This window comes from Lepidochelys kempii, chromosome 8 (genome assembly GCF_965140265.1).
Source record: "Lepidochelys kempii isolate rLepKem1 chromosome 8, rLepKem1.hap2, whole genome shotgun sequence".
In the NCBI taxonomy this organism is placed as follows: domain Eukaryota; kingdom Metazoa; phylum Chordata; order Testudines; family Cheloniidae; genus Lepidochelys; species Lepidochelys kempii.
The window spans coordinates 46,565,735-46,636,671 of record NC_133263.1 but is presented as its reverse complement, the minus strand read 5'-3'; the positions used below and the strand labels follow the sequence as shown (position 1 = coordinate 46,636,671).

Here is a 70,937-nt window from a genome sequence, read left to right as displayed (position 1 = left end):
AGGTAGTGCCAGGGGAACTTGGGAAAGATTTTGATTTATTTGGTACGTGATGTGTCCTCAGGATGGCATCAAGGAAGTGATAAAATAATGCAAAGCCAGGAGACTTTAGGTTGGTGGCTAGGTATGAGGGATGATGTGAAACAGAATTGGGACAATTGCTTAGCCTGTGTGCAAAATAATCCTACAAGTAATAAGAATAACACCCATTTTCAACCTCCATGAAATGCAGGACCATGGTCCACTGTGCAGATTGACTTTGTGGGACCATTACCTATAAGTAAAAAATAGAAATGCCAATCCGTTGGCGATAGTAGACCCACTCCTGAAATGGACAAAGGCTTTCCCAGTGTGAACTAACATGGGTTTAGCAATGGCTCATGTGTTGGCAGAGTAGGTATTCTCCTCTTGGGCCATACTAGCCGAATGGGGGAATCAGATCAAGGGAAAAATCTTACAAAACTATTTGCTGGCACTAGGAGTAAAACAAAAGTTCCACATTCCTTGCCAGCCTCTGTCCTCAGGGCACGTGGGAAGGATGGGCAGAACCATTTAATTGATCCTGAAAATATGTCTTTATGAATGGGAAAAACTGGGACATCTTCATTCCGTTAGGCCACATGCCAAACAGGGCTACTCCTGCTAGTGCAACAAACTCCACCCCTTTTGAAATAATGGCAGGTAGAGAAATGATTGCCAGGACAAATCATTACTAGGTCGAGAATATACCCATCTTATTTGAATCAGCAATGACATGCATAAAATAGAAGGTGCTTTAGAAGATTTAAACGTGACAGTGATTTTGAACACCCTATCGCCAATACCTGGATAAAGTTACTATTAAAGCCTTAATTGTTTTACAAATAGTGTTAGGTTTATTTGTATTAATTTGGTATTATTGCTTGTGCATTTTGGTAAAACAGTATAAATTCCACATGAATGTGTTAACTGTAGCCTCACATAAACACCTAACCAAGTAGTTTAGTACTGCCATGCATTTAATCAAGTCAACAAAGAGTGGTTGGGGGGAAACCAAATGGACCCGATTCCCATGATCCTCTGTGGATGAACCAAAGTTCCATAATGCTTTGCATCTATAATCCTTTGTACCCAGGGAATCTCAGTGTGTTGTCAAATAATAGACTGTGTGTTACCTCTTGTTCTCATCCTTTGACCTTTAGAAAGGGTGTCCAGGAAACCAAGAAAGGGGATACTTTTTACTGCAGATGTTTTCTATAATTGATGAGCTAATTACTTGTAGGCAGATGTTAGCTTATCAGTTATGTAAATGGGGATGTCATGAAAGGAACTCTACATGTTGGCAGACCATGAGAATGGAATTTTCTTTCTTTTTTTTCATAAATAAGCATGATATAGAAAGAAGTGAATTTCTGAAAGATAGTTGAAATTGAGCAGGACTGCTTCCCTAGATTGGTGATATATTTGCCTTTCTGTATCATGCTGATTACTCTTTAATAATAATGTTTGATTAATGAGTTGATTAAGCCTGGTTAACTGACCTCTTATTAACAATAGAATTAAATCTTTAACTAACAAAACCCAGCCCCTAAAACTGTAGCTGAAATTTTGAACCCCAAATTGTGTCATTATGATCTATATGTACCTTTATATGCAACCCCATGCTCTGGGTGTACCTAAGTCTCTGACTGCCAGATGCTGGGACTGGACAACAGGGGGTGGATCTCTCGATAATTGCCCTGTTCTCTTCATTCTTTCGGAAGCATCTGGCATTGGTCACTGTTTGAAGACAGGATACTGGGCTAGATGGACCATTGGTCTGACCCAGCATGGCCGTTCTTATGTTCTTTAGTCCTAGTAGCTTGGGGAACTCTCTGGCTCTGTGAGTTTTCAGGGATATTACTTCTTTCATTTGTAATTTTTTCTGTTACTGTCTGTCTTCTTTAAGGTTTCAGAGTAACAGCCGTGTTAGTCTGTATTCGCAAAAAGAAAAGGAGTACTTGTGGCACCTTAGAGACTAACCAATTTATTTGAGCATAAGCTTTCGTGAGCTACAGCTCACTTCATCAGATGCATACTGTGGAAACTGCAGAAGACATTATATACACAGATCTGTACAAGTTTTTTCATGCAGTTGATAGTCTCTAAGGTGCCACAAGTACTCCTTTTCTTTTTGCGAATACAGACTAACACGGCTGTTACTCTGAAACCTGTCATTATGCAAGGCACTGCATTTAGCCGTATGGAGTGGAAATCTATCAACTGCACGAAAAAAACTTGTACAGATCTGTGTATATAATGTCTTCTGCAGTTTCCACAGTATGCATCCGATGAAGTGAGCTGTAGCTCACGAAAGCTTATGCTCAAATAAATTGGTTAGTCTCTAAGGTGCCACAAGTACTCCTTTTCCTTTTCTTTTTGTCTTCTTTAAGCTATTTCATTTGCTTCTCAGAGGCAGAAAAGGAGTATACGGCTCCAGGGGCTGAATCTCCCAGTGAGAGAAGCCGGCGATGGGGTGAGTGTGTGTCTGGGGGAAAGAGGGGAGGAATGCAGGATATGAAGAACCTTGACCGTGGCTCATCTGTTGTTAAACAAAGGAACCAGCAGCTGTGGACAAAGAGATTCTAATGCAACAGCTTGCCTAGGGAGCAAACTGAGGTTTTGCCTGAGTTGTGGCCTGAATTGCTGTTTCCTGTGAAGGCCTCGGAGTGGAAGTGTAAGCTCCTCTATGGCAGCTGCATCATCCTGAGCGATGCTGGGCTTCAGCTTTTATTTTCACCTGTTTAGTTTGTTTGGCTTCAGTACCGCACGGATTCTCTTCACACTGGTTCTTTGGGTGTGTTCACACTGGGACTGTGTCCATTGGAGTACAAATCCATTGCTCCCACACTAGTGAAATCAGCGCAGTACCTGCTGGTCAGAGGATGACACCTGTCACCAGCCCTTTAAGACAGACCAGGGCCCGGGCGCCTGGGTCTTATCAGTACCTTCCAATGTGGCCAGTGAACTGGGTTTAAAAGAGGGCACCTGGGCCCTAGGGTGGGATGCCTGGGCCAGTCAGAGAGAAGAACTGCCAAAAATAGCATTTTGGGGGCCTGCAGGGAGGCTGAAGGCAGAAGAGTAGCAAGAGGGATTTGCTGGCTGGCGTCCCCAAGCTGGGGCCAAGGAGGGCTGTAGCTCAGGGAGCTGCGGAGGGAGTTGCCTGCTGGCTGGAAGTGGGAAAGCCAGAGGCAAGGGCTGGAGGGGGCTGCAGAGCAGTGGAGGGGCTTACCCACTGAGCTCTCCAGGACCAGAGAGCTGGACCCAGGGGATAGGGCCAGGGGAGAGAGGGATGCTCCCAGCAGCAAGGCTGTGGGGGTTCCTGCTGGGAAAAGCAGCATTGCACCCCACTCAGGGTGCCTGCCCAGGGACAGAAGAGGCCCTTTGTAATAAATGGGCATTCAAATTTACCCTAATTGTGAGCTCACTTGTGGGAAAGGGTATAAAGGGTTATGAAGTGTCCCAATAACCTATCCAAGCCAACGCTGTCAGGGAGCAGGGCCTGCAGCAGAGCCAACCTCATGGCAACCTCTAGGCAACCTCATGAGCACAGCCAGCCTGTAGGAAGCTGCCTGCTTGGTGGGAAGAGTCAGCGTACGGGCTCTTAACCCCAGCAGCAGCAGCAGCACTTCAGTGGCTGCTCAAAACATTCGCCCATGGCTGTGGTGTAGCTCCTCTGCCTGCTTGTCCCCAGCCTTGTTCTAGCCTTGGATCCAGCCCTGCTCCTACCTTGCTTCACTCTAGGTAATCTGGTCCTGACTCTGGGCTCTGACGTCAAACTTTGGCCCTGGCCTCCTCTTTCTGGCAAGCGACTCCAGCTCTAGCCACTGGGCCTGACTCCAGCTCTAACCGCTAGGTGTGTCCTGCTCACATGACAATAGAAAAATGTGCAAAAGGGAGGCAGACAAAAGGAATCAGTCCAACCTAAAAGGCCAACTGATATAACTCAAGGGTGGTGTTAAAATCATGCCTGATGAACAAGAACGGGACACTGATGGACTAAATTTGGCATATCAGAAGTTAGGCCTAATTGATGGACAATATAATGAAAGGATGGGCAATTCCACCCATCACTCCCTTTGGGGACCTTAAAGAAAGAGACTTTGGGAGAAAAATTGACCACGGGAGGGAGTTTCATCATCATGGCTGCCACCCTCACCATCTCCTGAGGGACCTCAGGTCTTCATCCTCATTCTGAGAAGTGTCCTGACCAGGCCAGGCCAGAGAGAGGGACTCAGATGACATCTCCACCCATACCAGCTTCAGCTAAATCCCTACCATCATTGGTATGTGAGACTTTGTCCCCACTCCTCACCCATGTGTCTTTTTCTTTCCCTATCTTATTTCGCCTCTTTCCTCTCTCTGTCTCTCTCTCTCCTTTTTCCTTCTCTCTAATAAGAGTCTGGCTTAGTCGGCCAAGACTATACATTTTGCAACACTGCTAGTGATCCTGTGACCAGAAAGAGGCAGCTAAAAGCAATACCCCAAAAAGCCCTAATGCAGTAACGTTGCAAGTGAGAGTCAACACCAGAGACAGAAGTTGCATTTTCTATCTTTGCTGTTCTTTCCTCTCCCCTTTGTGTGCATTTGGCTTCTAGGAAACAGGATTGGACTTTAATGACAACAGCTCCAGCCCATCACAACTAATTCCTTTTCTTTTCCTTAAAAAGGATGGTCATTATCTGTAATACTGTCCGAGAGACTGTTAAACAAGGGGGGTTTTCCTTCTATAAACTGTCTCCAGCTGAAGAGAAAGGATACCATGCCATCCCTGGACAGGGAACAAGGCAGGTTGTTAAAATGCAAGGCTTACTTAATACTCTACATTTCAAAAGCTTTAACAACTATTTTTCTGTCTTTTCTGTATCTGTAATACAAAGTTAAAGGATTTTTAATGGTGTCTTTGCCATGGTGCTAAGCAGGCTAAGGTCTCTGTATACCAAAACTTGGGCCTTATATAACACTGTTTAATGTTGGACAGTGAATTGATTACGCTAACAGCTTTGGTCCAGATATTCCAGCTAAATTAATACAATAGTCCTGACAGAGTCTGGGCATGGTTAAGGGGCTGGTCTGTGGGGCCTTTCGGGACAAGGTGTCTTGAGTTTTAATGAGTGCTTGCACTGGGGTGAGAAATGGACTGTATGTTTAGAACTTTTGTTATGGACTGTTTTGCACAAGTTTTTATAATAAGCCAGCCCCAAGGAGGCCATTGTATCCAGAGAGCCAGAAGCAAAGTTATTGAAGCCCCTGACAGAGGGAAACTTAGGCAGGTTCACTAGTTGTGCCCTGACCTGCTGAAGGAGGACGCTCTAAGTAGGGCTCGCCTTATGACACTGCTACATCTAGCCTGGGGGGAGATGGAGGGACACTCTTGGGAATCCATTCAGTAATATGCTCCCTGGGCATATTGCTGTGCCTGTTGAAGTGACCCCCCCTAGTGTTTTGACTGCCCTCTTGTGGTGGTTCTAGTTATAGTATTTCTTGGTGCAGGAAATTCCTTTTCGACTCTTCTAATCGGAAGCCTTTGATGTGTCTGAGTTGGGTAAACAGAAAAAATGCCTGAGGGGGTGTCAGTGGACCCCGCCAGTGAGTGCTTCAGGTCCCCCTCTGCGGCTGATCCACAGAGGATGAGTCTTACAGCCCTCGTGAGGGAGCTTTAGTGTCAGCTGTAGCAGTACATGCGTCTAGGTCTGTAGGTCCCTACTTCAGTCCCTGCTGCGTTGGTCAATATGGAGGCCACCATATTAGCACCAGATTTCAAGATTACTGCCACCAAAAAAACCCCCAAAGGACAAACCCTCCCCGTCTCTGTGTACAACATAGCACACTCGCACAAAGACCCATTTTCCACAGCTCTTGTATTAGCTCAATTAAAATTCGGGCCTGGATACCACCTTATCACAATGAAACCAGAGGCAGTTACAACTTGTGCAATTGGCATGCTGTAGCAATGCTTGCATAACACCGTATAGCACTGTTGCAACCGTTCTGTAACTCCGCTCCATGTCAGATATTAACATCATGAGCGCTACAGGCAGGCCTCGTGCTGGAGTTGAGGGGGCCGTGAACCTGTGTGTCAGTGTCCTCTTTGCTGACTAGCCAAGGTCACTGACCATACTGTCCTAGCTACAGAGTAGCATTGTGGAATGGAGTAGTAGAGAGGTCTTCCCATTGACCTGGGTTTCTGGCCCTGCGCCACCATGCTTTCTAGCTGGCCTCCTATTTTGTACGGCTGGTCAAAAACATGTTTGTTTTTTTTCTTTTCCTGTGTGGGAAAATTTTAAAAATGCTGAAATTTCTCCCCAGCTTTTTTGGTTTGGGGGATTTCAGTTCTTCCCTCCCATCTTCATCCTTGAAACATGAGCACGTAATTCTATTTCCCTGCCAGTGACATCTCCAGTGACTTCAGACTTGTTCTGGATCCGGCTGCTAACTGTCTATGGCACAAGGTTACAGACTGAATTCATCACGTAGCTTGACGTGAATGGGGTGGGGTTAGTACTTGTCTTGGCTGCACATCTGGATGGCTGTCCTTGCTTCAGATTTGAACCAAAGGGTTTTTTTATTCATTAACTGTAGGGATCTATGGACTCAAACTCTTTATGATGAACATGGAGAGAAGTCAGCCAGAATTGACCAGGGAAGTCCAGGCATGAAACCTACAGCCCATGGAAGGGCTGTTCTAGTACTTGTCAGTACTCTAGTACTGGCTAGTTCTGGTACTTGAAGGGAAGCTCGCAAGAGGAAACCATATGATCCACTATCTTCAGTAAGGAAAATGTGCACAGTTGTGGTGAATTAGGTAGAAGTTTGGGGATGGTTTAAAACAAGCATAAGGAAGTACTTCTTTACACAATACACAAACAACCCATGGAACTCTTTGCCAGAGGATTTTGTGAAGGCCAAGACTATAACAGGGTTCAAAAAAGAACTAGATACATTCATGGAGGCTAGGTCCATCAATGGCTATTAGCCAGGATGGGCAGAGATGGTGTCCCTAGCCTCTGCTTGCTGGAAGCTGGGAATGGGCGACAGGGGATGGATCCTTGATGATTACCTGGTCTGTACATTCCCTCTGGGGCACCTGGCATTGGCCACTGTCGGAAGACAGGATACTGGCTAGATGGAGCTTTGGTCTGACCCAGTATGGCTCTTCTTATGTTCTTATAATGAAGAGGGAGACAGACATAGGAATGAAGAGGGGATCTGTGGTCATGATCCGATGCCTGAGAATCCCATTCTGCAGCAAAACCAGGCAGTAGAAAAAGCCATCCAACAAATATCCCCCTAAGTGTGCCATGTGACCTTGGGCAAAACATTTCCCTTACCTGTGCTTCTGTTTCTCCTCCTGCCCTTTGTCTTTCTTATCTGCAGAGACTGGAAGCTCTTTGGGGAAGACGCTGTCTCTCACTGTGGGTTTGTACAGCATCTAACACAGTGGGGTCCCAATCTTGGCTGGGTCCTCTACTAATAGGGAAGTTAGTGAATAGATAGTCAAGAAACCCATGTTGTTCCAGATTAACAGTGAAGCTAGATCCAAAGGCCAGATGACAAGCAGTGATGCCCATATTTTTGGAGTTATCTTTCTGCCCACTTGGAATAATATTGAGCCCTTCCTAGTAGGGCAGAAGAAATTGGACAACCAACTCACGCTGAAAATCGTGACAAAACCAAACGTAGGAATCCCTGTAATCAACCGATTGCAAAGATCGCCTTTATTTGCTTCAACCTGAATAAGCTAATGAACTCAGTTAAAAGGATTAAAAACCTTTCAGTTTATTGTCAACATGCCAGTTAAACTAATTGAATTGTTTCATTAGTGTATGGAATTTAAAATGATCTATAAAATGGGGCCTAATCAGTGTGTTGTTCATTCTGACTGCCACATCCTTCTCTTGGGTATGATTTCCCACTGCAGCTCCTTAGTCCCCCTTTTCTGGTTGTGTTTGATTCTTCTTTCTTGTATGCGGTGTTTGACCCTGTCTTGTATGTGGGCCAGACCCTGGCACAGAATGTGGGGCTGGAAGGGCCAACCAGAAGTCAGCTAGTCCGTGTCCCACACGCATGGAAGCAGTTAGTGGTGACTCTTTTGCTCTACGCTGCCAGCTTGTGACCAGAATCCAAAAGCAATGGACGCATTTAGTTAGATGCACCACCCATCTTTCACAACCCAAGATCACACCCTTTTGGAAACTGCACCTTTATATTCCAAGGTGGAGATGAGTGAGGGTTATGTAGCAGCACTTCAAACTGTGGGGTTAAACAACATTCCCATCTCTGCCACTGCTTGGCTATTTGACCTGGGGCAAATCACTTTGCTTCTCTGTGACTCAGTTTCTCCCCACACCCTTTGTCCTATCTAAGACTGTAAGCTATTTGGGATATGGACTGCCTAACTGTGGCCATGTCTTCACTACGCACCACTGGCGGTGGTGTGTAAGGTATGTGTAGCTATGCACCACGGTGAAAAACAGGTTTCATCCATGCTATAGTATGTAGCTACAAGTGTCAATGAAAGGCTCTGGCAGAGGGAAGCAGCAGGGAAAGGCTCCATCCCTGCTGCCGGAGGCTTTTCCTGCTGGGGGCTATGCATGTATGTGCATTACACACCACTGAAAGAAGCACACAGTGTAGATGTACCCCCAGTATATGTACAGTGCCTAGCACAACTGAACCCCAAACTCTTCTGAGGCTCCAGGTGCTGCTGTAATACAAATATGTAATAGGCCATCTGGGCAACATGCATCCATGTGCTTTACTCTGCCCTCTTTTCCATAGCTGTCATGACTGGGACGTGGGCAGGCTGACCCAGTGGTCAGAGGTGAGTCACGAGCAAGAAGCCAGGCTGGGTTGGATGCCAGATCAATGTCAGGCAGTGGAGACAGGTAGCACAGTGGATGCAGCCCTGAGCAGGAGAAACCCAATTACACAGACAATTTCCTGGTCCTCTGCTTGGTTTCAATAGGAGCAGGGAACAAATCGGGACTCCTGGAGTTCCACCAATGAGAACCTCGGATTGGAGTCCTCTGTCAGGGTTGAGCTTCTCATTGTGGCAACTGTTACCAGGTCTCTAGGAGCCAATAAGTTCTGACCAGCTGTCTCAGAGCCCTGTGGACCAGGGTTTGGGACCAGTGGTCCCTGATGACACCTAACGATTTTTCTCCCCTCCATGGCACACTCTGTCCCACCAGCCGCACCCTGGTTCTCTGCTCTCTTTCTGGATGAGGTCCCATAGATCTTCCTGACTGGCCCCCATGAACGGTTGTCCTTTGTCTCTTCAGCTGTCATGCACTCCCATCCTTTCAAGCCTCAGCAGCCACTCTCTGCTCTAACCCTCTCCTTTGCAAATGTGATTATGTGAATAATTTCAAATAAATAGCCATATTGAAAAAATGGCAAACTAGTCCCAGACCACCCGTGAACAGTGAATGAGGCTGAATGTGCCAGTTACATCACGTGGCAAGTGCTCTATGTTCATATCCGTGTGAACAGATGAACGGCCAGTCCTGGCTTTTGAACAACCAACACAACTTCTTCTTGTCTGCTGCTACTAACCAGCTGCACACAACACGTTTCTGGCCGTGGATTATTCATGCATTGTGCAATCTCTGGGTAAAGGATCTACTGACCACAGATCTACTGGTGGTCTGCCGGGAGACGTATACCCCACGGATCTAGGGCTAGGCAATGACTAATGTTTAGGTCTAGCACTCGCCAGTGAGGGGACTCTGTGCCTAGCTCGTGGCTGGTCAGAAGGAAGTGCCTGCACACTCGGACCCAGAGGAAGGCATGTGGAAAATCTGGACAAGCCAGACACCCTGAAAAGTGTACAAATACGGTTTCACTACATACCTCAGCTTTCCTTAGCACAGACTGACAGGTGAATATACACCTGCTTCGCTGCTGGTGGGATCTGTGCTGTGTACAAACCAGAACTAGAATCATCACTGGTGTCCCAACAGTCCCTCTCTAGGGCTGAAATGAGGAGTAGCACACTCCTAACGACCGCTTTGCATTGACAGCATGGCAAGAACTAACCGAGGTATTGCGACTCCACCATTCTGGGAAGAACCGGCAGCTGGAGGGACAGTGGGGACCAGATAGACGGCATGTAAGAAGCCTTCTAAAAAATAGCCCTGGGGTGAATGGGTGGTTTAGGCTCCCCAGATGCTGAGCCCCATCCCGCTTCCTCTCAGAACATGACCAAATCACCCCACTTCCCTGTATTCCTAATGCTCCCTGGCTCTAGGCTCTCTCTCCCTGCTGTTACCGCAGCTCCAGGGATGTGATCTAACCCTATCTCCAGCTTGTTTGCAGGGTCTGTGGCTTCTAGGGACCCCTCTGTGTGGGCTGGAAAATGGAGTCAGAGCCAAGTGGGGCATGGAGGGATGGCATTTAGGGAATCACTGTCATGCTAGATCCGGATGGGAATCAGGGTTGGTCACCACTGCCCAATGACCCCAGGTGCTGTCTGGGAATAGTATCACTCCTAGACAACTTATTTCCAAAGCAGAGAGCTCAAATCTCCCAGCTCCTCCTCGGGATGCTAAGTTCCAAAAATCACCACTGATACTTATACAGACACATCCTTACACAGATCTGCCAGGGAGACCTGCCCCCTGTGAGATGGTGCATAAAAGTGGCTTGCTCTTTAAGGGAAACTCCTCCCACCTTTTAGTTGCTTTTCTCAAAATAATAGGTTCCAGGAAAGGCATTTGCTTCCCTCCACTGCCTGCCTGAAACCCACTCGCAGGCATCAGGGACTGGACTTGAGACGAGAAGGAGCAAAGGTAATGGGGAAAGCAGGACCACCTGGGGGAGGCTAAAAGAAGAGAAATGGCTAAAGTGATTGTGAAACTGAAATGCGGAGTGGACAGCTGACAACTGTGAGTTTAACATTCCTGCAGGTCTTGGAAAATCAATCAGCTCCATTTCGTTCCCTTATTGTAGCTGGATCTGTTTCACATCACTGAGTGTTAATAGGAATCAGAACAAGTTACCACTGTATTTATAGAGAGTGAGCGTGTGTGCGATATTTCTGTCCACAAAGGTGGCCTAGTCTTCTGTAATAAGGTTCTACGCCATTCTGCTGAAATGCTGTGGTTACTGCTCTCTGACAGCTCTATGCACTGAAGAGGTGTGCTTCTTTTCTGCCGCAGGAGACCATGGTACAGAGAGTGGCAATCATTGGAGCTGGCCTGAGCGGACTGGCCTCCATTAAGTGCTGTCTGGACGAGGGATTGGAGCCCACCTGTTTCGAGAGAAGCGATGACATCGGAGGGCTCTGGAAATTCGCAGTAAGTGGGAAGCTCATTGGCGGATGACAAAACATTCTGATTTCGGAATATGGCTGGTCTTGTCGCATCCCAGCTGTCACTCCATTCTGCATACGCCCTGTCTTGTATCTTACTTTCCCTGATGCCTATAGACTGGTTTGCTCTTCAGGAGAAGCACCTGTTAATTGTTTAGAACAGATCACTCACTTTTCAGCACCATGTCTTTCTATGGCACTTGCACAGGATGGTGAAATCTGTGCTAATGGTCACTTTACTAACCACAGTCACCCATGTAAACAGGCCACAGACTGATTTGGAGAAAAGCTGAGCACCCCCAACTTCAGTTTAAGTAAAGGGGAGCTGCGGGTGCTCTGAAAATCAGGCCGTTAAGTCCCTGTAAAAGTTCCTTTGTGTTAATCACAAGGTGCTGTGCAGCCATGTTGTCAAGGTTCCTCCCCCACTCTGAACTCTAGGGTACAGATGTGGGGACCTGCATGAAAAACCTCCTAAGCTTATCTTTACCAGCTTAGGTCAAAACTTCCCCAAGGTACAAAATATTACCCCCGTTATCCTTGGACTGGCCGCTACCACCACCAAACTAATACTGGTTACTGGGGAAGAGCTGTTTGGACGCGTCCTTCCCCCCAAAATACTTCCCAAAACCTTGCACCCCACTTCCTGGACAAGGTTTGGTAAAAAGCCTCACCAATTTGCCTAGGTGACTACAGACCCAGACCCTTGGATCTTAAGAACAATGAACAATCCTCCCAACACTTGCACTCCCCCTTTCCTGGGAAATGTTGGATAAAAAGCCTCACCAATTTGCATAGGTGACCACAGACCCAAACCCTTGGATCTGAGAACAATGAAAAAGCATTCAGTGTTTTACAAGAAGACTTTTAATAAAAAATAGAAGTAAATAGAAATAAAGAAATCCCCCCTGTAAAATCAGGATGGTAGATATCTTACAGGGTAATTAGATTCAAAAACATAGAGAACCCCTCTAGGCAAAACCTTAAGTTACAAAAAAGATACACAAAAAAGACAGAAATAGTTATTCTATTCAGCACAATTCTTTTCTCAGCCATTTAAAGAAATCATAATCTAACACATACCTAGCTAGATTACTTACTAAAAGTTCTAAGACTCCATTCCTGTTCTGTCCTTGGCAAGAGCCAGCATACAGACAGACACAGACCCTTTGTTTCTCTCCCTCCTCCCAGCTTTTGAAAGTATCTTGTCTCCTCATTGGTCATTTTGGTCAGGTGCCAGCGAGGTTACCTTTAGCTTCTTAACCCTTTACAGGTGAGAGGAGCTTTCCCCTGGCCAGGAGGGATTTCAAAGGGTTTTACCCTTCCCTTTATATTTATGACACATGTGTTAGAACAGCCCGATATATAACTGACCCAGTGGAGGCTTTATTGAGATTTCACTGGTTAAAAGTTAATTAGATGTCTTAAAAATAAAGCAAACTCTAGTTCTGGCCTAATGCTTTTAGAAGCGAGGCTGAGGGCACAATCTGGGGACGCAAATCCAAGCCAACTGCATCTGAGGCAGGCAAACTCAACTCTTACTCATTTACTTTGGCAGGGAGTGGGGGGAAGTTGCATCCCGATGATGATGGTGCAATGTGCAGTCGTTCTCGGGCCTTGCTGTCTGCTCCACAAACAGCCGTGTGCTCTAGCCACCCACCCCTGGACTGCAGGAAGGAGTTTGGTTTTGCTTTACTGTAGCACCGAAAGCTCGACTCCTTGCTGGGTTCTTCCGCCCCTGAAGGGGAAGAACCTTTCAGTACTCCCGCCCCGCAAAGTGACCCTCCTGCATGTATGTTCTCTGTGGCGATCGGTAGGTTTGCAGGAATGAATCTAGACTCAGCCAAGAGCCATGTTATAAAAAGACTCTGTCTGCAGGACAAAAGTTGACATCAAGCACTGTAACTTTCTTCTTGCTGCTCTGCTCTCACGACCTGATCCTCCCGACAGCACAGACAAAGACTCTGATAGGGGCCTTATTCAAAGAGCTGCTTATTTCCAGATCACAGAGTCTTGTTCTTCATTCTCTCACTTGGGCAAAGGAATAAGGCCCACAGTGAACCAAATCGCGTTTCCACTGTGCTTGTGATGAAATGTTGCGGGGCGGTGTGGGGTAGCGGAAACCAGCACCTTCAGTGTTCCAGTCCTGCTTCTGACACTGGCTAACCATGTGTATGGAGCTGGACTTCTCTGCCTCAGCCTCCCCATCTGTGAAATGGGGTACTGACAGGGCTAATGTTTGTGTATTGCTGCGAAGATGTGCTGACAAGGGAACAGCTCACTCACCCACACATTAGCACTCGTGGGAGGGGGCTTTGGAGGCAGACATCTGAGAGGGTTTCCTCATGAAGATCCCCGCCCCAAGCAATAGAAAAGGCCCTACCCATAAACTTTGCTGATTCTCTGCACCAGCCTGGCCCCTGTGTCTCTGGCAGAGGGGCTGCATTGCCCCCACCCTGAGAGGAGCAGCTTCTCAATCCTCAGAGGAGAGGCTGCAGAGAAGTTAATGCAACCTGGGGCTCTCTTCCTTTTTCTGACTGTTCTTCATGGGGCCAGAGTGGGGAAGATGCGCCCTTACCCCCCAACCTACATAGTCGCCTTCCCCTTCCCCAGCACAGGCCTCAGACTCACAGGAAGAACCACCTTGGTGCAGAGAGCTGCCAGAGCCAGCTGCGGCTTCCAAGGAGTAACTAGGAGTCAATGACAGGCCAGCATAACCCAAAGAGAGCCTGGACAGAGAACCTAACCCTTCTCCAGGAGACGAGGCGGCCATCAAAGGCCAGAGCTGGAATGCCGCTGTGCTAGGTGTCACGGGTGCACAGCAGGGATGTAGCCACAGGTGGGAATGGGTGAGCCATGGCCCACCCAATTAGCATCCAGGCCCACCCAAATCTGAGCAGGGGTATAGTCCCTGGAGTGTCACTCAGGCACCTGAAATCCAGGACGGAGCTATGCGCCTGCCCTTCAGAAAGCTACTTTCCAGCAGCTCTGCCTCTCCATTTTCTGAGCTGCCCCATGCGTGTGCCCAGCTTGGAAGGTGAAACCCTGTGTCTGGGGGCACCAAGGCTAGGAAAAGGGTGTGGCGTTGAGGGAGAAGCTGAACTAGCAGGTGCTCAGGGGCTGCCCGTTGGCCTATGGTGCTCTCCACACGGCTCATCCTCTGCATGGCCGGAGGCAGCAGCAAGGCCGGTCTCTCTGCAGCACTCCCAGGAGAGGATGCACTTTGCTGGGCAACTCAGTAAGAGTCCGGGCCAACCTGCGCTCAGAGGCAAGCCCCTGTTCATGCCTCCTCCGCGCAGCCAGAGGCAACCTGACACAGGGGCCATAAGCTCTGCAGAGATGTGAGCCCCCAGCTGAAGAGCAGCAGCCCATACCCCGCAATGAGGCAACTCCCTCTCTTCCCCCGTTGCAGAGTCAGGGCGCAGCTGAGGGGATCAGTGCTCCCCGGACAGGTTGCACAGCCAGCTGGCATGACCAGTGGATAGCACAGTCTGGCATTGCCCGTCCACCTGAAAGTCAGGGCCCACCCAAATTTCTCCTCCTATCTACGCCACAGGTGCACAGGCTCTGTGCTCTGCAGCCGCTCGGAATGGAGCTCAGACAGGACCGTTTTGTAGTGTGATTCCACGCAGGGATCACTCTCGCTAGGGCGAGCCTCCTTCGCTTCAGCGCCACCTGGGTCTGCCCTCAGAGCGTTCCGCATCCCTGTTCACACTGGGAGCTCCCCGCAGGGAGTCCCACTGGATGGGACACCTCTAGGGGCCATGCACCTCCACGCTGCAGTCAGCAGTAGGGTGACCAGATGTCCCGATTTTATAGGGACAGTCCTGATATTTGGGGCTTTTTCTGACATTGGCTCCTATTACCCCCCAGCCCCTGTCCTGATTTTTCACACTTGCTATCTGGTCACCCTAGTCAGCAGTGAGTCCCAGCCAGCGTGTAAAACAGGTTTATTCGTCGTCTGGAACACAGCGTAGAACAGAGCTTGTTAGCACAGAAAGTAGGGACATTCAGCAAAGACCATCTTGGGGGAATCCAGAACTCAGAGCTGTGGGCTCTGCTCCCCGAGTCCCAAACCAGGAGACTGACTTGCTTCCAGCAGCCCACCCTCAGTCATGCCCTGTTGCTCCTCCTCTGTCTTTTGTCTCTTTCCCGGGCAAATTGGTCACCTGGCATCTGCCTCTTTGTTCTCCTAATCCTTCGGCTGGCTGTTGTAGAGGATGGGCAGATACAGATCATAGAATCATAGAATATCAGGGTTGGAAGGGACCACAGGAGGTCATCTAGTCCAACCCCCTGCTCAAAGCAGGACCAATCCCCAACTAAATCATCCCAGTCAGGGCTTTGTCAAGCCTGACCTTAAAAATATCTAAGGAAGGAGATTCCACCACCTCCCTAGGTAACGCATTCCAGTGTTTCACCACCCTCCTAGTGAAAAAGTTTTTCCTAATATCCAACCTAAACCTCCCCCACTGCAACTTGAGACCATTACTCCTTATTCTGTCATCAGCTACCACTGAGAACAGTCTAGGTCCATCCTCTTTGGAACCCCCTATCAGGTAGTTGAAAGCAGCTATCAAATCCCCCCTCATTCTTCTCTTCTGCAGACTAAACAATCCCAGTTCCCTCAGCCTCTCCTCGTAAGTCATGTGTTCCAGTCCCCTAATCATTTTTGTTGCCCTCCGCTGGACTCTTTCCAATTTTTCCACATCCTTCTTGTAGTGTGGGGCCCAAAACTGGACACAGTACTCCAGATGAGGCCTCACCAATGTCGAATAGAAGAGAACGATCACATCCCTCGATCTGCTGGCAATGCCCCTACGTATACATCCCAAAATGCCACTGGCCTTCTTGGCAACAAGGGCACACTGTTGACTCATATCCAGCTTCTCATCCACTGTAACCCCTAGGTCCTTTTCTGCAGAACTGCTGCCAAGCCATTCGGTCCCTAGTCTGTAGCGGTGCATGGGGTTCTTCCGTCCTAAGTGCAGGACTCTGCACTTGTCCTTGTTGAACCTCATCGGATTTCTTTTGGCCCAATCCTCTAATTTGTCTAGGTCCCTCTGTATCCTATCCCTACCCTCCAGCGTATCTACCTCTCCTCCCAGTTTAGTGTGTCAGATACAGAGTGTCCAGCTATGGTCTGTGTCCAGAGAGCTAGACAGAAGTCACACCTGCCCTCTAGGGTCTCTGCAACGATCACACACCTTTGTTCCACCACCTAGAATAGATACTTGTGCAACACATAAGGGAAACTGAGGCACACACGGAATATTCATACAAAACATTAAGAGAATTCCCACTTGTCACACTAGGCTACAGCAACACTTGCATAAACAAAAACGCAGGAGCGCTTGCATTGCCTCTATGCAGCACCTCTTTCTACACAGCCCTTTCTTTTTAAATGTTGGGCTGGAGTTACAGCTGGAAAGGCCCAGATTGACAACTCTGGAAACCAAAGACCTCTCCAGATGCCGTTTCCTTCGCTCTGCCCTGTAAGCATGCCTCAACACCAATCTGCAGGCTCCATCTCAAGGAGAGAGAAGGGATTTCAACCCTTTGCCCACTCAGACCATAGCTACTGTCTTGACAACAGTAGGGCCAGTTAATACCAACTCAGAGGGTGGTTTTAATGGTGGAACACCTGGCTGCTTGCAATGGGTGTGAAGTCACTGTCTAATTTCACAGGAGTGCACACCTTGTAGCCATATCACCTTGCATTACCAAGGGATGCTTGGATTGGAGGCTTGTCTAGCCTGGGTGGTCATACTGCTCAAAAGGATCTGGGCGTGATGGTGGATCACAAATGGAATATGAATCACCAATATGATGCAGCTGTGAACAAGGCTAATATCATTCTGGGGTGTAGTAACAGGAGTGTCGTATGTACAGGAGGTAACTGTCCCACTCTACTTGGCACTGGTGAGGCCTCAGCTGGAGTACTGTGTCCAGTTTCTGGGCACCACACTTTGGAAAAGATGTGGACAAATTGGAGAGAGACCAGAAAAGACCAACAAAAATGATCAAAGGTTTAGAAAACCTGACGATGAGGAAAGCTTAAAAAGCTGGGCACCTTTAGTCTTGAGAAAAGAAGACCTGATAAGTCTTCAAATATGTCAAGGGCTGTTATAAAGAGGAGGGTGATCAATTGTTCTCCGTGTCCCCTGACGGTAGGACAAGGAGTGATGCTCGTAATCTGCAGCAAAGGAGATTTAGGTTAGATATTAGGAAAAACTTTCTAACTCTAAGGGTAGTTAAGCTCTGGAATAGGGTTTCTAGGGAAGTTGTGGAATCCCTCTTATTGGAGGTTTTTAAGAGCAGGTTGGACAAACACCTGTGAGGGAAGGTCTAGGTTTACTTGGTCCTGCCTCAGCGCAAGGGGATGCCCTTGATGACCTCTCAAGGTCCCTCTGAGCAGAAAACGGTGTTGGCACTTCAGGAAGTGGCACTCTTCCCTCTGAATCAATATTGAACATGTCCCTAGCGTGATGTTCAAGGGGGCACCGAGTTGCTGGAGCCCCGTACTCTGGATGAGATGTGACATCACTCACAGGATCACTTGTGATCGTTACAGGGACCTGTTTAGATGAAACTGGGCCTTAGCCCCAATGTCCGGGCTAAATTCCAAACTGGCCGTTTCTACTCTGCTTCTGAACTCTTCCCCTGCAGCTCTGGTTAAGGGTGGTATTCTTCACCCTTGTACTGCAATGGTGCTGTGCACACGAAAACAGCTGCCGTGGGACATGTGATCATTAACCCATCTCTTGGGGTCCTGCACATTAAACTCCTCAGGCAAAAGATGCAATAATTGCATCACATCCAGAGCATTCCTATGGAAATAGCATTTGGTCCCTGACCAACTTCTGTCTGATCTGAATTGGTGCCAGAGTGTCCAAGGCTGCATAGCCACCTACAGCAGCTGATCAGCATGTCCGGTGCAATAAGGAGCGTCTTTCTAATCACTTCTGGGAAGGGCCCTGGAGGAACTGGTGCAGTGCTGATATCACCCATCCTTGCCCCTGAAGATAATGCATCTCCTTCTATCTCTCTAAGGCTGGGAAGTCAAACAAATGGCTCACAGGCCAGGCGCAGTCCGTGTTTCCCCCCCCCCTCTGTCCCCTCCCCCGGCCTTTTCCTCCTGCCCACCTCTCACATTTTAATGGGACCTTGCCTGCAGCTGCTGCAGGGAGTCCAACCCAGAGCCAGATTGGATAGAGCTGAAGAGGGAGCTCATGCTTGACTGGGCCCAGGCAAATCAACCTCTTGCCGCCACAGCTGGAGTTCAGTGGAGGCTGCTCCCTCACCCCTACCAGATACCACTGTGCGTCCTGAAGACCTGGGCTCCTGCTCTCTCGGCCCCAGCTCTTGTTGCTTCCACATGCCCTGGGAAAAGACTGCTTGAAGGAGCAGGGAGATTCCCAAGACAGTGGAAGAGAGGAACAAAGAGGAAGGAACCTAAGGAGGAGCTAAGAAGAGCTAAGGAAGAGAAGAGCCAAGATGTGGGAGGAATTCCCTAAGTGTTGGGACTGAGGGATAATTCTCTCAAAGGTGCGGTCAGGCCAATGCACAGGCAGTGACTTCACAGACGGGGAGGGACACTCCCTACGTGCTGTTACTCTTTAACAATGTCTTCCCTTGCCTTTCAGTGCAGTATTTCATTGCGCTCATTAAAGGGGCCCATTCTGCAGTCGCTTGAGACCACAGAATTAGTCCCTTGTCGGTGACCGTTTTAGTCCTGGGATCCCACACTCAGAGTGATAGGTCATTCGGTTCTTGCCAGAGAATACTTGTGGTGCCCTGATCTAGGGGCTTTCATGGGTATCTTCACCATAGTATCTGAATGTCTCATACTCCCGAGACATAGGGTGGCATCCCCATGCTCAAAGGGACCTAGCAAGCGCATGTCTCCTAGTGGTGGCTGTTTTAAAATAAAAGTGATGTCTGAAACACCAAGGGATCATTCAGATGCTCTGCTGAATGAAACAAGGAGACTGAGGGGAATTTCCATGTAAAGGTACAAAATAACCATCCCTGGGGATTGAAACCTGGACCAAAAGCATGAGCTTCTGCAGCCTGAGCTGAAGGGTTAAGTCCCAAGGCAGGCAGCTGTAGTAGACTGATATCCTCTGCTGAGCGGGCATACAGGGGGATGTGTAGGATGTGTTGAACTGTGGGTTACATATGCAGCTTCCTAGCATGTGATCCATCCCCTGTCATCCACTCCCAGATTCTGGCAAACAGAGGTTTAGGGACATTCAGAGCATGGGGTTGCATCTCTGACTATCTTGGCTAATAGCAATTGCTGGACCTATGCTCCAGGAACGTCTCTAATTCTTTTTTCAACCAAGTCAAACTTTGTCCTCTGAAGCAAAGTCAGTGCAACATGACATGACCTCAGCCCAACTCCACCAGCTTTGTTGTTGAGACCTCTGATGGGATTTCCAGTTCCTACAATTTCAGTACAGTCCTCAGGTTTGGCCAGAGGCAGGATTTCAGCGTTCGGCCTGTTGCTATTACTGATCATTTAGAGAGTGCCTTTCAGTCCAGAGTTGCCCAAAGGGTTTTGCAGGCCATGGGCCTGATCCAATGAGATGCAGAACGCCCTCATTTCTCACTGCAAGTTTCTCAGAACCTTGCAGGAACATGCCTCTCTAGATCGAGTACAGGAATCCCTTCACTGACCTCCGAAATGCAACTGCCTCTGGGGTGGTAGATGGCAGCCCAGTGGTTGTTGTTTTCATGGGGGTGTTTCTCATTCACCTTATTTATCATGAAGATTTCTTTTCTTAAATAAACTTAAAAACATAAGAATGACCATCCTGGGTCAGACCAATGGACCACCTAGCCAAGGATCCTGTCTTCTGATAGTAGCCAGTGCCTGATGCTTCAGAGGGAGTGAACAGAACAGGGCAATTGATCGAGTGATCCATCCCCTGTCATCCACTCCCAGCTTCTGACAAACAGAGGTTTAGGGACATCCAGAGCATGGGGAAGTGGCATCTCTGACTATCTTGGCTAATAGCCATTGCTGGACCTATGCTCCAAGAACGTCTCTAATTCTTTTTTCAACCAAGTTATACTTTTGGCCTTCACAATGTCTCCTGGCAATGAGTTTCACGGATCGACTGTGCATTGTGTGAAGAAGTTCTCTAAATACTTTAAACCTGCTGCCTACTAATTTCATTGGGTGATCCCTGGTTTATGTGTTATCAGAAGGGGTAAATAACACTTCCCTATTCACTTTCTCCACCCCAGTCATGATTTTATAGACCTCGGTCATAGCCCCCCTTAGCTGCCTCTTTTCCAAGCTGAACAGTCCCAGCCTTCTTAATTTCTCCTCATGTGGAAGCTAATCCAGACCCCTCATCATTTTTGTTGCTCTTCTCTGCTTTTTCCAATTCTAATACATCTTTTTTGAGATGGGGCAACCAGAACTGCATGCGGTATTCAAGATGTGGGCGTACCATGGATTTATAGAGTGGCATTATGATATTTTCTCTCTTAATTATCTGTCCCTTTCCTAATGGTTGCCAACATTCTGTTCGCTTTTTTGACTGCTGCTGCACATGGAGCCAATGTTTTCAGAGCACTATCCATGATGGCTCTTTCTTGAGTGGTAACAACTAATTTAGACCCCCAGCATTTTGTATATATAATTGAGATTGTTTTCCAAAGTGCATTACATTGCATTAATCAACACTGAATTTCATTCATGGTGTCCCTAGCTTCTGTTTGCCAGAAGCTAGGAATGGGCGACAGGGGATGGATCACTTGATGATTACCTGGTCTGTTCAGTCCCTCTGGGGCACCTGGCACTGGCCACTGTCAGAAGACAGGATACTGGGCTAGATGGACCTTTGGTCTGACCCAGTATGACCATTCTTATGTTCTGATCTTCCATTTTCTTGCCTAGTCACTCAGTTTTGTGAGATCCCTTTGTAACCCTTCGCAGTCTGCTTTGGACTTAACTATCTTGAGTAATTTTGTATCATCTGCAAATTTTGCCACTTCACTGTTTACCCCTTTTTCCAGATCATTTATGAATATGTTGAACAGCACAGGTCCGAGTACAGATTCTAGGGGAACTCTGCTATTTTCCTCTCTTCACTGTGAAAACTGGGCGTTTATTCCTACCCTTTGTTTCATATCTTATAACCAGTTACTGAACCCATGACTGCCTACTTCACTTAAGAGCCTTTGGTGAGGAACCTTGACAAAGACTTTCTGAAAGTCCAAGTACACTATATCCACTAGATCATCCTTGTCCGCATGTTTGTTGATCCCCTCAAAGAATTCTAATAGATTGGTGAGGCATGATTTCTCTCTGTAAAAGGAGTGGTGAGTCTTCCCCATCATGTAGTGTTCATCTATCTGTCTGATAATTCTGTTCTTTACATAGTTTCAACCAGTTTGCTTGGTATTGAAGTCAGGCTTACTGGCCTGTAATTGCCAGGATCACTTCTGGAGCCTTTTTTAAAAATTAGTGTCACATTAGCTATCCACCAGCCATATGGTACAGAAGCTGAGGTAAGTGATAAGTTACATACCACAGTTAGTAGTTCTGCAATTTCATATATGAGTTCCTTCAGAACTTTTGGGTGAATACCATCTGGTCCTGGTGACTTATCACTGTTTACAGTGTATAATGTACAAGCACTCATAAAACTTGCCAGTATTTAGTTCTCTGCCTTCCTATAATGTAATTGTCTGGGACTCTTTTTCATTTGACTGTTACTCTTCAGTTCCTACCTGTACTTTGTCAACTTGTGTCCTCTCCTGTCCACTAAGATATAGAGAATCCCCTTTCTCAGGTGCCAACTTTTCCTTTTCCGACACCCGCTTCGCCCCGAGGCCCCACCCCCACTCTGTCTCTTCCCCAAAGCCTGGCCTTTGCTCTGCCTCTTCCTGCCCATGCTCCTCCTCTCTCCCCCAAGGTCCTGCCTTCGCTCTGCCTCCTCCCCCAAGGTCCCACCCTCGCTCCACCCCGTTCCCGAGATCCCCACCCGCCTACCGGTCTCTGCCCTCCCCCATATCCCTCCTTGAGCCACCAAACAGCTGTTTGGCGGCACCTCCACCCCCTATCAGCTGTTTGGCAGCAGCACAGCCCCCATCAGCTGATGAGCAAGGGCAGGGAACAGCTGTGGCTGGTGGGTGCTGAGCACCCACTATTTTTTTTCCATGGGTGTTCCAGCCCCAGTGCACCCATGGAGTTGGTGCCTATGTCCCCTTTAATAAATCCTCCTCTAGGGGATGTCTCTGTCTGAACTGTGAGCTCCTCCACACCAGCTTTCCCCCAGCCCTTAGTTTAAAAACTCCCCTATGACCTTTTTAATTTTACATGCCGGCAATCTGGTTCAGGTGGAGCCCATCCTTTCGGTACAGGCTCCTCCTTTCTCAAAAGGTTCTCCAGTCCCTACCTAATAAACCTAAATCCCTCCTCCCAACACCATCATCTCATCCACACATTGAGACCCTGCAGTTCTGCCTCCCTTACTGGCCCTGGGTGTGGAACTGGAACCATTTCAGAGAATGCTACTATGGAGGTCTGGGACGTCAATCCTTACCTAGCAGCCTATATTTGGCCACCAGGATCTCTCTCCTACCTTTCCCTATGTCATTGGTACCTTCATGTACCATGACCATCAGCTCCTCCACAGCACTGCACATAAGTCTGCCTAGATGTCTCGAGATCCCCAATCTTTGCACCTGGCAGACAATTCACTGTGCAGTTCTCCCAGCCATCATTTGTTCAAACTTGTTGACAGTGACCTTGTGTTAAAACAACAGGGTTGCGGTTTCTTTGCCTGTCACTTAAGATTAGCAAGGCTCTCATGCAAAGAGTCATTAATCTGTTTGCACCTGAGACAAAGCAGAGGAACTTTAGGGGGATCCTGTATTTCTTTAATCAGTTAAACTAAGTGCAGTGAATAAATGCAGGGCACATCCCAGATGCTTATAAAGCTCCTTATCTCAACAGGTAAAGATACTCCTGTGTTTGCAGGGAAAATCCAGCTAAGGAGCATGCAGCTGACAAAAGGTCAACTCCCTTTCTTGCCCCTCATTGCCTGTTAATAGGGAGCTATGTTTTTTTGTTCTGTTTTCATTACATAACCCTTATTACTTCACATTCCCATTTGCAGAGCACAAGTATAAATGCACACATATCAGGTAACTTTAAACACTTAGCATGAATTGGCAACAACCTACTTTAACCATTAGGTCACTGGCAACTTCCTGACTACCGATCAAATTAATGCTTAGCACAGAAGTATCAGTGGGGGGCTATCTACTGTATCCTCATCTTGCCAATGCAAGATTCTTCCCATCTGTTTTATTTCTCAATGCCTTAGTCAAGCTTTAAACCTTCCAGGAGATTAGTGCTTGCCCTGTAATAGGTGGCAGTAGGATATTCAGCCATTCACTGTCTCTGGGTATGCCTACACAGCAAAAAATAAAACAAACCCCTGGCAGAATCTCGTAGCTCAGGCTACAGCACGAAAAATAGCCACATAGACATTCTGGCTCGGGCTGGAGCTCTGTCTCTGAAACCCACTCCATGGTGAATGGGAGAGAAAAGACTGGAACTCAAGCTGTGTGGAAGCCTGTTCGTTTTTCAGTAACATGTAGCTGTTTTCTTCAATAAATGCCTCCTGGTGAAGATAGTCGGCATGCACCACTTCCCCTGTGAGACTAGTACACAATAAAATAGATCTGTCAGGATGTTCAGTCCAACTCTTTTTTCTAAATTCCATACTATTGCTCCCAGTTAGTTCCCTCTGCACCATCGTAACCAACTCTGGCCACGCCCTGCTCCCACTGAAATCATTGGGATTTTTATCACTAATTTCAATAGGATCGCAGTAGACCTTTGCATTTCACCAGCAGACAAAGCCAAATAGCCACATATAACAGGGCTCAAAAAAGAACTAGATAAGTTCATGGAGGATAGGTCCATCAATGGCTATTAGCCAGGATGGGCAGGGATGGTATCCTTAGCCTCTGTTTCCCAGAAGCTGGAAATGGGCAACAGGGGATGGAGCACTTGATGATTACCTGTTCTGTTCATTCCCTCTGGGGCATCTGGCATTGGCCACTGTTGGAAGACAGGATACTGGGCTATATTGACGCTTGGTCTAACCCAGTAGGGCCATTCTTATGTTCTTAAAAATCATGATTTTTTCTTAAATGGTAAATCTGGGGTTCTTCTTACTTGCCTCCAGGGGACACTAAGGTCACATTTTCAAGCTTTTCTCTTTTAACAAAGCAGCTTACTTTGTTAAAAAATGAAAGATTAGATTTCCATGTCATCACTTGCTTCCAGGAGCTGGGGCTTTAAGATAAACACAAAATGTTGCGAGTTGGCAACACTGGTAGCCCACTATAGCTCACCATCAGCTTCTGCTTCTCATCTTATATGTGCAGGAACACTGGACAAAGCATCCCAGGTAAGATGAGACTTGTGTTTCTGTGGCTAATTCTTTAGGGAGTGACTCTCCAGCATGTTACAGCAAGTCTTGCAGCCACCTTCTATGCAGATGTTTATGCTGTTTTGTTAATTATTATTATTCTCTGTAGGAACATGCCGAGGAAGGCAGAGCCAGCATTTACCACTCCGTGTTCACCAACTCCTGCAAAGAAATGATGTGTTTCCCTGATTTTCCTTTCCCTGATGATTTTCCAAATTACATGCACAATTCAAAGGTCCAAGAGTACATCAGGATGTATGCCAAGCACTTTTCTCTTTTAAGATATATAAAATTCAAGGTAAGACTTAGAGCGGCAAAGGCCAGTGCATGGAAGTGCAGAGCCATGGCTTTACCTGCTTCCTGTCCCTATTAGAAGAGTGGCTCCTAGTGGAGGAGTAACTCACTCCCAGCCCCTTATTCCTCTGAGGGCAGAGGCTGTAGAAGGGAGTTCTACTCCTGCTAGCCTCATTTGATGGGCACAATCAGGCCTTAACTGACTAATTTAGAGTAACCAACAAATATAATCTGTCAGTAATTCACAAGGGCAAATGGGTCACACTATTCATCTCAAAACAACCCCTCTGAGTCTGTCTTCTATCTACATGGTGTTTTGGTGGTGGAGTAATTGAATGTTAGACAGGAGACGCACAGGGATTAAATACGAGTTAAGCCTTCTTCCTGTTTATAAAATAAATGTTTCAGCCATCCAATCAAAACAATCCCATGTGGCTTAGGCAACATCACACAGCGAGAACAGTGAATTAGGTATAGCAAAGAACTGGTCCTGAGCAATCCATCCCCGGGCTGAAATTTACCTGAAGCATTAACTGACTGTTTTAATAATGAACAAACTTGTGAAAATCAGTCTGCTATTGGGTAAATCACATATCAAAAGGCTACATTTGTCCAACTCTGATTCCAAAACATCACCCAGCTCAAAGTGATTATTATTTAACTTTATTGCAATAGCACCTAGGACCGCAGGCATAGACCAGGACCCCATTGTGCTAGGAGCTGTACAAACACAGAACAGAGAGACTGTCCTTGCCCCAAAAAGCCTACCATCTAAGAATGGTACATCACTGAAAACACATCTCTGTAACTGGCTTCCATCTTTGTAAGGTGTCGCGAAGCAGTAAGAGAATGCCAGGCGGGAGAATCAAAATAATTTGGCACGTTGTTATTGGGCTCAAGGCCAGCTCATTAGCTCGTACAGATGTACTCCAGAGTATAATCCTGGCCCTATTAAAGTCAATGGCAAAACTCCTGTGGACTTCAGTGGAGGCAAGATTTCACCCAGTTCTCTACTGTGAATCCAGTAAGACCAATGACACTTACAAAGCTATGTGCCTGCAGAACCGGATGCTGATGAATACAAACTCATGTGTTTGTTTCTTTTAAGACTATGGTCAGCAGTGTAAAAAAACGCCCCGATTTCTCTGTCACCGGCCAGTGGGATGTTGTTACAAACCGGGACGGGAAGGAGGAGTCAGCTGTATTTGATGCGCTTATGGTTTGTTCGGGGCACCATGTGTATCCACATTTCCCAGTTGATTGCTTCCCTGGTGAGTTGTGTGTGTGCAGTGCATATATTATAGCAAGGACTAGCCAAAAACATTTTCACCAGCACATTGAGGAGGTTTTTTAATTGAAAAAAACAGAAACCAATAAATTTTTGGAAAATAATTCAGTTTTCAAAAACTTCACCAAAACCTGAAAAATTGTACTAATAATGATTTTATGAAAACAAAATCATTTCAGTTTCCTCTCTTTCGTAGGAATTTCAAAGCAAAATTGCAGAAAAGTGTGTAAAATAATTTTACAATTTCACACAAAAAATACGTCGTATGCCATGCAGTTGTAGCCGTGTCAGTCCCAAGATATCAGAGACAAGGTGGGGGAGGTGATATCTTTGATTGGACCGATTTCTGCTGTGAGAGAGACGCTTTCAAGCCACACAGACCTGAAGAAGAGCTTTGTGGAGCTCGTAAGTTTGTCTCTCTCACCAACAGAAGTTGCTCCAATACAAGATATCACCTCGCTCACCTTGTCTCCCACAAAAAATAAGCATTTTTCGACTTGTTCTAATTATAGCTCTAAGCAGTATTGAAAATCAAGACCATGCAGTTATTGAGTAGAATGTTAGCAATTATATAAACACCAGCTTTTTATTTAGAGAAACATTATGCAACGATATAGTCATCAAATTTTACTATTTGGCAGGGCATTACGACGGCACAGGAGTAATCTCTTCAGAACAACTTGGAGAGGTTGTTTATGGGGATTTTGTTCTGTCCCTTGTTCATGTTAGCAATCCAAATCCTCTCAAATGATCAAGACCTATTTTCAAATGCAATGGTTATTTATGCAAGCAAAGGTTCTCTTGTCTTGGGGTTGGACGTCTCACCGAAAAATGTCTGCAAAATGTGCAGGGCCAGAATCTGCTCTCAATGACCTCTGAGTGCTTCTATTATCTGCAATTTCATTGGAGTTAGTGGGTTCATAATGTGGATATCAACTAAGATGTCGTGGCAAAACCTTTATGCCTGGTGAGGATGAGGATGCTTTGCACCTATGTAGCACTTTCTGTCCAAGCATCTCAACAGTCTTTACCAATGTGAGTGAAGTCAGCCTCACCGCACATGATTTTACAGCTGGGAAGACTTTGAATCCCACAGGTGTGATGGGCCTCATTTGCACAGCTGCTGAGCACCCAGCACTCCATCTGCAGGTGCTCAGAACTTCGAAAAACCAGAACAACTAGATAAGGTGGAAGAGCGGGATATGGAACCAGCGCTACTGGCTCCTGGTCCTGTGCCGTAGACCGTTTCCAAGCAAAAAAGAACCCCCTTGAACTATCAAATCCTAGGAGGAGTTTATAGCATGAGTAGTTTGAACAATCCTTTTTGTGACTTGTGAAATGAGAAAATCTGCTGTGGAAATCAGAGAGAGACTAAATGCTGAACCCCACAAATGTACTGCAAAGGGGTCCAGCCGCAAGCAGGTAAAATCTCTCCCTTCAAATATCCAGATGAACTCATTTTACTTTCCACTTTTCCTCAGGGTTAAATAAGTTTAAAGGTAGCTACTTCCACAGCCGGGAATACAAGGAACCGGAAAAATTCAAGGGGAAGAGAGTGCTTGTGATTGGACTGGGAAACACTGGTTCGGACATTGCTGCGGAACTCAGTCACACGGCCTCACAGGTACAATTCCCTGTCTTGCTGTGGAGTTGCTAGTTCTCATTGTTGAGGTACAATAATTGAAGGTTTCAAAGCTGTCTCATCATGGATTTGGACACACAATTAATGGGAATAGGCATCCAGGTCTTCTAGGTGGCTTTGAAGTTCCCACACTTAACATAAGCTTAGAATGGTCGCATGCCGGATGAATACATTACGTGGCACAAATTGTAATCGAGAGCAGGCCAAGAGCATAGATGTCACTCCCGCAATGTATGCTTCTTTGCAGTATATCTTCCCACCAGTTCTGGGTTGGAGCTGGAGGAATGTGAAGTGGGCCTGATTCACCACTGCTTTACTCCAGTTCTACCCCGATGTAAGTGCAGTGAAGTCCGTGAGGTGACACTGCTGTAAAACTGGAGCACTGCAGTGGTGAATCAGGCCTGCTAATTAGAGAGGCCTTTACCAGTGATCACTCTGCTGTAGTTGCCTTTCTAGAATGGTAATGGCCACACCCTGCTTTGTCCATTATTTGTTTAGGTTTATCTCAGCTCCAGAAGCGGTTCCTGGGTGATGAGTCGCGTTTGGGACAATGGCTACCCGTGGGATATGTTGACTTTGACTCGCTTTGAAACCTTTCTCAGGGATGCCCTTCCCACCGCCATCAGCGACTGGCTGTATGTGAGGAGGATGAACAGGTGGTTTAAGCATGAGAACTACGGCCTGATGCCTTTGAACAGGTAATTTTATGGGATTCTCCCTGCAAAGCATTTGAAGAGGAAGGCAAAGCCTTGCTCAGCTTTGAAAAGGCAGCATGGTGGTGTCCTGGTTGCACTCTACTGGTAGCATCAATGTGCTTTCTTCTCATCAGGAAGCAGGTTTATAGCAGGTTAGCTGAAAAATAAGAGTGCAAGACAAGTGAATGAAATCTCACACTTCAGGAGCCATACAGATTGCTTGCAAGAGTAGGAAAGGAATCCTCTGTCCCTTCTAACCCATATGGGCTCAGAGTTATGCAACCAGAGAGGTGCACAGTGGCTATTTTGCTATGCTCTCATGCATCGTTGTTGGAGATAGGACTCCAAACTAGCAGGGCTAGCCCTGGTCCAGTACAGCAATGCCTTTCCTAAGCCATTAGAGAGACAACTTCTGTTGGTGAGAGAGATACAGTTTCGAGCTTACACCGAAGAAGAGTGTGTCTCGAAAGCTTGTCTCTCTCACCAACAGAAGTTGGCCCAATAAAAGATATTCCCTCCCCCAACTTTGTCTCCCTAATATCCTGAGACTGACATGGCTACAATTACACTGTGTACTTTTTTAAACAACGTCCACTTCTTTGCCTAAAGCCAAAAACACATCTCTACCTTTAGTGGCTAATTCAAAGATTAATTTACCTCTGAAACACCCCATGTATTTGCAGGGACTTCAGAATGCCAGTGAAGTCCATGTTTGGACTGACTTTGGTTTTAAACCTCATTGCACCGTGGGGAGGATCTTAGTTTTAGCTCTAGCTGAAAGAATGGGAAATGTGCAGTATTCCATACGTTGGCCAGAATATGGAGATCAATGGACCCAAATCTCATTGTTTAGGGTAGAGTAACCCAAAAGCTGGCAACAATCGCTTTTTTTTTCATCTAGATACACTACTACACTGAATCTCAAAAGTGAGTTAGCAGATCCTATTTCAAGGAACAGCTGTAATTATGTGATGTTTGCCGTGTTGTTGCAACCGTGTGGTCCCAGGATTTGAGAGAGACAAGATGGATGAGAAAATATCATTTATTGGACCAGCTTCTATTGGTGAAAGAGACAAGCCTTTGAGTTTACACAGAGCTCTTCTTCAATCTGGACTTATCTGACTTCAATCTGGTTCGAATATTAAATTTAGAATACAAACAACTTGCGAAGTACTGTTTCCAATCAAGCCATAGGTTGGGTATTTTTAAAACACAAAAAAAAGAGTGTTGAATAATTTAAAATGGTAGATTTTGAGGAAATCGTGATCCATTCATGGATATCTCATAAGCAAAAGAAAGATTCTAAATTTATTGTGAATTATTTATTCAACCTTAAAGAGATAACTGTGAGAAAGAGTGTTCCTGGAGCTTTAAAGGATAAAAACCTTTATTGCTAAAGTGATCCTGGCTGCAGCCTTACATTAAAAATAAAAGAAGAGGTACTCCAGCAATGCCACGTAAATCAACTCATGCATGAGTACTAGTGTTAGGAGGTAGCAAGCTGGCAAGGCAGAGTGCAGCACTGGGAAGAGACAGCATGCTATAAATGGACACAGCTGTAGTTACACATGGGCTGTAAATAGATTTGGTGCTTCGGTGCCAGGGATGGTGCCAAACTCCCCAACTTTAACCTTAACTTTTAAATTGCAGGCTTTCAGACTCAAGTGCTTTTCATAGTTGCAACCTTCTAGCAAGGCGGTTTCAATTTAACTGATATCTATTTGTGACCTTCGCCGTATCTGAACTGAGAGTGTTGTGCCGGAATTACCACTGTGGAGCGCTGGCGATGGGTAACCATAGGTTCAAGGAGAAAGGGTTAGCCTCCTTTTCCTGACATTCGTGTACAGAAACACAGTGATCTCTCTGCTTCTCCTAGCCAGGAGACAGGCAGCACTTTATACTACAGGCCTCTGTGCTTTTCTCTCTTTATAGAACCAGCCGTAAAGAGCCAGTGTTTAATGATGATCTCCCGAGCCGCATCACATGTGGAACAGTGGTGGTGAAACCCAATGTGAAGGAATTCACGGAAACCTCAGCTATATTTCAGGATGGGACTGTGCAGGAAAACATTGATTTTGTCATCTTTGCAACAGGCTACAGTTACTCCTACCCCTTCATAGAAGACAACACCATCATCAAATGCAGAGACAACGAGGTCACCTTGTACAAGGGCATCCTTCCTCCTCGACTCAAGAAGCCAACCATGGCTGTCATTGGCCTGATCCAGTCGCTCGGTGCAATTATTCCAACGGCAGATCTCCAAGCTCGCTGGGCTATAAGGGTGTTTAAGGGTAGGTGAAGGGAAATAGGGGGGTGAGGAACTGTCCCAGATGAGCTTGCCTGTGAGAACTAGCATTGCTATGCAACCTATAGTTCCTTGCAGATTCAAGCTGGGGATCTGGTCTGAAAAGAGAAGCAGGCGTACATTTGTGCACCTGCAGACCTCATGGGATTTGCTAGGCCTGCTCACCCCAGAAGTTATAGATCAGTGGGAGTATGGCTGGTTTAACTGAAGCATGCGCGAGGGGCCGGAAGAGTATCTTATTACTTAGGAGATGGAATAAACTCGTGACCTTGTACCTGTTCTTTTCTAGGGTTATATAAGCTTCCCCCAGTGAACGACATGATGAACGATATTGATGAAAAAATGGGGAAAAAGCTCAAATGGTATGTGCAAGGTGAAGTTCTCAGGTAGCCCTCCGTGCTCTGTGTGCATGAAAAATGCTACCCCGGCCTGTCTTTTCTGTATAATGTTATGGTCTGATTTCTGTAATGCATATGCTCTGTCACATGCATTATGAGAACTTGCCATCCAATAAGCAAGTGGCTTTCTCCAAGGAGCCACTCTTTTAAACTCCCACTTCCCACCCCAGTATACATCCCAAATATTGTATATCACATGCTTTCCTCAGCCTGGGAACTTGGGTTCTCCCCTATTTGGCCCAACGAACAAATATAACAGGAAAAACTTCTGCAGCACCAGGTTCAGGATCATTAAAAACTCTGTGGCCTCCTCAACAAGCCTTCAGCACCCCCCACTTCCCACACCCCTATTGTTCTGAACCTCTCTCACTCTGATTGTGTGTAGCTTCCATCAGAATGGTGGAGAATCTTGTTTACAGGCCTGACCCAGCCCTCATTAAAGCAAATAGAAGCATTTCCCTTTACTTTGGCAGGAGTTGTATTGGGTAGATACCTGGTCAAAAAATTTCCGATGGGGCATTTTTCTGTCGGAAAATGTGGATCTGTCAAACTTGAAACGTTCCATGGGAGTGTGTCATTTCTGACAAGCAAAATCCAACTTTACTGGACTGGAACTTTCTGAGTTTTCAATTTTGAAATTACTTTTTGGTTTGAAATATATTTATTTTTAATTTATGTTACGTTTTTAATGTTTTTATATTTTTGTGTTATTTTATAAATGACAACATAAAACAGAGTCAAAATCAAAATACAACTTTGACCTGAAGCTAAAAATTTTCATTTTGCATCAAATTTTGAAATTTGACTTTTCATTCCAATTCAGAATTAATTATTTTTTTTAAATCATGGAATTCCCTGCAAAATGCAAATTCAGTTCCTGACCAGGAAGATTAGTTCCATTCTGGGAGGACAGTCCATTATTACAGGCATCTTTTCACCAAGGACAAAGTATACAGGCACTCCTTAAGTGCACTCATGGAAGGGGTTACAAGCAGAACCATACCAGAACCATAAGAACAGCCATACTGCGTCAGACCAAAGGTCCATCTGGCCCAGTATCCTGTCTTCTGACAGTGGCCAATGCCAGGTGCTTCAAGGGCAATGAACAGAACAGGGCAATTTATGGAGTGATCCACTCCGAGCTTCTGGCACTGAGAGGTTTAGGGACACCCAGAACATGGGTTTGCATCCCTGACTGTCTTGGCTATAGCCATTGATGGACCTATGCTCCAGAAACTTCTCTAATCCTTTTTTGAACCCAGTTATACCTTTGGTCTTCACGACTTCCCTCTGGTTCTCTGCCCATCATGTGATTGATTCAGGGTGGGGCTATAAAAGAAAGGGAAGCTGTCGCAAGAGAGCCTACCTAAGAGCAGGAGATGTCCTCTCCCCTCCCGGCTTGCTGTCTGCTGGAAAGCTGTCAGTTGTTACCAAGTGTTTTCTGTTACTTTGATCCTGTTTTGGAATATTCTTTCTGTTGAGAAAGCTGGCCCTGAGGAAAGGACTTGAAGTGAACTAGCATTAGGTCTTTATTTGAACTCCCTGGATGGCGGGGTTGCCAATTTCAGTTTGACGAATTCCTGGAGGTTTCATCACATGACATAATCTTTAATTAAATATTAATTTTCAATTCCTGGAGACTCCAGGACAATCCTGGAGAGTTGGCAACCCTACCTATCTGCTCACTAGCTTATGCCACCTTTAAAATATGAGGTGAGAGAATCACATGATCTATAACAAATGGACAACTGTTGCTGGAGTTAACAGAGTGTAGTCTTATTTGTAGTACTCCTGCCAGCCAGTGTATTTGCTTTCGCATCCCTTCCAAAGCCAGATCATAGTGTTGCCATGGGATGTATCCCCAGGGCCAGGTATTTGGATCCAAGAAGACATAGAATAGAAGGAGTGTGGGGCCTCAGGGCTGTGTCTAGTGAACAATAGTGCGGAGTACCACGTCACAGTGGTGTAACACCCTACCTGCACTGGAGGCTGCTGGAGCAAAAGAGCAATGGGAGAGAGCAAGGCTAATAGTGAGGGAGGCAGTGACTGGCACCAGAAAAGAAGGGATGTAGGAGGTTGGGAGCCAATGGCTAGGCTAAGTTGCATCATCGGAGGGGCAATAGGGACAGAGCTGAAAAGAAGAAAGTCCAATTCAGGAAGGGCAAGAAAGACAGAGATCATAGGAAGAGAAGGGAGAGCCACAACAGGGACAGGACCTAGAAAGAGGCAAGACAGTGGTACGCAGGGAAAAGAAGAAAAGTGAAAGGAAGAACAGTACAGTTAAATGAGGAAAAAGCACTGAGTCTCTAAGTAATCTAAGAAATTATTAGAAAAAGAGTGTTAGAAAGCTGTGAGAAAAGTAAAGCAAGAATGAATGGGGGGGGGGGAATAAGCAGCAATCAAAGATAAACTGTAATTAAAGGGACACAAACTTAAGAAACAAGGAGGAAGTGAGCTGTAGCGCAAGTAAGAAAATAATAAGGACTGTAATCTTAAGGTAGATGAGGTGAAGTGACAGGAACAGTGAAAATGTCTGAGCAAAGGGACTGTAAGCCAGAAAGGAGGGGAGAGAGAATTGTTCAATCAAGAAGCCAGCACATTGCATCAAGGAGTACATACATGCCTTTATTTAAGCTGAATCTTAGAACAGTGAACAAAGATTGCACAAGAAACTCGCTCAAGCTATAACTAAACATTGTAAGAATCTCCCCTCCAAACCCTGGGTGGCAAACTAAGAAACTGACCAGGGAACGTACAATGGTGGGGTTTATGTTCTGGTGCATTGTATTTTCTAATTCAAAATTCTGTTATTTCATAAATTATGGCCTATAACATGAGTTTAATTAAGATAGTAGTAGTCAATAGGCAGTAGATAACAGTAATTATTTACCGTAGGTTACGGTGTAAACCTAAATAGTAGCTCCTGCTAAAACAACTAACTGATTTACTTGTGATTATTCGCCACTTACGTGATTTCTACATTTCTCCAACTGACTGAGATAAAACATAATTTGACCTCTAGATTGCCTCGGCCTCTCTTTCCTGCTTGGATTCTGAATCCGCCTCCATTAGGCCCATTACACTGGCTGCTATAGCAACACCTGCAGCAGAGAGGCCGAGGTTGAGAACAGAATACCTTCTCACCCTTGGAACAGGGCCCACCAGCTCCCAGATGAAGTACAAAACTGAGGGGCTTTGAGGGGGAACCTACACCGAAGTTGTCCGTGCTGCATGTCTTCTGTTAACAAATATAAGTCTTCACTCTCCAGCGGTATCAGACTGGCCCTTTCCAGATGTAATCCAGTCACAGTCCAATGCTGTATATCAAACACATGAAATCACCCCTTCTGAACAGGTCTCAGAAGTAGCTTATTCAGAGCAGCGCAGGCCCTGCAGCCCTCACTCGGGCAAAACTCTCACTGAGGCCAATGAGAAGTAAGATTGCAGTGAGTTAAATGTGTTTGCTGCAGTATTTCTGTGCAACAATAGCATACTGCATCACAGCAACAATAGATACTCCGTGGGGTATCTGTCCCTTCTACCACCATGTAGAAGTGCAGAATTAACCTTTTGTGTCCATTAACCAAAAGCCTTTTTTCTACAAGAAAACTGAGTACAATACTGTATATTCAGCAATGTATTATATCTTCTCCCTTCCCACCTTAAGGTATGGGCAGAGCAATACCCTACAGATAGATTATATTTCCTACATGGATGAACTTGCCTCTGCTATTGGTGTGAAGCCCAATTTTCCACTGCTGTTCCTGACGGATCCACGGCTGGCCCTGGAAGCGTACTTTGGCCCGTGCAGTCCATATCAGTTTCGTCTGACGGGACCGGGGAAGTGGGATGGAGCCAGAAATGCCATCCTGACCCAGTGGGACCGGACGCTGAAGACTACAAGGACCCGAGTCGTCCATGATTCTCAGAAACATGTCCCCTTCTTGAATTTGCTTAGAGTACTTGTCCTCCCTCTTCTCCTTCTTGCTGTTTTTCTGATGATTAACTAATCAACCATTTTAAGCCTCTCAAAATGAAATTAGCGAAGAGAAAGGGAAATTCTTCCAGAGAAAGGAGAGGAGAGAATCCTACCACTTCATATCGGTTCTGACCTACCGTGTGTGCAGATAGATACATTAGATAGATATACTACACATGCATGTAGAAACTCAGTGGGCTACAGCCTCAGCTGTGTAAACTGACATCGCTCCATAGAACTCAGGTTTTCTTTTGGTGTCTCAGTTTGCCCACCTCTTTAACAACCGGTTCTAAACCGGCTTCAAAATCTAACTGGCTCCAGCTCACCACTGCATATATGTACCAAACAAAATTATTATCTGAAGCTGTTCAGTCTAGAACAGGCTCTTGTTAGCTATCCATTATCTCCTGCTTCTGACTGTATGCTGTGGTCAGAGCCTCGCTCACCCTGACAGAAAAGGGAGGTTTATGCCCAGTCATGTTTAAACCAAAGCAGTTATGCATGCCCAGATGTTCTGCGGTGGGATTACATTCGCTGCATCTCTTTCCCTTCACTTACAGCCTGAGCTAATCACCATGGAACTCAATGGAAAGCCCCCACTCCCACCCTTGACTTCAATGGACATTGGATCAGGCTCCTATTGTACAAGGCATCAGGGTTGTTGTTTTTTTAAAGTCAATTACAATATTGAAATAAAAATGTACTGGAATCTTTTCACCAGTTTCCTGATTCGCTCTCAGCTGGGAAACAATGAATTATTTATTACGAGGGGTTTATGTAGCTAGAAACTGTAATATTGTGTAAAGTGAGGGACTAGGATGTTGATCATAGCGATTGGCGCTAGGGCAAGAGGATGATGATTTATATCAAGAGGATGGGATGGACTAAATGCACGTTGGATGGGAAAACCTCACAGGGTGGGAGAGATTCAGATCAGCCTCTGGAAGGGTAGAGGCTGGCAACAGCACATGCACTAAGGGAAGCAAGAGAAGACTCTGGCCCCAGCTCTTCATTGGATTCAGTCCAAAATATTTTGTTTAATTATATTTTAGGGATTTGATTTTTTTAAACCAGTTTGTGGGGAGGGGACAGGGACATGTTTGGAAGTCTAGGTAGCAGATAGCATGATTTAATCTGAAAACTAGTAACATCTCACCGAAACTGCACCCACAACTGTTTTGCAGGTACCAGAAGAGAGCCTAGTAAATTGTATAGTAGAGGTGCCTTAGGACATGTCTACATGAAAAGGTTATTTCAGTATAAGGTCGGGTGTGAATTTAAAGCAATTTGGTTATACTGGTATAGCTCTCTATGTGGATACTCTTATGCCAGTCTAAGAGAGTCTTTTTCTAGTTCAGTTTATATCACTTTGGAAGGGCTTTAAGCTATACCAGAAAAAAAACACTTTAATACTGGAATAAGTGTGCCCACCTGGAAAGCAATTCTACAATAGCTAATCTGGTTAATTTCACCATGCAGACAAGAATGATCAGGCTAGGGCAGCCACACAGTAAGAGAGCAGGAGCACCGGCTGTGGTATGTGGCTGCAGGAAGGAGGGTGAGCAGCGCTAAGAGGGTGCTGGCAGGACATATGGGGTGTTGGGGTACAGCAGCTGTTTATGGGATGAGCAGCACTGTTGGAAAGAATATAGGGCATGAGTGGGCAAACTACGGCCCCCGGGCCACATCCGGTCTGCCAGCCAATTTAATCTGGCCCTCAAGCTCCCGCCGAGGAGCAGTGTTGGGGCCACGCCGTGCATGTGTGTCTCGGCTCCCGGAAGCAGCAGCATGTCCCCCCTCCGGCTCCTATGTGTAGGGGCAGGTGGGGGCGCTGCATGCTGCTCCCACCCCAAGCGCCACTCCCGCAGCTGCCATTGGCCGGGACCCAGCCCTGATCCCCCTCCCGCCTTCTGAACCCCTTGATCCCAGCCCAAAGCACCCTCCTGTGCCCCAAACCCCTCATCCACAGCCCCACCCCAGAGCCTGCACCTCCAGACAGAGCCCTCACCAGCCCCCCACTCACATCCCAAACCCCTGTCCCAGCCTGGAGTCCTCTCCCACACCCTGAACGCCTCATTTTTGGCCCTGCCTTCGAGCCCACACCCCCAGCCAGAGCCCTCACCCCCTCCTCCACCCCAACCCCAATTTCTGGAGCATTCATAGCCTGCCATACAATTTCCATATCCAGATGTGGCCCTTGGGCCAAAAAATTTGCCCACCCCTGATTTAGGGGGTGACGGAGCAGAGAGAGAGAGCTGCTTTGTCAGAAAGTTGTGGAAGGAAAGTGGAGGTGTTGGGGGAGAGTCAGTGGCAGGATGGAGCAGACAGCAGAGAGGAAGATGCTCCTGACTGGAGCTGAATGGCATCTTTGCAATGTTTCCATCTCCCTTGCTGATGAATAACATCTGATAGTTCCATGATTGCTGGATGGCAGCAGGTCCCATGTATCAGCTCATCTGTCTGAAAAAAGCACTGGAACCAGCAACAAAAATCAGCTCCTTATCAGAAGTAGCCTTTTAACATAGGATTGTACTCAAATGACTAAAAACTATAGTGACAAGGTGGGGGAGGTAATAGTTTATCCCCCTTACCTTGTCTCTCTCATATCCTGGGACCAACATGGCTACAGCTACACTGCAAATAAAAATTATAGTATAATATGTATTAAATACTTCTTAGATGCTGTAACGATGCTGGTTCTGGTGGGACCCTACTGAGAGTGCCAATTCAGGACAAATTGCTTAAAGCAGGGCAGTTACAGCCCAAGGCTGGGGTTTCTATGCACACCAAGGCAAACCAAACCAGCCAGACTGAGAGGACTTTGGTTTTACCCTACTGGCTAACCACAAGTCACATGAGCAATTCCCTTAGACACTCCAGTTTCCCAGTATCACCACCAGTGCCACTCGTTATGGGGACGAATGGTTATGAAAACCAGTACCCCAGTAAAAGAAAAGAGGTTCTCTCGAGCCCAAAGGACCAAGCCCCAGACCCAGGTCAATATACAAATCAGATTTTGCCCACAAATCACGTTGTTGCCAATCCTTTAGACTCTAAATCTAAAGGTTTGTTCATAAAAGGAAAAAGATATAGATCAGAGCTAGAATTGGTGAAATGGAATCAATTAACATACAGTAATGGCAAAGTTCTTGGTTCAGGCTTGCAGCAGTGATAGAATAAAGTGCAGGTTCAAATCAAGTCTCTGGAGTACATCCACAGCTGGGGATGGGTCTTTCAGTCCTTTCTGTAGAGCTTCTGTTTGTAGCAAAGTCCCTCCAGAGGTATGAAGCAGGATTGAAGACAAGATGGAAGAGCTACAGCAGCTTTTTATAGTCTCTTGCCATGTGGTCTCTGCTTTCTTTGTCCCAAGGACAAGGTGTATCTGCCTTCTCTCAATGGGTCAATTGTATAGCTGATGGTCCTTAATGGGCCATCAAGCAGGCTAGACAGAGCTGACACCAACTTGTCTGGGGTGTCACCTAGAAGCATAGCATAAGTTTGAAATACAGACAGTATAGAGCCAATATTCATAACTTCAACTATAAAAATGATACACATATACAGATAGTATAATCATGACCAGCAAACCATAATCTTGTCTTAGACACCTTATTTGACCCCCTTTATACAAGATTTGGTGTCACTACAGGACTTTGGTTGCAACAATGAACTATACAGTCCCAGTTCATGTCAATAACATCACAGATGCCCAAATATTTTCTGTATAAGACGCCACTAACAGAATGTACACACAGCACTCATTACACAGGTACGTAAGCGCTCTGTAGCTGCAAGGTCTTTCGTTTTTCTAACTGTCCCAGTGTTTCCCCATGGTTTATTGCTTCAAAGCATTTCTGAGTGATCTTCTAGGAACCACGCTGGAGTCTTCCATTTGTACCTTAATTGTTTTCATCCTCTGATTCACTTTCTGTTGTCAGTAAATGGACATCAGTTTCAGTCTCTGAGTAGCTGGTTTCAGTACATTACACATAGAAGATCTCTGTTGTAGTAAGGGCCTCTTTTCACAAAGGCTCTGTCCACCTGAGAGAAGAGGTTTCTGAACATTGGTAACTTACTGTTGAAAAACCTTTGGGCATGCATTATGGTGGTCACCTCGTTAGAGGATGGGTTTGACATCATTTTCTAGTGACTCACCCGTCTGCATGATGGGTCATGATTCTGATGGCTCATTGTGAGCAATCAGCATCACATTGTGTATGAGGTATAGACCTGAAACCCGAGATACGTCTGGCCACTGAGTTTACTATCCAACAGATACTACAGTGTGTCAGCAAATGTCTTCTTACCTAAAACCTTTCTCCTTTGCTACATATTTCTCTGATAAGCAGAGGGGGGGGCACCGGTAGAGGAACCCCCTCCATTACCTCCATTATCAATGCAAGGCCTATTTAGAAGTTCACATGAATTACCATAAGTGTTTGCTATATTTGCCCAGCTGTAGTGCTGCCAATGGCCTCAAGGCTACAAAACCCATGGGCTTATCTGTGCTTCACTGTTGCCCCGACCACTGTTTGCCTCACTCCTACTTTGGCCATGGCTCAGTCTTTCTTAGTACTTTGCCAGCGTGTATTATTTCCCCATAGCGTGCAGTGTCATGAGACTCGCAAGTTATTTGCTCAAGGATGCAGCCCAGATAATGGGCCAGCTCCTCAGCTGGTGGAAATTGGTTTCGCGCCGCTGAAGTGATTTACACCAGCTGAGAAAGTGCTCTATTGCTTTCTCGGGCCCAACTGAGTTAATGGAGGAAAGCCAGGGGCAGCAATACATCTGCAATGCGAGGCTGCAGAACATTATTCTCTGCCCAAGAATCAGTGGAAACCTTTTTTTAATGCCTCTATTTTGCAGTTGTAGCAGAATCTCATCCACCCCTTAAAAAGAGTCATGCCCTGAAGTGAGACCCAAGACCGCCTGCACGAAGTATCAATGGGTGGCAAAATTCTTGCAGCTGAAGAGTGGTATGAAGCTTTTGAATACAGTTTACAATGGAAACGCCGCTGCACCCTTCATCTCTTGTAGTCCTGCAGCCCGTTCTTGATTGCACAGTTAAGTTCTGCCCCAGTGCCTGTTGAAGTTAGGGTTGCCAACCCGCCTGGATTGTCCTGGATTCACCAGGAATTAAAGATTAGTCTTTAATTAAAGGTTAGGTCAGGTGATGGAACCTCCAGGAATACAGCCAACCAAAACTGGCAACCCTAGTGAAGTCAATGGAAAGATTCCCATTGATTTCACTTCGGCTTTGGAGCAGGCGCTTATAATGTTTAAACAGGGGTTGTCTTTCAAGGCTCACTTGATTTTTAGCAATATCAGAGCAAGCAAACCTTGGTGCTGTGCAATGGAGGAGGCCTGATTGAAAGTCACAGGGGATTCCATACAAGTCTATTGAATATCACGGATGGGTCAAATATCAGTACAAACACATGACTGCTCAAACTAAAGCCATGTGCCATGACTGCTTGAGGCACGGGAATATAGCTAGAAACTGCAACAGGCGCATGAATCTCTCAAGCAAACCAGCCTCTCGAGAGACGTACTATATTAACATGGGTTACAAAGCATGGGAGCTTGCAAAGTGATTTGGCATTTACGCCAAATCATTGCCAAAGTTCAATGGATCCTGAGTGCATGTCACTGAGCTATATGCATTCCTCTCTGTACTGCCACTGAAGTGAATGCACTTGTACTAGGGATACATTTGGACCATGAAGTAAGTGATGGCTAAAATCTAATACGCTATTGGTTAAATGGCATGCCTGCTTTGGACATTTAAATGCTGCTCTGGCTGTCAGCTGGCTCCACCTATCAGTGACAATTAGTCTTTTCCATCTCCTCCTCTGATCCGCTTTTGAGAAAAGGCCCCAGTACCTAGTTCAGAGTAAATGGAAGTGAACATCTCCTAATTCTGGCAGAAGAAATGCAACCCGGGTTAAAGCCATTTTCGTCCCTTTGGTATGTCAGCCAGCAATCTAGTACCAGTGACCCAATAGCTCGAAGTGGTAACCATGGCCCATCATCCCATAACAGTCTGGGAGGAGATGACATTGCATTGCTCCCCTTTACTTAAAAAAAAATGTTTCCCAGTGAAGCAAGTAAATGCTTGCCTGCAAAATGCCAACAAGGCATAAAGCAGGGCTGCCTCTAGGCAGCACATATTATCAAAAGGAGAAAATGCATGAAGCATCTGAGTAAACAGCCATCAGAGAATAGAAAAGCAAGACCCTTCCTGCTTCTGGATAGAAATGAGAATTACTCATCCAAGGAGGAGTTAGAATGAGAGATCCAAATATAGTGCCAGTGAAACTAAAGAAAAAACATTAGATCTTTCACCCCAACAGTGAACTTTCAAGAACCACAATGGAACAGACCTTAGGGGATCGGATAAAATCAGAAATGCAGCTGGAATTCATTTTCTCAGCTGAGCCAGCCTCTTTTTGGCCACAGTGAGTAGGCAGGTTATATATGGGGAGTGCCTGGGAAAAGATATTCTGCATGTTTGGCCCCAATCACATATACATAAACCATGTGATTATGAATAAACAAGAAACAGCAGCCCTGAAGAAATCCAGAGTGCAAAGACACTGGTGAAGGTGGGTTATTTAAACTTGGATTGGTGCCATGATTTGTTTGGTCATGGTGGAGAAAGGAGACCTGGAAGAGTTTGTTTTTTTTAAAAATAGGGGGGTTGTGATGGGTTGGATCACAGAAATCCCCTTGAGGCTGCCAGCTGATGTGCCAAGACTACTTCTGTCCTTGCTTTCCTGCCCTGGCAGCTTGGGACTTGCCTGCTGCAAACCCAGACCCAGGTCTGAACCACATCCCCTAACAGCTGTAGGCTTAATTGAAAGCAGCTTAAGAAGTGTTCCTGTCTTTAACACTCAGATGCCCAACTCCCAATGGAGTCCAAACCCCAAATAAATCTGTTTTACCCTGTATAAAGCTTATACAGGGTAAACTCATAAATTGTTTGCCCTCTATAACACTGATAAAGAGATATGCACAGCTGTTCCCCTCCTCCCACCCCCCAGGTATTAATACATACTCTGGGTTAATTAATAAGTGATTTTATTAGATACAGAAAGTAGGATTTAAGTAGTTCCAAGTAGTAACAGACAGAACAAAGTGAATTACAAAGTAAAATAGAATAGAACAAGCAAGTCTATGTCTAATACGGTAAGAAAACTGAATACAGAAAAAACCTCACCCTCAGAGGAGTTCCAGTAAGCTTCCTTTTACAGACTAGTCTCCTTCTAGTCTGGGTCCAGCAACCACTCATACCCCCTATAGTTACTGTCCTTTGTTCCAGTTTCTTTCAGGTATCCTTAGGGGTGGAGAGGCTCTTTCTTTAGCCAGCTGAAGACAAAATGGAGGGGTCCCCATGGGCTTAAATAGATTTTCTTTTGTGGGTGGAGACCCCCTTCTCTCTCCTGTGCAAAGTCCAGCTCCAAGATGGAGTTTTGGAATCACCTGGGCAAGTCACATGCCCATGCATGACTCAGTTCTTACAGGTAGCAGCCATTGTTCACATGCTACCTTGAATGTCCTCATGCAGACTTCTTATGTGGATTGGAGCCTTTCAAGATCCATTGCCCTTTAAGTGCTCCTTGATTGCAAATTCCTTTCTAAAGAAGCTGATCAAATGCCTTACTAAGGCTATTTAAAATCAAACATGTATACAGCCAATATTCATAACTTCAAATACAATAATGACACATGCATACAAATAGGATGAATAAATTCAGTAGATCATAACCTTTACAGAGATATGTTACATGACATATGTAGCATAAAACATATTCCAGTTATGTCATATATACATTCATAAGCATATTTCCAGAAAGACTTATGGGGTGCACCGTCACAGGGGTTTCCTATTTGTTTGGCACCTGAGAAGTATCAAAAATGTGATATGCTTAGTACAATAAAGAATGTGCAGTGCTTTGAGATCTATTGATGAAAAGTGCAATATAAGAAATAGGTTTATTATATGCACAGGGATGGCTTCAGCAATCTAGCCCATTCTCCTACTTGAAGAGGGAAGAAAAACCCCAAGACATTAAGCCAACACGGCAGACCCTTGGGGATGTCCTAATATGTATATAACAAGCTGGGAACATCTTGAAAGGCCTAATATCAAGTTTACAATGGACACAACATAATGATGTGCTGACTGCTATACACTGCAAATGTGGATTTTAATAGTAGGGGCTGAAACGTGGGAACTTTAGAATATATTGTTTCTAGGGGGAGTGGATGGTAATGTTGCAGGCATAATAACTCGCTGACTGCAGTAAGGGCTGGGTCTCCCATTCCTCTATTTCTCTTATTAACCAGATGATGATGATCTCAGAAGGGAAGATTTATTTCACCCTAGCATCTAGGAACTCATCATGCACCAGGCCCTCCATTGTGCGAGGGGCTGTACAGAGACACAACAAATATTCATGTGACTCTCCGGTGTGAGGCAATGCTTTCGACAGGAATGGCCTACTCGAGTGCTTCCCCACTGAGGATCTTCCAGCACCGCTGCTGCTTTCCAAATTCTGCTCCATCTCCCCAGGCAGCCTAATGAGACTTTCCTGCAATGTACCCTCTCATGAGAGAGCACCTAGGAGCAACCCTGGGCTCCCAGGCAGAAGAATCTCTTCTCCCTAATCAGTATCCAGCACCACTTCCAGCAAAGTGCGGCCACTGGGAGCTGCAGACAGTCAACGTAAACAAAACTGTCTAGTGGTCCACCAGCGGATTTCCCTGATAGGCCGTGTGCGGCCCATGGGCTGCAGGTTGCCCACCACTGCTATACAGGCTTCCAAATAATCAGTGGTAATGTCTGTTATTAAGGCAACCCTCCCCACTTAAAGATATTGGCAGGAGCCATGGCATGATCTATACCAGTGGTTTTCAAACTGTGGGTCACGATCCAGTACTGGGGGTCGCAGAATGTAAGGCACTGGGTCGCAGCGGCTCTGGTCAGCACCGCCAACCCGTCCGTTAAAAGTCCCATCAGCAGTGCTGCCTGGCTAAGGCAGGCTAGTCCCTGCCTGTTTTGACACCGCGCTGTGCCCCGGAAGTGGTCAGCAGCAGGTCTGGCACCTAGGCGGGGGGACCACGGGACTCCACTATCCCGCTCCAAGCACCAGCTCCACACTTCCATTGACCGGAAACCGGCCAAAGGGAGTTGGGGGCGGGGGAGGGCAGTGGCTGTAGGTGAGAGCCGCGCAGAGCCACTTGCATGCCTCCACCTAGGAGCCGGACCTGCTGCTGACCGCTTCCAGGCCGCAGAGCAGGCCTCGGGGCCAGGACAGGAGGGAAGCCTGCCTCTGCACCCCTGCTGTGCTGCTGACTGGGAGCCACCAGAGGTAAGCCCACGCCCCAACCCTGTTCCCCAATCTCCTGCCCCAGCCTTGAGCCCCCCTCAAACCCAGAGCCCCTTTCTGCACCCCAAACCCCTCATTCCCAGCCCTACCCCAGAGCCTGCACCCCCAGCCCAGAGCCCCCTCCCACACCCTGAACCGCTCATTCCTGGCTCCACCCTTCAGTCCTCACCCCTGCACCCCAAATCTGGCCAGATTTTCATTAATGCTCAGTGCCCAACAGGCTAAATTCTTCTGAAAATCTGGCCACTTACTCTGGTGTGTAAATGGAGTTGAGCTCCTTTGAAAAATCTGCCCCTTACTGGTTGGATTATGCCTTTAAACGCAAGGGTTTATAGTTTACATTTTAAAAAATAGTGTATCAATTCTAGCATAGCTGCTAATGTTCTTTGTTCATACACACAGCTAGTCTTCTTTTTGACTTTTGGCCTTAATGAGATATTTCAGCAGAGTTGCACAGAATATGTGCTGTGTACAAACCATTTACAAGCCAAGGTTGCTGCTGTATGGACAATGAAAGCCTCTCTTGCATGTCCTGTAGATTGCTTTTCTTTTATCCAGTGCCAGCTTTATAAGGTTTGTTTATATAGCAGCTTGTGGGCCTCATTGCCATGGTAGCTCTGGAGGTACGCAAGACCCAAACTAAACTCCTGATTCTGTTTGAACTGGCAGTTTTGCCCATTGATTTTATTTAAAGCCTCTTGGATGTATGACCAACGTTAAAATCTGTTGATCCCTTGAATTCTTCCCCCAAATGACCCTAGCTGCCAGGCTGGCCTTAGGGAAAATGGCACCTGGGCAAACTTGTACTTTGGCCCCCCTGGCGCCCCTCGGGATCCCCATGCACCCACCCACCACATCGCCCCTAGCCCCCGCTGCCTTCCTGGGCTCCCCATCACCCCTTGCCCCACTGCCTCCCTCCAGTTGCCCCGAGCTCCTTTCTGCTGCCTCGCATCCCAGGCCTGCAACCATGCCCCCCCTACCACTGTGCCCTGGGCAGTCACCCACGAAAGGCCGGCCCTGCTTGCTACCATAAGGAGCAATAATTAGCTGTATATAAAGGTCAAAAAAGGATGATTCCCTCACACCTTAGTTCTGCTACTCTACATGCTAGGCCCCCAAATGTTGTCACACTCAATCTGACAGGAGATAGCATTGTTGGGTCCAAAGACGGGAGATCAATGTTATTTCAAATTCAACTCTGGGGAAAGGCTGCTGGGACGAACCTCACGATCACCAAAACCAGATGTTCAAAAATCTTAAATTGCCCCACCCCCAAAAAATCATGAGGTTGGCTTAAAAAAAAAATCTATAGATTTTTTTTTTCATAATAAATTTGGGGTGTTTCATTTGCCTTCTGAGATTTTAGGACATACTTGTGTCACTCTTTCAAGCTTTTCTCTCCAAGACTGAAAGGTAGAAACAGCCTGTAGTTAAGGTTGCCCGATGCTTTCCTTTATAAGACCCTGCTTTCAGTTGCTTCTTGCTTTGCCCACCTTTAACTATTTTGACTGATATTTTCCATTTGGGGTGTCTGAACTTTCCTTAGAAAACGTCAGCCCAAACAGTTCAAGCTCTTTCTCATAATGAGGTTGGTGAAACATACGTTGTTTTGCTCAGGTTAAAAAATTCTTACAACTGTTTTGTTGAGCAGATCTAGCACCCTGGTGTGTTGGAATAAGAACTTACAATTTGGCAGGGGGTCACCCGGCAGCCAGTGATGTTCCTTTTGCTACCCCTACAAAAAACCACCCAAGTTATAAGCCTTTGAAAAATCTCTGCAACAGCGTGCTCTGTAAAGACTTTTTAGATTTTGGCAGCTAAACCTCTGACAGTTCCATCTGCACGGAGCATGCTCCAGCCCCCCATAGCTCCTATGTGCCTGATGGATCGCGCATGCCCCAGCCCCACAGAGCAATCAATTTGCAAACATCTAGATAATAATAAGGTGATAAGTAACAGTCAGCATGGATTTGTCAAGAACAAAGTGTGTCAAACCAACCTGATGGCTTGTTACCCTGTCAAAGAAAGCTTTGTGGATGGGGGGGAAAGCAGTAGATGTGGTATATCTTGACTTTAGTAAAACTTTTGATACTGCCTCACATGTCCTTCTTATAAACAAACTAGGGAAATGCAACCTAGATGGAGCTACTATAAGGTGGGTGCAAAACTAGTTGGAAAACCATTCCCAGAGTGTAGTTATCAGTGGTTCACACTCATGCTGGAAGGGCATAATGAATGGGGACCTGCAGGGATCAGCTCTGGGTCGGGTTCTGTTCAATATCTTCATCAGTTATTTAGAAAATGGCATACAGAGTACACTTATAAAGTTTGAGGACGATACCAAGCTGGGAGAGGTTGCAAGTGCTTTGGAGGATAGGATTAAAATTCAAAATTATCTGAACAAACTGGAGAAATGGTCTGAAGTAAACAGGATGAAATTCAATAAGGACAAATGCAAAGTATTCCACTTAATAAGGAACAATCAGTTGCACACATACAAAATGGGAAATGGCAGCCTAGGAAGGAGTACTGCGGAAAGGGATCTGGGGGTCATAGTGGATCACAAGCTAAATATGAGTCAACAGTGTAACGCTGTTGCAAAAAAAAATAGATCATAATTCTAGGATGTTGTAGCGAGGCAACGACTCACTGGTGCAGCGCCTCCTGCTGGTCATCTGGGAACTAGCTCTTTCCAGCCTTCGGCGCACCCTCTGCAGGCTGGTGTCTCACCTGCCGCTGGCCCTGTGTCCCTTCCGGACCCTGGTGCCCTTTACCCTGGGGTTCTGCCCCAGCAGTACCCCCACACTCTGGGTCTCCCCTCCCAGGGGAACCCCCAACCCTCTAAACACACCTTGCCTCAGTGGCTACTGCCAGTCGTCATCCAGCCCCTCTCACTGGGGCAGACTGCAGTGTAATAGCCACTCATCATTGGCAAGCAGTTAGGACCAGCTACCTCTGCCTATTCCCATGCTGCCCCTCTGCAGCCCCAGTACCTTTCTGGGTCTTTACCAAGGCCTGCAGCCTAGGGGTTTACCAGGCTGGAGCTCCCCAGCTCCCTTTGCCTTTCCCCAGCCGTGCCGTGCCGTGCCGTGCTCCCAGACACCTAGCCCTTCCCTCTCCAGGGCTACAGTGAGACTCCTCCAGCTTCTGGCCCACAGCCCTCTTATAAGGCCAGCTATGGCTGCTTCCCCCAGTCAGCCTAGCTTTTCCCCAGCTGCAGTCCTCTCCAGGGCTGCTTTAACCCCTTCAGAGTTGGGGCAGGGTAATCACCCCGCTACAGATGTATTAGCAGGAGTGTTGTAAGCAAGACACGAGAAGTAATTCTTCTACTCTGATTAGGCCTCAACTGGAATATTGTGTCCACTTCTGGGTGCCACATTTCAGGACAGATGTGGACAAATTGGAGACCGTTCAGAGAAGAGCAACAAAAATGATTAAAGGTCTAGAAAACATGACCCATGAGGAAAGACTGAAAAAATGGGTTTGTTTAGTCTGGAAAAGGGAATATTTTTCAGAAAAATTATAAATATTTCATATATATTTCAAATATATATCAGAAAAAAGTCTGAGAGGGCACATAACAGTTTTCAAGTACCTAAATAAAAGGTTGTTACAAGGAAGAGGGAGAAGAATTGTTCTTCTTAACATCTGAGGATAGGACAAGAAGTAATGGGCTTAAATTGCTGCAAGGGCGGTTTAGGTTGGACATTAGGAGAAACTTCCTAACTGTCAGGGTGGTTAAACACTGGAATAAATTGCCTAGGGAGGTTGTTGAATCTCCATCATTGAAGATTTTTCAGAACAGGTTGGACAAACACCTCTCAGGGATGGTCTAGATGAGGTGGGCAAACTACGGCCCGTGGGCCATATCTGGCCTGCGGGACCCTCCTGCCCAGTCCCTGAGCTCCTGGCCCGGGAGGCTAGTCCCCGGCCCCTCCCCCGCAGCCTCAGCTCACTGCACTGTCGGTGCAATACTCTGGGCAGCGGGGCTGCAGAGCCGCAGCTGCCTGTCCCGGTGCTCTGTGCGATGCAGCTGTAGCCCCACCAGCCACCGGTGTTCCAGGCAGTGTGGTAAGGGGGCAGGGAGCAGGGGTTTGGATAGAGGGCAGGGGAGTTTGGGGGGTGGTCAGGGGTGTGGATAGGGGTCGGGGCGGTCAGAGGGCAGGGAACAGGGGGGTTGCATGGGGACAGGGGTAGGGGGGACAATCAGGAAGGGGGGGTGGATGGGGCGGCGGGGAGCAGTCAGGGGCAGGAGTTCTGGGGACGGTCAGGGAACAGGGAGAAGGGGTGGTTGGATGGGGCAGGGATCCCGGGGGGGGGGGTCAGGAAGGAGGGGAGGTTGGATGGGGCGGTGGGGGGCAGTCAGGGGCAGGGGATCCGGGGGTGGTCAGGGGACAGGGAGTGGGTGGATGGGGCATGAGTCCCGGGGGAGCTCCCAGGGGGCGAGAAGCAGGGGGAGTTGGATGGAGGCAGGGGCTGGGCCACGCTTGGCTGTTTGGAAAGGCACAGCCTCCCCTAACCAGCCCTCCCTACAATTTCAGAAACCTGATGCAGCCCTCAGGCCAAAAAGTTTGCCCTCCCCTGGCCAAGATAATACTTAGTCCTGCCATGAGTCCAGGGGACTGGACCTCTTGAGGTCCCTTCCAATCCTATGATACTATGCTTGCTCAGGGCCAGCTTTAGGGGAAATGGTGCCCTGGGAGAACTTGTATTTTGGCAGCCTTGGTACCCACTGCCTCCCCCAGAACCCTGCCCATCCTCCCCATTGCCCTGGCTCCTGATACCTCCCTGGGCTCCCCACCCATTGTCCTTAGCCCCTGCTGCCTCCCTGGGCCCCCCCACATCACACCCGGGCCCTGCTGCCTCTTCCCCTATATTGCCTTAAGCTTCCTTCCAGAGCTTCGCACCCCAGGCCCGCCCCACTCCTGTGCTTGTTCTTGTCGGGAAAAGAACAGGAACAGGTTGTTAAAATCCCTACATTTTCTAGGTCTGCATGTCTCCTGCTGCTAAGTGTTTTTCTCCCTAACATGCTCCGCCGCCCTCCCCCACCCCCACCGAGCTTCTTGCCCCAGTGATTCTTTGGGCGTTCTTCCCACTCCCGGGGATAAGAACAGTATCTTTCTATTTGTCGACGTGTTACCAGGCACACCAGTGAGGTCATAGAGGAAAGTAAAAAAAAAGTGATCGCGTCTCCTCATAAAAACTGTCAACTTTAAAAACCTGTGATGTGAATGACTTCTCTTGGAAGGTGGAATCACATCCTTGTGCTTCCTAGGAATTGGCTTATAGAGGGGAGTACATGTCCCGAATGGTGCATTGTACTGTGTAAAGGGCAGTTCCACCTACATCTAGGAAACTAAAATGACTGTGCACTTATACAGAGCGTTATATTAGCAGAGTGCTGTTCAGACACTTGTGACGCTAGCAGACCAGATGCCAGCTCACACCAAGGCCCCTAGGCCTCACTGAACACTGAAAAATGCATAGCTTAGGGTGAGCAGATGTGCGGTTTTCGACTGGAACACCCGATCAAAAGGGGATCCTGGTGGCTCTGGTCGGCGCCACGCAGCTCCCGGGAAGCAACTAGCATGTGCCCTCTCCGGCTCCCATGTGTAGGGGCAGCCAGGGGCTCTGCACACTACCCTCACCCCAAGCACTGCCCCCGCAGCTCCCATTGGCTGGGAACCACAGCCAATGAGAACTGCGGGGGCAGTGCCTGCGGACAGGGCAGCACACAGAGCCGCCTGACTGCACCTCCGCGGAGGAGCTGGAGGGCGGGACATGTTGGCTGCTTCCGGGAGCTGCTTGAGGTAAGCGCCGCCCAGAGCCTACACCCCGACCCCCTCCCAGGACCCAACCCTCTGCCCCAGCCCTGATCCCCCTCCCACACTACAAACCCCTCGATCCCAGCCTGGAGCACCCTCCTGCACCCCAAACCCTTCATTCCCAGCCCCACCCTAGAGCCCTTGCCCCCCGTCAAAGCCTTCACTCCCCCCCACATTCCCCTGCCCCAGCCTGGAGCCCCCTCCTGTACTCTGAACCCCTCAGCCCCAGCCCAGAACCCGCTCCTGCACCCCTCATCCCTCATCCCTGGCCCCACCTCAGAGCTTGCACCCCCAGCTGGAGACCTCACTCCCTCTTGCATCCCAACCCACTGCCTCAGACTGGAGCCCCCTCCTGCACTCTGAACTCCTCATTTCTGACCCCACCCCAGAGCCCATACCCCTAGCCGGAGCCTTAACCCCTCCCACACCCCAGCCCCCTGAGCCAGCCAGGTGAAAATAAGTGAGTGAGTGAGGGTGGGGAGAGCAAGCGACAGAGGGAGCGGGGATGGAATGAGCACAGGATGGGGTCTGATTTGTAACAGTCTGCCCTGAGGTTGGTACCCACTCATGAGCCACTCCGGACCACCTGACAATACTAACTAATGACACCTCTCAACCCCCCTGTGAGGTAGATCAGTGTTATCAGCACTTCTCACAGGAGACAGTGGTCACATAACATATCCAAGGAATCAAGCACATCTGTGGCAGAGCAAAGATTAGCACTCAGGAGCTTCCTAGATTCTAGCCTTACAGAAGCCGCAGCAGATCACGCTGCCTCAAAAGCTAGGAGGGTTTGTGTATGCTGGTATGTAAGGAATGTGGGGGAGTGTATGTTATGAATATAGGTACAACTTAGGTGATCCAGGCTGTAATACAGTGTGTTGGGTGCAGGGATGGTTATGAATACTACACACTAGGGAAATTTGAATATGGATCCAAACATTGTAACTGGAGCTCAAGTCCAGTGGATCTGAAGTTTGGTTGTTGGGAGCAGGGGGGAGGGTTAAACTATATTTTTCTTTAGAGTTGCTTCATTGTCACCACCAGACACCTACAATGAACCTGTCAACTGGAGTCCAAACCACCCGTACCAGCTGAGCTAACACTCTCATTTCAGTATTGCCAACCCCAAATGTCCAAAAATGAGAGAGAATCTTTTTGTGCTTTGTATTTGCCTTTTGTTTTTTCAAGCCGTGAGGGCACATTTGGGTCACATTTTCCAGCTTCTCTGCAACCCTGAGAGCAAGAAACTTGTTTTTAAACGAACAGAAAAATGAGATTTCTCATGTAATCACCTGATTCCAGGAGCTGGAGCTTTAAGTCAAGCATCAACTATTTGGAGACTCACAAAAGTTGGCAACACACGATCCTTGATGGACTCCCAGTCCAACGTTCTCCTTTTTATTCATCTATTGAATTTAATTCTAAACGTATTAAATTGAATAAAAGCTTAGCTGTGAAGGTCCCAGAGCTGAGAGGAGTCATGAGAGCACCTTGCCAATGAGCTCTAAGGGTTTGTGTACGTTCAGAAAAATTATTCCTGTCAATTTCTCAGTGTAGACAAACTATGCTCCCATTTCCCCTACCTCCAGACTGCTGGTTTGCTTTTGATTCAAGCTTTACAAGACAGATCTTCCAGTGCTCAGACTCCCAGCGACTGTTTGGGGCGTCTCTACCAGGGAGCACACGGGACACATGTCTGAGCAGTGAGATAAACACTGCAAAAGGGAAAGGTTAACTCCTCCCAGGTATAAAGCCCCTTGCTCTGTTAGGGTGTGTTAATCTTGCCTGCTCCATAGGGGAAGGGAAAAACAGGTAAGAAATGGAAAGACAAAGAGGAGGAGAAACCAGAAGGGGATTTAGACAGCATGGCTTAGCTACAAACTACAATTACCTTCTGAGTGGCTGCGTCTAGTTTTCTAACCCAAGGCGGAGAGGGACTCTAGTTACAGCAGGTAGACCTATGAAAGTTGTGTTTTGGGGCACGCAATGGTGGTAGCATTTGGGGAAAAGGGGCAAGCCAATGGGGTGGGAGCAGTCAGGTGGGATCATGGATGGGGCGGGGGGGAATACACACATCGTATAACTCAAACAGTGTTTGTATAAAGAAAAGGAGTACCTGTGGCACCTTAGAGACTAACCAATTTATTTGAGCATGAGCTTTCGTGAGCTACAGCTCACTTCGTCTGATGCATTCCGTGTTTGTATGTTGTTTTTTGCAATCTTTCTCCAAATCCATTTATTTTTAACGCCCCACGTCTTTGGTGGTTTCACAGCGAAGGACATAGTTTGGGGCAGGGAGGGCAGGTGGGGTGCTGCCCCCCCAAACCACAAGCCTTGGGCAGGTGTGGCATTTGCCCCCCTTCTCCCCGCATGGCCTCGTTGGCTTGGCTGGAGCTGCCCCTCCAAATATAGAAGTCAAAGTACGCCTCTGCTTTCACTCGTCCTTCTCTTCATTTTTTCATTCCCTTCCTGGCTCTTTCTTTCCTTGTATGCTTGATCTTGCACTCATTCCAGTATCTTTTCTCTGGATCACAGTTTGCTGTACAATCCAGCGGTTTTTCCCTTGCCTCGATCTCTTTGCTGCTCTCCTTTCTTTTCAAACAGCTTTTCTGATTGGTCCTCATGCTTCATGTTCTTATTTTCCTTCTCACATCATGTCTTTTCTCTCCTCTTTCACCCTCCATTCCCTGTTTCCCTCCCTTTCCTGCAGTCTCCTTGACCTCCTGCTGACCTTCCCCACCGCTCCTTCAGTCTTCCTCCCAATTCCTCCTTAAATCCAGCCTTCACCTCACCTCTCACTCATCTCTGCATCCTGCTCTCAATCCCCGTCCTTCTCCCCAAACTCCCTCACTCGTGAACGGGGCTATGGATCTGGAGACCTGAGCTCCGCTCTCAGTGCTGCCATGGAGCTCTGAGCTTGGGCCACTCATTTGACCTGCCTGTGCCTCAGTTTCCCCATCTATAGCCTTACACTGTTCTTGTGGAGGTTCAGTCACTTATGTTTGTGATGCACCTTGAGGGTGGAGAGCGCTCCGGGAGTGCACGGTATAGTTATTATAAACCCCCACGTGCCTCCCCCCAACCTGTTCCTATCCTGCAGCTCCCACTGGTTATCTCCTGTTCCCCAAATGTCTCCAATCTCCCAAATCATCCATTCTCTTCATCCTGTCCCCCTAACCACGCCCTAACCTCATACCCCTTCACAGCCACCTCCCCAGCATAGTCAGAGCCTCCTTCTCTTTCCACTGAGCTTGTGCATCTGCTCACATTTAACCCACTCCCTCCACAAAGCTTAGTTCATTCTCAGCATCTTCCGCACCCCACCAGATGGCTCCCTTGATCCCATTTGGGTAATCAGACAGGACTACAGGGGGCCACTGAGGAGCAGGGCACTGCTGGGAAGCTCACAGCTGCACTGGTAATACTCAGAACTCACCTGGTTTCAGAGTAGCAGCTGTGTTAGTCTGTCTTCGCAAAAAGAAAAGGAGTACTTGTGGCACCTCAGAGACTAACCAATTTATTGGAGCATAAGCTTTCCTGAGCTACAGCTCACTTCATCAGATGCATACTGTGGAAAGTATAGAAGATCTTTTTATACACACAAAGCATGAAAAAATGGGTGTTTACCACTACAAAAGGTTTTCTCTCCCCCCACCCCACTCTCTTGCTGGTAATAGCTTATCTAAAGTGATCACTCTCCTTACAATGTGTATGATAATCAAGGTGGGCCATTTCCAGCACAAATCCAGGGTTTAACAAGAACATCGGGGTGGGGGGGAGGGGTAGGAAAAAACAAGGGGAAATCGGTTACCTTGCATAATGACTTAGCCACTCCCAGTCTCTATTCAAGCCTAAGTTAATTGTATCCAATTTGCAAATGAATTCCAATTCAACAGTCTCTCACTGGAATCTGGTTTTGAAGTTTTTTTGTTGTAATATCGCAACTTTCATGTCTGTAATCGCGTGACCAGAGAGATTGAAGTGTTCTCCGACTGGTTTATGAATGTTATAATTCTTGACATCTGATTTGTGTCCGTTTATTCTTTTACGTAGAGACTGTCCAGTTTGACCAATGTACATGGCAGAGGGGCATTGCTGGCACATGATGGCATATATCACATTGGTGGATGTGCAGGTGAACGAGCCTCTGATAGTGTGGCTGATGTTATTAGGCCCTGTGATGGTGTCCCCTGAATAGATATGTGGGCACAGTTGACAACAGGCTTTGTTGCAAGGATAGGTTCCTGTGTTAGTGGTTCTGTTGTGTGGTATGTGGTTGCTGGTGAGTATTTGCTTCAGGTTGGGGGGCTGTCTGTAGGCAAGGACTGGCCTGTCTCCCAAGATTTGTGAGAGTGTTGGGTCATTCTTCAGGATAGGTTGTAGATCCTTAATAATGCATTGGAGGGGTTTTAATTAGGGGCTGAAGGTGACGGCTAGTGGCGTTCTGTTATTTTCTTTGTTAGGCCTGTCCTGTAGTAGGTGACTTCTGGGAACTCTTCTGGCTCTGTCAATCTGTTTCTTCACTTCCTCAGGTGGGTATTGTAGTTGTAAGAATGCTTGATAGAGATCCTGTAGGTGTTTGTCTCTGTCTGAGGGGTTGGAGCAAATGCGGTTGTATCGCAGAGCTTGGGTGTAGACAATGGATTGTGTGGTGTGGTCTGGGTGAAAGCTGGAGGCATGTAGGTAGGAATAGCGGTCAGTAGGTTTCCGGTATAGGGTGGTGTTTATGTGACCATCGTTTATTAGCACTGTAGTGTCCAGGAAGTGGATCTCTTGTGTGGACTGGACCAGGCTGAGGTTGATGGTGGGATGGAAATTGTTGAAATCATGGTGGAATTCCTCAAGGGCTTCTTTTCCATGGGTCCAGATGATGAAAATGTCATCAATATAGTGCAAGTAGAGTAGGGACGTTAGGGAACGAGAGCTGAGGAAGCATTGTTCTAAGTCAGCCATAAAAATGTTGGCATACTGTGGGGCCATGCGGGTACCCATAGCAGTGCCACTGATTTGAAGGTATACATTGTCACCAAATGTAAAATAGTTATGGGTAAGGACAAAGTCACAAAGTTCAGCCACCAAGGTTAGCCATGACATTATCGGGGATAGTGTTCTTGACGGCTTGTAGTCCATCTTTGTATGGAATGTTGGTGTAGCGGGCTTCTACATCCATAGTGGCCAGGATGGTGTTATCTGGAAGATCACCGATGGATTGTAGTTTCCTCAGGAAGTCACTGGTGTCTCGAAGGTAGCTGGGAGTGCTGGTTGCGTAGGGCCTGAGGAGGGAGTCTACATAGCCAGACAATCCTGCTGTCAGGGTGCCAATGCCTGAGATGATGGGGTGCCCAGGATTTCCAGATTTATGGATCTTGGGTAGTAGATAGAATATCCCAGGTCGGGGTTCCAGGGGTGTGTCTGTGCGGATTTGATCTTGTGCTTTTTCAGGGAGTTTCTTGAGCAAATGCTGTAGTTTCTTTTGGTAACTCTTAGTGGGATCAGAGGGTAATGGCTTGTAGAAAGTGGTGCTGGAGAGCTGCCGAGCAGCCTCTTGTTCATATTCCGACCTATTCATGATGACGACAGCACCTCCTTTGTCAGCCTTTTTGATTATGATGTCAGAGTTGTTTCTGAGGCTGTGGATGGCATTGTGTTCTGCACGGCTGAGGTTATGGGGCAAGTGATGCTGCTTTTCCACAATTTCAGCCCGTGCACGTCGGCGGAAGCACTCTATGTAGAAGTCCAGTCTGCTGTCTCGACCTTCAGGAGGAGTCCACCTAGAATCCTTCTTTTTGTAGTGTTGGTAAGGAGGTCTCTGTGGATTAGTATGTTGTTCAGAGGTGTGTTGGAAATATTCCTTGAGTCGGAGATGTCAAAAATAGGATTCTAGGTCACCACAGAACTGTATCATGTTCGTGGGGGTGGAGGGGCAGAAGGAGAGGCCCCGAGATAGGACAGCTGCTTCTGCTGGGCTAAGAGTATAGTTGGATAGGTTAACAATATTGCTGGGTGGGTTGAGGGAACCATTGCTGTGGCCCCTTGTAGCATGTAGTAGTTTAGAAAGTTTAGTGTCCTTTTTCTTTTGTAGAGAAGCAAAGTGTGTGTTGTAAATGGCTTGTCTAGTTTTAGTAAAGTCCAGCCACAAGGAAGTTTGTGTGGAAGGTTGTTTTTTTATGAGAGTATCCATTTTTGAGAGCTCATTCTTTATCTTTCCCTGTTTGCTGTAGAGGATGTTGATCAGGTGGTTCCGCAGTTTCTTTGAGAGCGTGTGGCACAAGCTGTCAGCATAGTCTGTGTGGTATGTAGATTGTGATGGATTTTTTACCTTCAGTCCTTTGGGTATGGTGTCCATCTGTTTGCATTTGGAAAGGAAGATGATGTCTGTCTGTATTTGTACAAGTTTTTTCATGCAGTTGATAGATTTCCACTCCATACGGCTAAATGCAGTGCCTTGCATAATGACAGGTTTCAGAGTAACAGCCGTGTTAGTCTGTATTCGCAAAAAGAAAAGGAGTACTTGTGGCACCTTAGAGACTAACCAATTTATTTGAGCATAAGCTTTCGTGAGCTACAGCTCACTTCATCAGATGCATACTGTGGAAAGTATAGAAGATCTTTTTATACACACAAAGCATGAAAAAATGGGTGTTTACCACTACAAAAGATTTTCTCCCCCCCCCCCACACACACACACACAAACCCACTCTCCTGTTGGTAATAGCTTATCTAAAGTGATCACTCTCCTTACAATGTGTATGATAATTAAGTTGGGCCATTTCCAGCACAAATCCAGGTTTTCTCCCCCTGCCCCCACACAAACCCACTCTCCTGTTGGTAATAGCTTATCTAAAGTGATCACTCTCCTTTACAATGTGTATGATAATCTAGGTGGGCCATTTCCAGCACAAATCCAGGGTTTAACAAGAATGTGTAAGGAACACTCAAGACTTCATTCTGTCCTCCTCCCACAGAGCAGACTCCAGGACTCACTGACTTGAATTCCTAAACCATTCTGCTGAAGCCACAAGGACCCCGTTCCCTGGGGATTCCTTGCATTGACCAGACTTCGTGATCCTCCCAGACACCAGCATACCATGGCCAAGAGGGTTGCTGTGATCGGCTCTGGCGTGAGCGGACTGACCTCCATCAAGTGCTGCCTGGATGAGGGGCTGCAGCCCACCTGCTTCGAGAGAAGCGATGACATCGGGGGGCTCTGGAGGTTCAGAGTAAGTGTGGGGTTCGTTGCCTGTGGCCGTTTTTGTAAATTGGACCCTCCTCTGTTCTGCATTTCCTAAAAGGGCTAAGATCCCCTCTCCTGTCAGGCACAGAGCGAAGCAAAGATGGGAAACAGTGGGTGGAAAAATCCTGAAGGGAGGGGTGAGGAGTAGCTTAGTAGCACATTCCTTCTGGTATCTGGGAGTTAACAGAAGCTGCTCCATGCCCATGTCACTGGGACATGTCGTATGATCAGTGGAACTAGAGAAAGCCAGTCACACTTCAGGAGGAACCAAGTTCAGTGTGACATCAGGAATGCAAGCCAGGTCCAGGCTGCTTGCATATACCCCCTGGAGCCTCAGTATTTACCCCTGGCCTCAGCATGCATAATACAGATCTCTTTCCTAGGACTCTGCCTGCCTACCCTGACCCTTACCGCTAATGGCACAGGGCAGGGCTGCACAACTGTGATGGGGCGTGGTCATGGTTACAGTCATGTTATAGGTAGGGTTGCCAGTTTTGGTTGGACGTATGCCTGGAGGATAATCTGGGACAATCCTGGATGCTGGCAGCCGTAGTTACATGGCATGTGTTCTATGACATACCACTGGGAAAATCACTAGACTTCAAGGCTCTTTAACTCCTTCTCTGTGCTGCCCCCTGCCCAGCTCCATTCTCTTCCTTTGTGACGGGGCAACTGATCGCAGCCTGGCTCCTGAACTTGCCCCTGGAGCCTGGAAAGTGACTAGCAGAGGGATTTTGTGACAAGCATGTCTCCTCCTTTTTGCTACTTTTTGCTGCTTATGTCAGGCTTGAACGTCTGGGGGCAATGGGCTGTTATTTATAAAGGTGGTTTGGTTTTGTTTGATTTTACTGTATAAATATTAGGTAGGACAAGTCTGCTCTCCCCTGGTTTTGCAGAAGGACTCACAGGGGGTGGGGAAAGTTTAATTATGTTCATTTGCAGGGGATGTACATTGTGTAACCCTTCTGCCCATCAGAGTTGGCAGCAACAAGGGCCGGGTTCAATATCTAGGGGATCCGTTCCAATAACACAATGCAAACCGGCTCGAGCCCCCACCCAGTGACCTGGGACAAATATATACCACCCCCGCTGGGCGCCTCCAAGAGGCAATACTTCCCCTCTCGCAAGCACTTAGTCTGAGTGTAGCAAAAAGTCTTTTAATAACAGAGAGAAACAATGTGGCATTATGTTGGGGAAACACCACCAACAGGATTCATAACACAACTCATGAGCAAAAAACCCACCCCAAGCAAATTGGGGCATGCCCTTTCCCTTTTGTTCTTGAGTCCAGCAACCCCAAATCACCCAAAGTCCCAAAAGTCCAATGACCCAAAAGTCTCTGTCCCTGGTCAGGGCAGCCCCAGAGTTCAAAAGTTTATCTACAGAGCTTTACCTCCTAACCTGGGTGGAGATGGAGGTAAGAAGCACCTTACATGATCTGATGCTGACCGCCCTACAGCTCCATAGGCCTTCGCTCCGCTCTGCCAGCCACCCCACAAACTGCTTCACTCAGCTCCACTCTGCAGCCCACACGCAGCTCCCACCGTCCTATGAACTGCTCCACCAGCCTGTCCACAAGGCACTCCAGCCGTCCCACAAACTGCTCCACAATATATCTTCAGGCTCCCCCACTACTTAACACACCGCTTAGTGATTTCAGCTCTTAGTCAGTTCAGCTCTTTGGTGAATTCAGCTTGTAGCAGGGGAGCCGCAGTGCTGGTGCACTATTAGCCCAAAGTGAGCTCAGCAGCCTGTAACTAGACTTCTAATGAATTAGCTCTGATATTCCACAGTGGAGAGAGGAGGAAGTGCAATTAGCATGTAAAGCCCTCATGCCACCAAGTATTAATACTTGTCCCCAACCTCTCTCCATTCACAGAGTTTTGGAACCCATGACCCTTGCCTAGTGAGTGCTACTTAGTTGATGGTGAGTCCCTCCATCATAACAAAAGGCCAGGTACAGTTCCAAGCACAGTTCCCATAATCAGGGTAATAACAATTTATTCTTCCTGCCCCAATAACAGAGACACTGGGGATCCCACAGCAGCCAAAGTGACCATTTGGGCCGCTATGGCCTCATTCTAGGCAGGGTGAGTGTGCCTATGCAAATGAGATCAGCCCCTGAAGTTCTTTTCCACAACTTGCCACACCTCACCACCAGATGTCAGGGTGGAGCTCATCCTGACACTGCTTACAATTGTAAGCTCTAATGGAAAGAGATTTTCAATCTTTAACAAAGACATCCTTCCTTCCAAGTGTCCAGTAAACACTGGAGATAAATAGGTGTTAGCCAAAACAAACAAAGTGAAGATTTAAACACTCTGACTAAATGAACTTTTAGTCCATTTTCCTCTCTGTTGCCCAGGTTTTCCTCTCTTGCCTATTAGTGTTGTAATGTTAGTAGCTTTCCAATTGCCAGGAATCTTTCAGACTAGACAAGAGTGTAAAAAAACCCAGCGGAGCAAAACTTTCCCCCTCCCCCCCCAATCAAACCCTTTTCACTCTCATTCATTTTTCATAAAGCAACAAATGAAGGACCCAAGGTCAATATTTCTTCCTTTTTGGTCTTAGCTCTTGCATTTCCCCACATTTTGTGTGTTCACATATGTTAAATGTAGCAGTGCATGATACAGATTTTACATTTAATCACACAATTCTAAAAGTAAATTTACTGGCTCATGCTGTATTTCCCTGAGATCAAGATGACATTGTGTTAAATTCAGACCTGGGGTAAGCAGGTGTATCTCCATGGCATTTCAACCGAGTTCAACAACTCTAAATGTGGCATCTTAAATTTTGTCTGAGAGTTCATTTATTTCCCTCTGTCCTTTAAACATAAACATATTACTGATGGCTGTTTTTATGTTCACTTCCACAGCTGTCTGAATAACTGTTTATCTCCCCTCCCTGCCCCCCCATGAGTTAATTGTGCGAATGTGGTTTGTTTACCCCCTAGTGAAACCTTTGTGGGGGGGAAAGATTGAGAGAACAGTATGTAATCAAGGCAACCTGCAAAAACAAAAAAAGATATGTGCCATTTTTCTGTGTCTTTATGATGTCTAAAGAAAACCTAAAAGTTTGGGCAAGATGGTAAGTTTTCTTGTTTGGCTTGTGTTTTACTTTACATTGTGCGTCTGCCTAGCAACAAGGAAAAATGCCAGGAGCAGATAGCCAAGAGACGACGATTATCCTCATTGAGGGCCTCTACATCTAAATTTGAGTCAAGCCAAAAGTAAAAGATGTAAATGATTAAGAAAGTAAACCTTTTATGGTGAAAAATATATATATATACATCTCCCAGTGGGTATGGTGACCAGTGTGACACAGGCTTTCAGTAGAGACCTTACATGACACTCTATGGCAGGGGTCCCTAAACTATGGGGTGCTAAGGGTGTGGAGGAACATTCGGGGGCACAGTGGGGCCCAGACCAGCTGCCAGAGACGGGCTGGGGAGGAAGCATCACCCGACCTCTGGCTCCCAGCCCGGCCACAGTTCCATACCCAGTCAGCCCCGACCATGGTCCAGTCATAGCTCCGCTCCCAGTCCCTCTGCCAGCCTCAGCCTCTGACTGACTGCAGCCCAGCCAGGGCTCCGCTCCTGGCCCCTGCCCTAGCCCAGCCCCCAGCTGGCCCTCTGCCCCCCCCCGGCCATGGCCCCTGGCTCCTGGCCACAGCTCCAGCCCCAGCGTTGGCCCCCCTTACCTCTGTCTGTGCACCCCCTCAGGAGCCGTGGCCCTGCTCCTGGCCCTGGCTCCCAACCATGGCTCTGGGGTGGAGGGCAGCACACAGCGTGACAAGTTTGGGGATCCCTATAACCCTTTCACACCCTTGAGCCGTCTGCCAGTTGGCACAAAGAGGAACCTGGGTTGGAGTCCCCCCTCTTTCCAACCCAAAGAAGATTTATTTTTTTTGCCATGTCAAGTAAGCAGAGTGATCCAGCTGCAATGTATCTGGACTTGCTGGTAGGGTTGCCAATCCTCCAGGATTGTCCTGGAGTCTCCAGAAATTAAACATTAATTTTAATTAAAGATTAATATGTCATGTGATGAAACCTCCAGGAATATGTCCAACCAAAACTGGAAACCCTATGGCTGCTGGAATTCAATAACCTGTTAATTCTCAGCTGGGTCTCAGTGACTGTGTATAAACAAATGGGATCTGTGTTGGGCAATATTTAAATAATCACCCGCCAAGAAAAAATTGCCCCAGCACTGGTGGTGGCTAGAAGCCACACTGCAAGCACTGTACATACACAGCAATTCCTCTAGCACCCCAGCAAGAAGAGACAAAATCATGCCAAATGTGTGTTTGTAAGTGTAGAGTTTAATTTTATACTTCATAGAAAGGATCAAATGCAGCCTTGATGGAAATTCTAGAGAGATTCTTACCAAAATACCTTCATTACCAAAATACCTGAGCACCTTCCAGTCATGCGTTAAGTGACATGACTAAGCTCTGTCACATATGGTTTGTTCTTTCTCTCACTCTCTCCCAAAGGAGAGAATTGCGCACGCTGTGGAGTGTTTTGATGGGTTTTTTTTTAATATAAATTATATGTACACCACGCTGTGTTTGACAGGAGGTCTCTACCATGTAATGTCAGGGACGAAATGTTGCCCTAGAAGAATTTAGACAGCAATGAGACAGACCTCATTAGACAGCAACCGGGAATGGTATATTGCAGTTTATACTGCCATTCCCCCAGTTAAAAATGTAGCTGAATTATGGTGCCAGTGTAAATAGTCTATGGACACTAGGGCAAGCATGCAATTCTGTGCTGAAGCAATTAATACTTTTTCTGTATGTCTGCCGAAGGAGGAAGAAGCCCTTAGGACACAAATGAGTCTTGCAGAAATCTTGCAACATGGGAGAGGACTGTAAATGATTGTAGATAGCCATGAAATAGTGACCTGTTCAAACTTCAGTAACACCATGAACCAAGCATTCAAAGACTACTGACAAGTCATAAGAGTTGCTCCAACAGCAGCCATTCATGTGTACCATTGTTTATTATTTGTATCACAGCATCATCTAGATGCCCCAACAAGGTCCCATTGTGTTAGTACTGTACATACACCAAATGAGACATCCTCAAAGAACTTAACAATCTCAATAGACAAAGCACAGGAAAAAGGCAGTGGCATTATCCCCATTTTACAGATGGGAAACAGAGGTCCAGAGAGATCCTCAAAGGCATTTAGGCTCCTAACTTCCATTGGATCTGGGCCTAAGTGACTTCCACAAGGTGTCATAGTGCTTCTGCAGTTCACGTCTCCTGAGTTTCAGCCCAGACTCTTAACTACAAGACCATCCTCACAAAGGAGAACATCTGCTACAAAGAAAAACTTGTGGCAAGAAAGATCACTTTGGCTCTTCATTGGGAAGCTTAAACAGAAGCGAGAGCCCACACAATGCATTCAGCCATCACAAACCTTCAGACTCAATGAGCGTCACACAGCAACATGGAAAACTCTGCGGATTTGCACTATCTAGTAACATTTTAAAATACACCTTTGTTTGTCTGATGTTTTCTAGGAAAAGGTAGAGGAAGGCAGAGCCAGTATCTACCAATCCGTATTCACCAATTCCTCCAAGGAGATGTCGTGCTTCAGTGACTTTCCAATGCCTGAACACTTTCCAAACTTCCTGCACAACACCAGATTCCTGGAATATTTGAAACTGTACGCAAATCGCTTTGATCTTCTGAAATACATCAGGTTCAAGGTATGTCCTATTAAAAGAGGGTCCTGCTACTTTTTTATTTCCTATACACAAAAGCCAGTCCCCTACTTATAGGCTATATAACTTGTCTTTTGGGTTAAGGAAAACAACAGAATAAGAAAGAACAAAAGTAAAGTCTGCATGAGATAGAGCACAACTTCAGAACGGCTAGTTACATAACATAACCTACCAATTCTGCATGTGTGTTTAGAACTACAACTGTATGCAGTGTTGTTATAGCCATGTTGGTCCCAGGATATATGCAAAATAAGGTGGGAGAGGTAATATTTTTAGTGGACCAACTTCTGCAGGTGAGAGAGACATGGTTTTGAGCTTACACTGAAAAAGAGCTCTGCATAAGCTCAAAAGCTTGCGTGTCTCACCAACAGAAGTTGGTCCAATAAACCATATTACCTCCAGCACCTTATGTCTCTAGAACTATAGCTGACCTGGCTTCTGGGGAACAGATTGCTTTCTGATAATACTCTTCTTCAGGTTAACTCTCTGCTGGGTGGAGGACCTGGGGAAGGCTTGCAGAGCCCAATATTATGGAAGAGAGATGAGACTGTCACACGGTGACTGAAAAGGGACAATGCGGCCACAGGGGAAAGGGCAGCAGGGGCATGGATTAGATGCTGAGCAGATTCAGATTCAACAGGGTAGATGATCGATCAAAATTCTGACCAAGCCCCCGATAGTGAGAGGGGACACTTACAGGATTCTGGCCTTTTTCTCGTGGATTCAGTCCCAACCCCTATTTCTACCCCAGCATGTCAGGACAAGGAACAGTGTGAAGAGATCAGGCTAGTGGATAGGATAAAAAGACCAAAGCATCATTTTTCTTTGCGTTTCTTAAATTGCTTTAAACTAGGTGTTTCCAACTCATTCTCTTACAAGGGCCAAATTGCACAATTAATTGGGGTCTGTGATGCTCTCCAGGAGCACCCAGGGCTGTGAGGCACCTTGCTACCGCCCACCCTTCTCATGAGCAAGCCCCAACTGTACCAGCACTGGCATCAGCTCCCCAGCTCCATAGGCAACACAAGCAATGCCCTCTAGGTCTGTGCTCTCCTCCCCACAGGTTAGTGATAGGTGTACTCCAACTTCCGAGCATCTATCTGGAGTGTCCAGCCCCTGGTCTGCTGCAGGCTCACAGAATTCACCACTGTGCTGCTCCCAAAGAAGCAGTGTAGCCCAGTTTACCAATCCCACCTCAGATCACCGCTCTCCCTCACACCCAGCACTTAGACAGGCTCATAGGGAAATCAAGTGTAAGTTTAGCTTAATGCAGTTGAGCTCCCTCAAAGTTTTTGCAGTGTTTTCCAGCCAGGTGGGCTGTGACGCTCCTTTCATAAGATAACACGCTGATAGTTCATCTCCTCAATGAAAGAGCCCAGGGCGTCTCTCTGCAATACACTTCCAATCCATTGTCTTTACTAGTAAATAGGATGCCCACCACACATTGGGTGTGAGGGGTTTTTGGGTGGGGGGTTGGGGGTTTTGGTTCAGATACATAACTCCTTAAATATCATCCATCCATACATCTTATACTTAGGACTGTTAAGCGATTAAACAAATTAATTGCATGATTAAACAATAATAGAATACTATTTATATAAATATTTTGGCTGTTTTCCACATTTTCAAATATATTGATTTTGATTACAACACAGAATACAAAGTGTACAGTGCTCACTTTATAATTATTATAAATATTTGCACTGTAAAAAACAAAAGAAATAGTATTTTTCAATTCACCTAATACAAGTAGTGCAATCTCTTTGTCATGAAAGTTGAACTTAGAAATGTAGAATTATGTACAAAAAGTAACTGCATTAAAAAAATAAAACAATGTAAAACTTTAGAGACTACAAGTCCGCTCAGTCCTACTTCTTGTTCAGCCAATCACTCAGACAAACAAGTTTGTTCACATTCGCAGGAGATAATACTGCCTGCTTCTTGTTTACAATGTCACCTGAAAGTGAGAACAGGCATTCTCATGTCTCTGCTGTAGCTGGCATTTCAAGATATTTATGTGCCAGATGCACGAAAGATTCATATGTCCCTTCATGCTTCGACCACCATTCCAGGGAACATGCGTCCATGCTGATGATGAGTTCTGCTCGATAACGATCCAAAGCAGTGCAGACCGACGCATGTTCATTTTCATCATCTGAGTCAGATGCCACCAGCAGAAGGTTGATTGTCTTTTTTGGTGGTTCAGGTTCTGTAGTTTCCACATTGGAGTGCTGCTTTTTTAAGACATCTGAAAGCGTGCTCCACACCCTATCCTGATCAGATTTTGGAAGACACTTCAGATTCTTAAACCTTGGGTTGAGTGCTGTAGCTATCTTTAGAAATCTCACATTGGTACTTTCTTTGCGTTTTGTCAAATCTGCAGTGAAAGTGTTTTTAAAACAAACAACATGTGCTGGGTCCTCACCCAAGACTGCTATAACAGAATATATGGCAGAACGTGGGTAAAACAGACATACAATTCTTCCCCAAGGAGTTCAGTCACAAATTTAATTAACACATTATTTTTTTAATGAGCATCATCAGCATAGAAGCATGCCCTCTGGAATGGTGGCCAAAGCATGAAGGGACATAGGAATGTTTAGCATATCTGGCACGTAAATACCTTGCAACGACGGCTACAAAATGCCATGCAAACATCTGTTCTCACTTTCAGGTGACATTGTAAATAAGAAGCGGGCAGCATCATCTCCTGTAAATGTAAAGAAACTTGTTTCTCTTAGCAATTGGCTGAACAAGTGGGACTGAGTGGACTTGTAGGTGCAAAAGTTTTACGTTGTTTTGTTTTTGAGTCTGTTATGTAGCAGAAAAAAATCTACATTTGTAAGCTGTGCTTTCACAATAAAGAGATTGCACTATGGTACTTGTATGAGGTGAAAATTGAAAAATACTATTTCTTCAAGCATTTTGCAATAAAAATAATATAAAGTGAGCACTGTACACTTTGTATTCTGTGTTGTAATTGAAATCAATATATTTGAAAATGTAGAAAAACATCCAAAATATTTAGTACATTTTAATTGTTATTCTACTGTTTAACAGTGTGATTAAAACTGCAATTAATCACGATTAAAAAAAATTAATTGTGATTTTAAAAATTAGTTAATAGCGTGAGTTAACTGTGATTAATCAACAGCCCTGCTCATAATGACTCTGACCAGTGTGTTACTGACTGTTGGTAAAGACAGTAGCTCACGAAAGCTTATGCTCAAATAAATTTGTTAGTCTCTAAGGTGCCACAAGTCCTCCTTTTCTTTTTGTGGATACAGACTAACACGGCTGTTACTCTGAAACTTGGTAAAGACAGCATATACCACCACCCTTTAGTGAATACTTATGCACATATCTGACTAAGGGGATCCCTGTAAAACCCTGTGCAACCAATGCCCTCTGCCTCAAGAAGTCACAAGATCCATAGGTGGGGTCTACAGAACTGGGACCCATGTTCTATGATCACTCCAGAATGGATCTCTCAGTGATGAGAATGTAATCCTTTGGCAAATTTGCACATCATCCCTTGGGCCTCATAGAGCAACCTAACATTTACGCCAATGTGTCCATATATTTTGCTTCACATTTGGGGGTATTCCAGTTAAGATTTCTGTGGCCTGATATTCAAAGCGCTGAGCACCCATAGCTCCAAGTCATTTGGAAACATGAGTGCTCAGCACCTGGAAAATCCAGCCCTGGCTGCTGACACGCCCAAAATTAAAGGGCAGTTTGAAAAATGTTTCCGTGAGTTTGGTTACTGTCGCATTCACCATCACGGAGTGGGGATAAATGATGCATGGTACTTCTAACACTAGGATTATTTCTGAACTTTGTTTTTGTGTTTGAACATGCAGTTGGCCATTTTGCATGCAGAGGTGTAGTAATTGTGTGTGCAAACAAGATGCACAGTTGCAACCTAAGCTATCTGAAAACTTTCCCCTTTCAGCTTTCGTCTGCACCAGGCTTGTAGCCAGAAGTTTTCATGGTTGCTACCAGCAGTTCAACTCTACTAGTGGTAGCAACATTTTTACCATTCTGTCACCCAGATCTGCTCTGGGCAATGCTAGGCAACAGGTAATAAAAGCCAGCAGCAACAGGAACCTGATCAGCCTAGCATTGCCATCATTGCTACCACCAGTGGAGTGGGAACAAGGGGGGGAAAACTTTGGGCATGAAACCCTAGTGTAGACACAGCCAAAATGTCACCATAAGGCATAGGAGTTAATGCACAGTTAAGGTGAACTGGACCAATTCACTCATCTCTGAGCTGTTTCAGGCTTCAGCAGTACTATGTTCCCTTCACGGCTGGAAGGTTATGTTTGCAGCAGTAAGGGCTACAATCTTCCTTGTCGGTTAAATGAAAGCTAGCATTCTGGAAAGTCTGGATCTGTCAAGCAGGCTGGATTAAATATACCCATTTCTGGTCTGTAAACTACGTAGTTAACTTCCTGCTTTAAGTCAAACCTGAATGTGGAGCCCAGTTCAATCCTAGCTTCTGAGCTCCTCTGAGTATATGAGTCACAATAGATCACCTCTAACACATGGTGCTGCGGCCAAAGCACCGATGTCTTTTCTCGGGTTTACTTTCAGACCACAGTCACCAGTGTAAGAAAATGCCCGGATTTCTCTACCACTGGCCAGTGGATTGTTGTCACTGAGAGTGATGGGAAGCAAGAATCCACCATGTTTGATGCCGTTATGGTGTGCATGGGTCACCATATAGAATCCTTTATCCCGGTGCAGTCTTTTCCTGGTAAGAGCTGTGTTTGCAAAGCCCTCCTACAGGATGTATTTGGCGTCCAGGTTAACAAGGTGCAAAACCAGGAACAGCTAGGGACAATTGTTTGTATTCCTGTATCGATATGAGAGCCTATGGCTCGCTGCATGACCAGTTTAATGATTCCTCCAGATCTGATTATTCCTTCCTGTCTCTCTTGAGGCTTTAGTCCCTTAGAAGCATTACAGTTATTGGATTATCCAAATCATTACTTCAGCAAGCAGATGGGCCTGGATCCCATATCCTCTGAAGCCAATGGATAGGTTTCCATTCACTTCAATGTGTGCTATATAGGGCCCAGCTGTTTGCTTTCCTGATACGAGACTAATTTAAAGGAAGAGCATTGCGAAATTCTGTACATTCACCAAATACCTGGCCATGAACAATGCAGGGTTCAAATCAGGAAGCTGTTATCTGTTTGATTCTGTTGTCTCTCCTATATTGGTGTGTATTTTATATATATAATAGCACCTCCACTGCCATATTCTTCTTTTCTCTGCTAGCTTTCTTATTCCTTCTCTTCTTTTTGCCCTGAATAATCTCAGTCACAATGTTTAAATTCTCACCCTCTCCAATATTTTCAGCTCTTCCAGTAAAAGTAAAGTTTGGGGTCAGTTGGTTTTGGACAAAGGTTGGTTCAGTTTCTACTTTAGTGGAATGGTTTTTCCTGGTACTGAAGCAAAATTGTTGGCACGATCAAAGTTTGGCACAAACACACATCAGAAGGCAGCTAGGCCTTTGAGTGGATTGACCAAACATACCAGGCACACTCAAGTATTTGCTCCGTTCTTAACATTTGGCACAGGCCAGCTGGCATCCCCACCCAATTGCAGGCAATGATTGCAGGCAAAGGGCTCAAACCTCTACAGCAATGAGTGTATACTCGTTGCAGCTCAGGAGTGGGGGGCCACCTTTCCAGTCCCCCAGTTCTGTACCAGATTAGGAACATAGCCCCTGGGATAACTTAAAGCATCTTCAGAGTTGCCATGTTATGCCACCTGCACCCAGTGCTCTGCCCTGCCCCGGCACATCCCTCCCACACCTCCAAAGAACAGTGTGCAGCGGGGGAGATCTCCAGCCTTTTCGATCAACATTCATCCTGTTCACTGCATGAGCAGTATACAGCAGGTGGAAGAGGGCCCGAGGGTTACACCCAATGTGTCCACAAATCAAAGGCACTGCTCTCCTCTGAAACTTCTCATTTTTCTTTCTAGTAAAGCATACCTAGACGTCTTCTCATGCCAAACACCCTACATCTCAATGTCTCTAAACTCTGGGAGGGAGAGGAAGGGTTGAAATACAAACTTGGATCTGCAAAAAAAAAAAAGGAGTACTTGTGGCACCTTAGAGACTAACAAAATTTATTTGAGCATAAGGTTTTGTGAGCTACAGCTCACTTCATCAGATGCATCTATGCTCAAATAAATTTGTTAGTCACTAAGGTGCCACAAGTACTCCTTTTCTTTTTGCAGATACAGACTAACACGGCTGCTACTCTGAAACTTGGATCTGAATTTTATCTTCATAACAGGCCGAACCAATTGACATCCCCACAAAACCTGCAGCCAAATGCCCCAGAATTTTAAGATGCTCTAAGTCTGTTGCTGAGGGTATGTCTACACTGCAATCAGGAGGTGTGATTGCAGCATGTGTAGCCCAGCTAGATCAAAGCTAGATTGAGTAACACTAGCGGTGAAGCCATGGCAGTACAAGCAGGTTAGCCCTGCCCACCCAGGACCCTGGAACAATCACATACCCTGAGCGTTAGCAGTTTAAAATCCATCTCTGCACTGAGATTCCAATCCTTCCTTCTCTCCTCGTAGGTATCGAAAAGTTCAAGGGCCAATATTTCCACAGCCGGGAGTACAAGAGCCCGGAAGGATTTCAGGGGAAGACGGTTGTGGTGATTGGAATGGGGAACTCTGCATCGGATATTGCTGTGGACCTCTGTCAGATAGCCAAACGGGTAGTGTCACTTAGCCTGCTACCCTTGTGATTTGGGGTGAGGGCGGTAGAAGGCATCCATATACTGCATCCATAACATATACTGATGTGGCATGTAAGTAAATTACACGCCACGTCAGTATACTGTGGCCCAGAGACTTATTAAGAATAGCGATCACCTAGAATATGCAGCATCCCAGGCATTAAAGCCCAAATCTTTGCTTCTCTAGAGTAGGAAAAAGGCCTCTAACGATTGGTTGCTATTATTTTGATTGTTTATTCTATGCATTTCAGTAGGGCCTAGTGGCCCCAACTGCAATCACAGTTCCATTGGGCTAGGCCCAGTACATACACACAGCAAAAGGTCCTGCACTCAGGCCAGCCAACAATTTAAAAAGACAAGATGGACAAAGGGTGGGAGAAAAGAAGTGGTGTTATCCCCATTGTACAGGTGGGAAACTGAGGCATGGAGAAGTTAAGCAATTTCCCAGGGTCACAAAGGGAGGCTGGAGCCAAATCCAGCTCTCCTGAGTTAGAAAAGATCACCTTTCCTTTGAGACTGGTACATCTAGTATCAGCCTCCACTATGAAAAGCAATCTGAAGTGAGTGTTTTTTTCCCA

General features: G+C 46.5%; 2 protein-coding genes across 2 annotated transcripts in view; both read left to right on the top strand.

The window, feature by feature from the left end:
* Nucleotides 1-10,880: 10,880 nt before the first annotated feature.
* LOC140916540 (flavin-containing monooxygenase 3-like) lies at nt 10,881-35,424 on the top strand. The gene is made up of 9 exons (XM_073358194.1): nt 10,881-10,904; nt 11,178-11,315; nt 24,902-25,090; nt 26,195-26,357; nt 27,856-27,998; nt 28,515-28,714; nt 30,644-31,002; nt 31,306-31,378; nt 35,082-35,424. Exons 1-9 carry the CDS (start codon nt 10,881-10,883, stop codon nt 35,422-35,424), a joined length of 1,632 nt encoding a protein of 543 aa, XP_073214295.1.
* Nucleotides 35,425-57,701: 22,277 nt separating this feature from the next.
* Nucleotides 57,702-70,937, top strand: part of LOC140916539 (dimethylaniline monooxygenase [N-oxide-forming] 2-like) — a 20,053-nt gene continuing 6,817 nt past the window's right edge. Inside the window, exons 1-4 of the mRNA XM_073358193.1 lie at nt 57,702-57,833; nt 63,383-63,571; nt 68,186-68,348; nt 70,196-70,338. Of these exons, the coding sequence (XP_073214294.1) occupies nt 57,702-57,833; nt 63,383-63,571; nt 68,186-68,348; nt 70,196-70,338 (627 nt within the window). The remainder of the gene's footprint in view (nt 57,834-63,382; nt 63,572-68,185; nt 68,349-70,195; nt 70,339-70,937) is intronic.

Coding starts and splice junctions, on each gene's coding strand:
- LOC140916540 (XM_073358194.1), top strand. CDS start 10,881: ATGCGGAGTGGACAGCTGACAACT. Junction 31,003..31,305: donor GGCTATAAGGGTGTTTAAGG/GTAGGTGAAGGG, acceptor GTTCTTTTCTAG/GGTTATATAAGCTTCCCCCA. Junction 31,379..35,081: donor ATGGGGAAAAAGCTCAAATG/GTATGTGCAAGG, acceptor TCCCACCTTAAG/GTATGGGCAGAGCAATACCC.